At 48.0% G+C, this 72,089-nt stretch overlaps 1 protein-coding gene across 1 annotated transcript; it reads left to right on the top strand.

The window, feature by feature from the left end:
* The first annotated feature begins 45,902 nt into the window (after positions 1-45,902).
* LOC137385216 (probable G-protein coupled receptor 139) lies at positions 45,903-68,790 on the top strand. The gene is made up of 3 exons (XM_068060206.1): positions 45,903-46,092; positions 46,437-46,505; positions 67,800-68,790. The coding sequence occupies exons 1-3, from the start codon at positions 45,903-45,905 to the stop codon at positions 68,708-68,710; spliced, it is 1,170 nt and encodes a 389-aa protein (XP_067916307.1). The 3' UTR covers positions 68,711-68,790.
* The last annotated feature ends 3,299 nt before the right edge of the window (positions 68,791-72,089 follow it).

The following is a 72,089-nucleotide window of genomic DNA, read 5'->3' as shown; positions in this document are numbered from 1 at the left end:
GATCAGAACACACACCCTCCAGGATCAGAACACACACCCTCTGGGATCAGAACACACACCCTCCAGTATCAGAACACACACCCTCTGGGATCAGAACAGACACCCTCCAGGATCAGAACACACACCCTCTGGGATCAGAACACACACCCTCCAGGATCAGAACACACACCCTCCAGGATCAGAACACACACCCTCTGGGATCAGAACAGACACCCTCCAGGATCAGAACACACACCCTCCGGGATCAGAACACACACCCTCTGGGATCAGAACACACACCCTCCAGGATCAGAACACACACCCTCCAGGATCAGAACACACACCCTCTGGGATCAGAACACACACCCTCCAGGATCAGAACACACACCCTCCAGGATCAGAACACACACCCTCCAGGATCAGAACACACACCCTCTGGATCAGAACACACACCCTCTGGGATCAGAACACACACCCTCCAGGATCAGAACACACACCCTCTGGGATCAGAACACACACCCTCTGGGATCAGAACACACACCCTCCAGGATCAGAACACACACACTCTGGGATCAGAACACACACCCTCTGGGATCAGAACACACATCCTCCAGGATCAGAACACACACCCTCTGGAATCAGAACACACACCCTCTGGGATCAGAACACACACCCTCTGGAATCAGAACACACACCCTCTGGATCAGAACACACACCCTCCAGGATCAGAACACACACCCTCTGGAATCAGAACACACACCCTCTGGGATCAGAACACACACCCTCTGGAATCAGAACACACACCCTCCAGGATCAGAACACACACCCTCTGGGATCAGAACACACACCCTCCAGGATCAGAACACACACCCTCCGGGATCAGAACACACACCCTCCAGGATCAGAACACACACCCTCTGGGATCAGAACACACACCCTCTGGGATCAGAACACACACCCTCCAGGATCAGAACACACACCCTCCAGGATCAGAACACACACCCTCCGGGATCAGAACACACACCCTCCAGGATCAGAACACACACCCTCCGGGATCAGAACACACACCCTCCGGGATCAGAACACACACCCTCTGGGATCAGAACACACACCCTCCAGGATCAGAACACACACCCTCTGGGATCAGAACACACACCCTCCAGGATCAGAACACCCACCCTCTTGGATCAGAACACACACCCTCCAGGATCAGAACACACACCCTCTGGGATCAGAACACACACCCTCTGGGATCAGAACACACACCCTCCAGGATCAGAACACACACCCTCCAGGATCAGAACACACACCCTCTGGGATCAGAACACACACCCTCCAGGATCAGAACACACACCCTCCGGGATCAGAACACACACCCTCCAGGATCAGAACACACACCCTCTGGGATCAGAACACACACCCTCTGGGATCAGACCACACACCCTCCAGGATCAGAACACACACCCTCCAGGATCAGAACACACACCCTCCAGGATCAGAACACACACCCTCCAGGATCAGAACACACACCCTCTGGGATCAGAACACACACCCTCTGGGATCAGAACACACACCCTCCAGGATCAGAACACACACCCTCCAGGATCAGAACACCCACCCTCTGGGATCAGAACACACACCCTCCAGGATCAGAACACACACCCTCCAGGATCAGAACACCCACCCTCTGGGATCAGAACACACACCCTCCAGGATCAGAACACACACCCTCCAGGATCAGAACACACACCCTCCAGGATCAGAACACCCACCCTCTGGGATCAGAACACACACCCTCCAGGATCAGAACACCCACCCTCCAGGATCAGAACACACACCCTCCAGGATCAGAACACCCACCCTCTGGGATCAGAACACACACCCTCCGGGATCAGAACACACACCCTCCAGGATCAGAACACACACCCTCCAGGATCAGAACACACACCCTCTGGGATCAGAACACACACCCTCCAGGATCAGAACACCCACCCTCCAGGATCAGAACACACACCCTCTTGGATCAGAACACACACCCTCCAGGATCAGAACACCCACCCTCCAGGATCAGAACACACACCCTCCAGGATCAGAACACACACCCTCCAGGATCAGAACACACACCCTCCAGGATCAGAACACACACCCTCTGGGATCAGAACACACACCCTCTGGGATCAGAACACACACCCTCCAGGATCAGAACACACACCCTCTGGGATCAGAACACACACCCTCCAGGATCAGAACACACACCCTCTGGGATCAGAACACACACCCTCCAGGATCAGAACACACACCCTCTGGGATCAGAACACACACCCTCCAGGATCAGAACACCCACCCTCCAGGATCAGAACACACACCCTCTTGGATCAGAACACACACCCTCCAGGATCAGAACACCCACCCTCCAGGATCAGAACACACACCCTCCAGGATCAGAACACACACCCTCCAGGATCAGAACACACACCCTCCAGGATCAGAACACACACCCTCTGGGATCAGAACACACACCCTCTGGGATCAGAACACACACCCTCCAGGATCAGAACACACACCCTCTGGGATCAGAACACACACCCTCTGGGATCAGAACACACACCCTCCAGGATCAGAACACACACCCTCTGGGATCAGAACACACACCCTCCAGGATCAGAACACACACCCTCCAGGATCAGAACACCCACCCTCTTGGATCAGAACACACACCCTCCAGGATCAGAACACACACCCTCCAGGATCAGAACACACACCCTCTGGGATCAGAACACACACCCTCCAGGATCAGAACACACACCCTCTGGGATCAGAACACACACCCTCCAGGATCAGAACACACACCCTCTGGGATCAGAACACACACCCTCCAGGATCAGAACACACACCCTCTGGGATCAGAACACACACCCTCCAGGATCAGAACACACACCCTCTGGGATCAGAACACTCACCCTCTGGGATCAGAACACACACCCTCCAGGATCAGAACACACACCCTCCGGGATCAGAACACACACCCTCTGGGATCAGAACACACACCCTCCAGGATCAGAACACCCACCCTCTGGGATCAGAACACACACCCTCTGGGATCAGAACACACACCCTCTGGGATCAGAACACACACCCTCCAGGATCAGAACACACACCCTCTGGGATCAAAACACACACCCTCCGGGATCAGAACACACACCCTCCGGGATCAGAACACACACCCTCCGGGATCAGAACACACACCCTCCAGGATCAGAACACACACCCTCTTGGATCAGAACACACACCCTCCAGGATCAGAACACACACCCTCCAGGATCAGAACACACACCCTCTGGGATCAGAACACACACCCTCCAGGATCAGAACACCCACCCTCTGGGATCAGAACACACACCCTCTGGGATCAGAACACACACCCTCTGGGATCAGAACACACACCCTCCGGGATCAGAACACACACCCTCTGGGATCAGAACACACACCCTCTGTGATCAGAACACACACCCTCCAGGATCAGAACACACACCCTCTGGGATCAGAACACACACCCTCTGGGATCAGAACACACACCCTCCAGGATCAGAACACACACCCTCTGGGATCAGAACACACACCCTCCAGGATCAGAACACACACCCTCTGGGATCAGAACACACACCCTCTTGGATCAGAACACACACCCTCCAGGATCAGAACACACACCCTCTGGGATCAGAACACACACCCTCCAGGATCAGAACACACACCCTCCAGGATCAGAACACACACCCTCTGGGATCAGAACACACACCCTCTGGGATCAGAACACACACCCTCCAGGATCAGAACACACACCCTCCAGGATCAGAACACACACCCTCCGGGATCAGAACACACACCCTCTGGGATCAGAACACACACCCTCTGGGATCAGAACACACACCCTCTGGGATCAGAACACACACCCTCCAGTATCAGAACACACACCCTCTGGGATCAGAACAGACACCCTCCAGGATCAGAACACACACCCTCTGGGATCAGAACACACACCCTCCAGGATCAGAACACACACCCTCCAGGATCAGAACACACACCCTCTGGGATCAGAACAGACACCCTCCAGGATCAGAACACACACCCTCCAGGATCAGAACACACACCCTCTGGGATCAGAACACACACCCTCCAGGATCAGAACACACACCCTCCAGGATCAGAACACACACCCTCCGGGATCAGAACACACACCCTCTGGGATCAGAACACACACCCTCTGGGATCAGAACACACACCCTCCAGGATCAGAACACACACCCTCCGGGATCAGAACACACACCCTCCAGGATCAGAACACACACCCTCCAGGATCAGAACACACACCCTCCAGGATCAGAACACACACCCTCCAGGATCAGAACACACACCCTCTGGGATCAGAACACACACCCTCCAGGATCAGAACACACACCCTCCAGGATCAGAACACACACCCTCCAGGATCAGAACACACACCCTCCAGGATCAGAACACACACCCTCCAGGATCAGAACACACACCCTCCAGGATCAGAACACACACCCTCTGGGATCAGAACACACACCCTCTGGGATCAGAACACACACCCTCCAGGATCAGAACACACACCCTCTGGGATCAGAACACACACCCTCTGGGATCAGAACACACACCCTCCAGGATCAGAACACACACACTCTGGGATCAGAACACACACCCTCCAGGATCAGAACACACACCCTCCAAGATCAGAACACACACCCTCTGGGATCAGAACACACACCCTCCAGGATCAGAACACACACCCTCTGGGATCAGAACACACACCCTCCAGGATCAGAACACACACCCTCCAAGATCAGAACACACACCCTCTGGGATCAGAACACACACCCTCCAGGATCAGAACACACACCCTCCGGGATCAGAACACACACCCTCCAGGATCAGAACACACACCCTCCAGGATCAGAACACACACCCTCTGGGATCAGAACACACACCCTCCAGGATCAGAACACACACCCTCCGGGATCAGAACACACACCCTCCAGGATCAGAACACACACCCTCTGGGATCAGAACACACACCCTCTGGGATCAGAACACACACCCTCCAGGATCAGAACACACACCCTCCGGGATCAGAACACACACCCTCCAGGATCAGAACACACACCCTCCAGGATCAGAACACACACCCTCCGGGATCAGAACACACACCCTCCGGGATCAGAACACACACCCTCTGGGATCAGAACACACACCCTCCAGGATCAGAACACACACCCTCTGGGATCAGAACACACACCCTCCAGGATCAGAACACCAACCCTCTTGGATCAGAACACACACCCTCCAGGATCAGAACACACACCCTCTGGGATCAGAACACACACCCTCTGGGATCAGAACACACACCCTCCAGGATCAGAACACACACCCTCCAGGATCAGAACACACACCCTCCGGGATCAGAACACACACCCTCTGGGATCAGAACACACACCCTCTGGGATCTGAACACACACCCTCCAGGATCAGAACACACACCCTCTGGGATCAGAACACACACCCTCCAGGATCAGAACACACACCCTCTGGGATCAGAACACACACCCTCCGGGATCAGAACACACACCCTCCAGGATCAGAACACACACCCTCCAGGATCAGAACACACACCCTCCAGGATCAGAACACACACCCTCTGGAATCAGAACACACACCCTCTGGGATCAGAACACACACCCTCCGGGATCAGAACACACACCCTCTGGGATCAGAACACACACCCTCCAGGATCAGAACACCCACCCTCTTGGATCAGAACACACACCCTCCAGGATCAGAACACACACCCTCTGGGATCAGAACACACACCCTCTGGGATCAGAACACACAACCTCCAGGATCAGAACACACACCCTCCAGGATCAGAACACACACCCTCCAGGATCAGAACACACACCCTCTGGGATCAGAACACACACCCTCTGGGATCAGAACACACACCCTCCAGGATCAGAACACCCACCCTCTTGGATCAGAACACACACCCTCCAGGATCAGAACACACACCCTCTGGGATCAGAACACACACCCTCTGGGATCAGAACACACACCCTCCAGGATCAGAACACACACCCTCCAGGATCAGAACACACACCCTCCGGGATCAGAACACACACCCTCTGGGATCAGAACACACACCCTCTGGGATCAGAACACACACCCTCCAGGATCAGAACACACACCCTCTGGGATCAGAACACACACCCTCTGGGATCAGAACACACACCCTCTGGGATCAGAACACACACCCTCCAGGATCAGAACACACACCCTCTGGGATCAGAACACACACCCTCTGGGATCAGAACACACACCCTCCAGGATCAGAACACACACCCTCCAGGATCAGAACACACACCCTCCAGGATCAGAACACACACCCTCTGGGATCAGAACACACACCCTCTGGGATCAGAACACACACCCTCCAGGATCAGAACACACACCCTCCAGGATCAGAACACACACCCTCCAGGATCAGAACACACACCCTCCAGGATCAGAACACACACCCTCCGGGATCAGAACACACACCCTCTGGGATCAGAACACACACCCTCCAGGATCAGAACACACACCCTCCAGGATCAGAACACACACCCTCTGGGATCAGAACACACACCCTCCAGGATCAGAACACACACCCTCTGGGATCAGAACACACACCCTCTGGGATCAGAACACACACCCTCCGGGATCAGAACACACACCCTCCAGGATCAGAACACTCACCCTCTGGGATCAGAACACACACCATCTTGGATCAGACCCCACACCCTCTGGGATCAGAACACTCACCCTCTGGGATCAGAACGCCCACACTCTGGGATCAGAACGCCCACCCTCTGGGATCAGACCCCACACCCTCTGGGATCAGACACCAGGGGGCATATAGAGACGGAGGGGCAGAGAGAGAGGGGGAATGAGAGAGATTGAGGGAGGCAGAGAGAGACAGGAGGGACAGAGAGAGAGGACGACAGTGAAGAGGGGGAGAGAGGGAGAGAGGGGACAGAGAGAGGTAGATGAGGTTGACAATAGATGGGGGTGCTGAGGGAGGAGGGACAGTGAAAGAGGGACAAAGTGAGGGAGAGAGGGTGAGCAACAGGGACAGGTGGGACAGAGAAAGAGAGAGTATGAGAGGAGGATGAGAGCGTGAAGGGGGATAGAGAAAGAGTGAAGGGAACAGAGAGAGAGAGGGGGACAGAGAAGAGAGAAGCGGGGGGACAGTGAGAGAACGAGGGGGAACAGAGAGAAAGGGGAGGAGAGAGAGGGGGAGAAGAAAGCAAGGATGACAAAGAGCGTGGGGAACAACAAAGATGGGGTAACAGGGAGAGAGAGAGAGACAGAGAGAGAGAAAAACAGTCAGAGAGGGAGGAAAGTGATCGAGATTATTTCTGACAGATGAACATCTATCCAGGAATATCGGCATCACTACAACAACTGTGTGGGCAAACATTGATTTACACACAGATTTACATTGGTTATAGTCACTTACCAGGAACACCAATGACAGCGAGGATAAGGTAATATATCTTTCTGATACTGTTGAATATTTCAATCATTTTCTGTGTGGTGATGTGTCACTTCGTGCTGCAGACAATCTCTCTGTGTTAAACTCTGAGGTGATACACTGGCAGAGCCTGTAATTTATACCCTGTGGGATCTCCACCGGGATATTGAGGCTACTACATTGTTCAAAATGATTCTTTAATTGAACAAACAGATTACGACATCAGGTTCAGTCTGCCTGGTGAGAGAATATATTTATTTCTAAGACTGAATTCAAAAACTTCAAAGACTGGTCTATTCTGATCAAATTCATGAATGAATGAAAATTCGAAGCTGTATTCTCCCAGCAATGACATTGTTCTTTCAAACACCAGCAGTTCTATCTCTAGATCTCATGTTGTTTCAGTGATGTCCTTCCCACCAATGTAACCAAACGTTAATTAAACAGCAAAATGTGAGAGTGTCTCTCTTAGGACTGTTCTACTGCACTCTGGGATGTGACTGTCCTCTTTAACTGTGTCCATTCAGTAATTAAACTCCAAATGTGAGAGTGTCTCTCTTAGGACTGTTCTACTGCACTCTGGGATGTGACTGTCCTCTTTAACTGTGGACATTCAGTAATTAAACTCCAAATGTGAGAGTATCTCTCTCAGGACTGTTCTACTGCACTCTGGGATGTGACTGTCCTCTTTAACTGTGTCCTTCAGTAATTAAACTCCAAATGTGAGAGTGTCTCTCTTAGGACTGTTCGACTGCACTCTGGGATGTGACTGTCCTCTTTAACTGTGGACATTCAGTAATTAAACTCCAAATGTGAGAGTGTCTCTCTCAGGGCTGTTCTACTGCACTCTGGGATGTGACTGTCCTCTTTATCTGTGTACATTCAGTTTAGGATTCCAGTGAGTTATTTATGACTGTTTGCTGCAGGAGTCAACTAATAAATCATCTGAAACTAATTCAATACCTCAAACTGATACAGAATCTCAACCTACTACAGAACTTTGAAGTTATGGAATTCTTGAAATCAGGAGTCAAACTCAATTAATACAGACCTCTACCCTGCAACTGATTCAGTCCCGCCAACCGATACAGCTCCTCTGTCAACCGTTATAGACCCTCCAACCAATACTGTCCCTTCAACTGATGCAACCCCTCCAACTGATGTATTCCCTCCAACTGATACAGCCCCTCAAATTGATGCAGCCCTTCCAAATCATACAGTCCCTCCAACCGACACAGACCCTCTAACTGATACAGACCCTCTAACTGATACAGCCCCTCCAAATGATAGTTGATCCAACCGATACACACCCTCCAACTGATACAAACTCTCCAACTGATTCAGTCCCTCCAACCGATACAGACCCTCCAACCAATACACATCCTCCAACCGATACAGACCCTCTAACCAATACAGTCCCTCCAACCGATACAGACCCTCCAACCAATACAGTCCCTCCAACCGATACAGACCCTCCAACCGATACAGACCCTCCAACCAATACAGTCCCTCCAACCGATACAGTCCTTCCAACCGATACAGTCCCTCCAACTGATACAGACCCTCTAACCTATACAGTCCCTCCAACCGATACAGACCCTCCAACCAATACAGTCCCTCCAACCGATACAGACCCTCCAACCAATACAGTCCCTCCAACCGATACAGACCCTCCAACCGATACAGACCCTCCAACCAATACAGCCCCTCCAACCGATACAGTCCTTTCAACCTATACAGTCCCTCCAGCTGATACATTCCCTCCAACCGATACAGTCCCTCTAACTGATACAAACCCTCCAACCGGTATAATCCCTCCAACCCATACAGGCATTCAAACTGGTGCAGCCCCTTCAAAGGAAAAAGCCTCTAAAACTTATAAATCATCTCTGATCGAATATATTTATTTCTCTGAAGCCATCCAAATGCTGGAAGGTGGGATGAGAATAGGTGGATCATTTTTTAGCCGGCACAGATACGATGGGCTAAGTGGCCTCTTTCTGTGCCTTAAACTTTCTATGATTCCATCTCAAAATAATAGGACAGCTCAAACTAATACATTGACTTAAATTCATACAGCCCCTCACACGAATAAAGCAAATCAAACTAATGCAGCACTTCAGGTTAATACAGTATCTATTACTACCTAATTAGCATAGGGTAAATAAGATTAGAGAGCTAAATGTGTGGCTGAAAGATTGGTGTGGGAGAAATGGATTCCGATTCATGGGGCACTGGCACCAGTACTGGGGAAAGAGAGAGCTGTTCCGTTGGGATGGGCTTCACTTGAACCATGCTGGGACCAGTGTCCTGGTGAATCGTATAACTAGGGTTGTAGACAAGGCTTTAAGCTAAATCGTGGCGGGGGGGTGGGGGGGTGGGTTGGGTTCAATTGAAGGGAAGTTTAAAAAGTTGAAAGTAACGAGAGAGCAGAGGTGCAGGGCAGTGAAGGAACATACATCAATCAGAGAGTGACAGGAAGGGACAGAAAATACAAGCACAAGAGTACAGCAGAAATTAGAACCAGAGTAGGCAAAAATGGTTAAAAAGTCATAGCTTAAGGCTCTTTATCTGAATGCACGTAGCATTTGTAACAAGATAGATGAGCTGACGGCACAGATAGAAATAAATGAATATGATTTGATAGCTATCACTGAGACGTGGTTGCAGGATGACCAGGACTGGAATCTAAATGTTCAAGGATATTCGACATTCCAGAAGAATAGGCAGAAAGGAAAAGGAGGTGGGTAGCTTTGCTATTAAAGGGAGGGATCAGTTGCAGTTGTGAGTAATGATACAGGTGTAATAGATGGTGACATAGAATCAGTTTGGGTGGAAATAAAGAATAGCAAGGGAAAGAAATCACGGGTGGGAGTGGTCTATAGGCCCCCAAAGAGTTGCCTCTCTGTAGGCCAATATATTAATCAGGAAATAATGGAGGCTTGTAAGAAGGGCACTGCAATTATCATGGGTGATTTAATCTGCATATCGACTGGACAAATCAAATTGGCAAGGGTAGCATGGAAGACAAATTTGTCGAGTGCATCAGGGATCGTTACTTTATTTTATCATTTTGAGATACTGCACTGAAACAGGCCATTCGGCCCACCGAGTCTGTGCTGACCATCAACCACCCATTGATAGTAATCCTACATTAATCCCATATTTATATCACATCCCCAAATTCACTACCACCTACCTATACTGGGGGCAATTTGTAATGGCCAATTTACCTATCAACCTGCAAGTCTTTGGCTGTGGAAGGAAGCCGGAGCACCCAGCGAAAACCCACACGGTCATAGGGAGGACTTGCAAACTCCGCACAGGCAGCATCCAGAATTGAACCCAGGTCGCTGGAGCTGTGAGGCTGTGGTGCTAACCACTGCGCCACTGAGCAATACATTGCGAAATCTACTAGGGAACAGGCTATTTTAGATTTGTTAATGAGGTAGGATTAATAAGAGATCTCATAGTTAAGGATCCGCCAGGGGGAAGGGATCATAACATGGTAGAATTCCAAGTTCAATTTGAGGGTGAGCAACTCGGGTCTCAAATCAGTGTCTTCAAATTATGAGCAATTACAGAGGTCTGAAGAAAGAGTTGTCTAAAGTGAGCTGGGAAGATAGACTACAGGGGAAGTCAGTAGATGAGCAGTGGCCGACTTTTAAGCAGATACTTCATAACACTCAGCAAACATCTATTCCAGTAGGAAGGAAGGACTCGAAGAGAACGATGAACCACCCGTGGATAACAAAGGAAATTAAGGAGAGTATCAAATCAAAAACAAAGGTGTATAAAGTGGCGAAAACGAGTGGTCGGCCAGAGGATTAGGAATTTTTTAGAAACCAGCAGCGGATGACGAAAAAACTAATAAAGAGGGAGAAGATTGATTATGAGAGTAAATTGGCAAGAAATATGAAAACAAACTGTAAGAGCTTTGATGGGTATATGAAAAGGAAGAGAGTAGCCAATGTAAGTGTGCGGCCCTTAGAGGATGAGAATGGGAAATTCATAACAGGGAACAGGGAAATGAAAGATAACTTAAACCACATTTTGCATCAGTCTTCACGGTGGAAGACACTATAAATATCCCAACAATAATAGATGAACAAGGTGTAAATGGGAGGGAGGAACTTGTAACAATTTCTATCACGAGGGAAAGGGTGCTGGACAATCTGATGGGACTAAAGGCAGACAAGTCGCCAGGACCTGATGGCCTGCACCCAAGGGTTTTAAAAGAAGTGGCTGCAGAGATCGTGGAGACATTGGTCATAATATACCACAACTCACTGGATTCGGATAGGGTAGCACTAATGTGTTTAGTTTAGTTTAGAGATACAGCACTGAAACAGGCCCTTCGGCCCACCGAGTCTGTGCCGACCATCAACCACCCACTTATACTAATCCTACACTAATCCCATATTCCTATCACATCCCGACCTGTCCCTATATTTCCCTACCACCTACCTATACTCGGGGCAATTTATAAAGGCCAATTAACCTATCAACCTGCAAGTCTTTGGCATGCGGGAGGAAACCGGAGCACCCGGAGGAAACCCACGCAGACACAGGGAGAACTTGCAAACTCCGCACAGGCAGTACCCAGAATCGAACTCGGGTCCCTGGAGCTGTGAGGCTGCGGTGCGAACCACTGCACCACTGTGACGCCCGAATTCAAGAAAGGAGGGAGACAGAAAGCAGGAAACTATTGACCAGTTAGCTTAACATTAGGAAAATGCTAGAGTCCATTATTCTGGAAGAAATAGCAGGATATTTAGAAAAACATAATGCAATCAAACAGAGTCAACATGGTTTTATGAAAGGGAAATCATGTTTGACAAATTTGTTAGAGTTCTTTGAGGATATAACAAGCAGAGTGGATAAAGGGGAACCAGTAGATGTAGTGTATTTGGATTTTCAGAAGGCGTTCGATAAGGTGCCATATAAAAAGTTATTGCACAAAATAGGAGCTCAGGGTATTGGGGGTAATGTATTGGCATGGATTGAGGATTGGCTAACACACAGGAGGCAGAGAGTGGTGATCAATGGGTCTTTTTCAGGTTGGAAAGCCGTAACTAGTGGAATGCCACAAAGATCGGTCAAAGAGCCTCAACTATTTACTAACTACATTAATGACTTAGAGGTAGGGACAGAGTGTAATGTATCCAAATTGGATGGCGATGCAAAAATAAGTGGGAAGACATGTTGTGATGATGACACAAAGAATATGCAAAGGGATATAGATAGATTAAGTGAGTGGGCAAAAACTTGGCAGATGGAGTTCAATGTGGGAAAGTGTGAGGTCATCCACTTTGGTAGGAAGAATAAAAAGGCAGATTATTATTTAGATGGAGAAAGACTACAAAATTCTGCAGTACAGAGGGATCTGGGTGTTCTTGTACATGAAGCACAAAAAGTTAGCATGCAGGAGCAGCAAGTAATTAGGAAGGCAAATGGAATTTTGGTCTTTATTGCTGGGGGGGGGGTTAGAGTTTAGAAATAGGGAAGTCTTGTTACAACTGTACAGGGTGTTGGTGAGGCCACACCTGGAGTACTGCGGACAGTTTTGTACCCGTATTTAAGGAAGGATATACTAGCACTGGAGGAAGTTCAGAAAAGGTTCACTAGGCTGATTCCTGGGATGAAGGTGCTGTCTTATCAAGAACGGCTAAACAGGTTAAGCCTTTATTCATTGGAGTTTAGAAGAATGAGAGGTGATCTTATAGAAACATGTAAGATTTTAAGGGGATCAATAGCGTAGATGTTGAGAAGATGTTTCCACTCGTGAGGGAATCACGAACTAGGGGATATAATTACAGAATAAGGGGGCACACATTTAAAACTGAGATGTGAAGGAATTTCTTCTCTCAGTGGGTGGTGAATCTCTGGAATTCACTGCCTCAGAGAGTTGTGGAGGGTAGGTCATTGAATGTATTTCAAGAGGAGGTAGATAGATTTTTGAAAACTCGGGGAGTGGAGGATTCGGCGGAGCAGGCCCGAAAGAGGAGTTGAGGCCTGGGACAGATCCGCCATGATCTTATTGAATGGTGGGGCAGGATTGAGGGGCTGAATGGCCGACTCCTGCTCCTATTTCTTATGTTCTTATCTCAAACAAATAGCTCACATGAAAACAATGCCCGGGAGCTTTTGGAGGTTGTGGAGCTCCCAGAGCTGGGCAGAAAATAGGGGACAAACCCAATCTTGGGCTTTCACACCCCTCTGGGCATGATCCTCGGTTGTTCCAGAGGTGCAGTTTCTGGCGCCAGGATGTCCATCACTTTAAAGACGGCAATCCCGCCTCCAGGAGCTGCTAGCCAATCACAAGGCCGGTAGCATAGCAGACTCAGCATTGCCACCAGGAGTGGTGGTCACTGACACTACTGCAGAGGTCTCGGAGCCAGGACCAGCGCTGGAAATCCTGACCTCAGGTAAGTGAGCCTGGGCCAGTCTGGAAGGTGCTGGGAGTGGAGGGTCTGGGGGTGGGCGTGAAGTCCAGGGGAAGGGGATCTGTGGAGGTGGGGTTTTTGCATGTGGGGGGACGCTGTGGACCATAGATTGCCCACAGAGGAGGAACCCACCCCCAGCCCGCATGGACTGTGCTTCATTTTACAAGGCAGCCTCCCTGTGTGTAGGAGGCAGCCCCCGCCACTGGTTAAATCCCAGTGGCAGTGGGAAGAGGACCTTAAGTTTGTTTTTTGTTTGTTTGTTTTTGTTGCCTGGAATAAGCCACTTAAGGGCCTCAATTGGCCTCTGGACATTGTTAACCTATCCCGGCCCCCGGCAAAATCACTGGAAACAGAGCAAACGATGGGCCCTTCGCGGCCCCCGCCACCTATCGTGGTTGTAGGACTCTCTCCACCTCTGGCCCCACCTCAGTGAGGTCCCGTGACATCCAGCCCAATACCTCAAAGCAAGACGGCTCCTCAAACTAATACAGCATAGAATCTTTTAGATTTACAGCACAGAAGGAGACCCTTCGGCCCATTGCAGCTGTGTTAAAGTTTACTGCTCTTGGTTCTTCGTCCTGTCGGTTATGGGACCTCAAGTGCATATCCACATGTTTGTTTTTTTCAATGTGATGAGGGTTTCTGCCTCTCCAACCATTTCAGGCAGTGAGTTTCACACCGCCCCCGCACACCCCCCACCCTCTTGGTGAAAACATTTCTTCTTAATTCCACCATAATCCTTCCACCAATTACTTTAAGTCCATTCCCCCAGATAACTGACCTCATTCATAAGGGAAATAGGACTTCCCTAACCACTCTATATAGGACCCTCATAATTCCAGACACCTCAATTAAAACTCCCCTCATCCTCCTCTGTTCCAAAGAGAACACTCCCAGTCTATCCAATCTTTCCTCATGGTTATAATTCTCCAGTCCCGGAAACATCCTCTGTCCGTCTGGTCTGTAGCCTCTCCAGTGTGATCACATTCTTCCTGTAATGTAGTGACCAGAACTGTACACAATTCTCCAGCTGTGGTCTAGAGAGTTCAGCACAGAGTGATCAGAAATGGAGTACATCACAAACAGAGTGTAAAAGTTGGGAATTTTCTGCATGGAAATTCAGAGCAGAGGGAAAAGCTGCTTTTTTTGCCACCAACATTCCAGTGGTTCGTGCTACAGGTAAATATTAAATTAATCTACTCAGAACTTAAACGAGATTAAATATTTAGTCAAAAATCTTTTTCCATCATTTTCTATTTTGCTTGAGATTGTGTGTTGGCCGTGAGGCAGAAATTGTGAGATAAAACCAACAAGAAACACTTGCATTTCTATAGCGCCTTTCAAAATATAGTCACTGTTGTAATGTCGGAAATGCAGAAGTCAATTATCACACAACAAGCTTCCACAATCAACAATGTGATAATGACTGATAGGGCTGGAGGAGTTTACAGAGATAGGGAGGGTTGGAGGGGTTGGAGGAGGTTACAGAGATAGGGAGGGTTGTAGGGGCTGGAGGAGGTTACAGAGATAGGGAGGGTTGTAGGGGCTGGAGGAGGTTACAGAGATAGGGAGGGTTGTAGGGTCTGGAGGAGGTTACAGAGATAGGGAGGGTTGTAGGGGCTGGAGGAGGTTACAGAGATAGGGAGGGTTGTCGGGACTGGGGAAGGTTACAGAGATAGGGAGGGTTGTCGGGACTGGGGGAGGTTACAGAGATAGGGAGGGTTGTAGGGGCTGGAGGAGGTTACAGAAACTGGGATGAACAACGCCATGAAAGTATTTGAAGAGAGGGAACAAATGTTTAACTTTGAGGCGCTATATGAACTCTAGTATTTTATTTTCCGTTTCTGAACGATCAAATGAAGGACAAGTGAAAACGTTACAACAAACTCTCTCTCACACTTCTGTTCATCCCATTCTCTCGAGAGACGTTGTGCATTAGCCAATGGGAGATGAGGTAAGATTGCTGTCCAATCACCACTGGGCTCCAGCGATGATGGGCTGAGTTAATGTTCCCTGCTCAGTGCTGGAAGGTTCATGCCTGAAGGTCAGTTTCTCCGTTTCCTCCATTGTTGGCATGGTAACAGTCAGGAGCAGGTGTAGGCCATTCGGCCCCTCGAAACTGCTTCATCATCCAATAAGATCATGGTTGATCTCGAGAACAGGGTTGACCAACATTTTCATGTGGCGGGCCACATTACCATTTCTATCTTACATGTGAGACAATGTCTGAAAGGTAAAGGCATTAAAAATGTACGTTGCTATTCATGAAAAGATCCGGTGCACATTCTTGTGAAGAAGCTTTGAATGGGAAGATTAATTTATTGACATACTTTCTCGTCATCATGTTGGACACTGATTTAGTGAGATAACGGCATTTCTGTGCTCTCACAAGTAATCAATGTTTGCCCATACTCTTGCAGCGCTGCTGAACATTCCAGATAGATGTCCATTTGTCAGGAATGATCTTGATTTGTCTCCCTGTGTCTCTCTGTCTGTATGTCTCTCTCTCTCTGACTGACTCTCTCTCCAAATCTTTCTCTCTCCATGTTGGTCCCCTTCTTTGTGTTGCTCTCCCTCTCAGTGCCATCCTCAGACTCTGTGCCACTCCTCCTTCCCTCTCTGCTCCCCCTTACTCTCTCTGCAACATTTCTCTCTTTCTCTGTCTACTCCCTCGCTCTCTCTTTCCCCCTCTGTCTCTCTCCCTCTCTCCCCCCTCCACCGCTCTGACAGTTGCAGGGAATGTGAGTGCTCAGCAGAGCAGCTTTGCGCTTGGTCAGTTATTTTTTTAAAAATTCACGCTGACTTTCACAGCTGACAGGTACTGGGAGCAGTTTCTGAACTTGGAAATTTCTCATCGCAGAAATACATTGCTGGGCCGGATGGAAACCTTTGGTGGAACGGATCCTGGCTTGCAGGTTGTATGTGGGACATACAACATATGTGGCAGATTCAATGGGAACTTCTAAAAGGGGAATTGGAGAAATACTTGAAGAGGGAACATTTGCAGGGCTGTGGGGTAATAGCGGGGGGAGTGGGATTAATTGGAAAGATCTTGCAAAGTGATAAGTCTAGACACAATTGACTGAATGGCCTACTTTGTGCTGTATTATACAATGAATCTATTCAATACTTTTCATATTAACATTTCACAAATCAGTTTACTGTTCCAGCTTCTTCCGAAGGCAGCTCACTGCATCTTCGCTCCAAGCAGTCTTTATAAAGTGAAGTTATACCATCCACCAGGCTTGCTTCAAGGCTGCAGAGGGCCAACACCCCACCCCCACCACCCCTCCATCCCACTGTGTCCCCACCTCCAGTTCTGTGTCCCCACCTCCACCTCTGTGTCCCCACGTCTGCCTCTACGTCCTCACCTCCATCACTGTGTTCCACATCCACCTCTGTGTCCCCACCTCCACCTCTGTGTCTCCACCCCTACCTCTGTGTTCCCCCCTCTCAACTGTGTATTCACCTCCGCCACTGTGTCCCACCTCCACCACTGTGTCTCCACCTCTGCCTCTGTGTCCTCACCTCCATCACTGTATTCCCACCTCCACCACTGTCCCCACCTCCACCTCTGTGTCCCCACCTCCACCTCTGTGTCCCCACGTCTGCCTCTACGTCCTCACCTCCATCACTGTGTTCCACATCCACCTTTGTGTCCCCACCTCCACCACTGTGTCTCCACCTCAACCTCTCTGTTCCCCCCTCCCAACTGTGTCCTCACCTCCACCACTGTGTCCCCACCTCCACCACTGTGTCCCAACATTTACCACTGTGTCCCCACCTCCACCACTGTGTCCCCAACTGCACATCTCCGTCCTCACCTCTACCTCTGTGCCCCCTCCACCACTGTGTCCCCACCTCCGCCTCTGTGTCCCCACCTCCGCCTCTGTGTCCTCACCTCCACCTCTATGTCCCCACCTCAACCACTGTGTCCCCACCTCCACCACTGTGTCCCCACCTCCACCATTGTGTCCTCACCTCCACCACTGTGTCCCCACCTCCGCCTCTGTGTCCTCACCTCCACCTCTATGTCCCCACCTCAACCACTGTGTCCCCACCTCCACCACTGTGTCCCCACCTCCACCATTGTGTCCTCACCTCCACCACTGTGTCCCCACCTCCACCTCTGTGTCCTCACCTCCACCTCTATGTCCCCACCTCAACCACTGTGTCCCCACCTCCACCACTGTGTCCCCACCTCCACCATTGTGTCCCCACCTCCACCACTGTGTCCCCACCTCCACCACTGTGTCCCCACCTCCACCACTGTGTCCCCACCTCCACCATTGTGTCCCCACCTCCACCTCTGTGTCCTCACCTACACCACTGTGTCACCACCTCCACCTCTGTGTCCTCACCTCCACCACTGTGTCCCCACCTCCACCATTGTGTCACCACCTCCACCACTATGTCTTCACCTCCACCTCTGTGTCCCCACCTCCACCTCTGTGTCCTCACCTCCACCACTGTGTCCCCACCTCCACCTCTGTGTCCTCACCTCCACCTGTGTCCTCACCTCCACCACTGTGTCCCCACCTCCACCTCTGTGTCCCCACCTTCGCCTCTGTGTCCCTACCTCCACAACTGTGTCTCCACCTCCACCACTGTGTCCCCACCTCCACCTCTGTGTCCTCACCTCCACCTGTGTCCTCACCTCCACCACTGTGTCCCCACCTCCACCTCTGTGTCCTCACCTCCACCTGTGTCCTCACCTCCACCACTGTGTCCCCACCTCCACCTCTGTGTCTCCACCTCCACCACTGTGTCCCCACCTCCACCATTGTGTCCTCACCTCCACCACTGTGTCCTCACCTCCACCTCTATGTCCCCACCTCCACAACTCTGTCCCCACCTCCACCTCTGTGTCCTCACCTCCACCACTGTGTCCCCACCTCCACCATTGTGTCCCCACCTCCACCACTGTGTCCCCACCTCCACAACTCTGTCCCCACCTCCACCACTGTGTCCCCACCTCCACCACTGTGTCCTCACCTACACCACTGTGTCCCCACCTCCACCTCTGTGTCCCCACCTCCACCACTGTGTCCCCACCTCCACCATTGTGTCCCCACCTCCACCACTGTGTCCCCACCTCCACCATTGTGTCCCCACCTCCACCACTGTGTCCCCACCTCCACCATTGTGTCCCCACCTCCACCACTGTGTCCCCACCTCCACCATTGTGTCCCCACCTCCACCACTGTGTCCCCACCTCCACAACTGTGTCCTCACCTCCACCTCTGTGTCCCCACCTCCACCACTGTGTCCCCACCTCCACCATTGTGTCCCCACCTCCACCACTGTGTCCCCACCTCCACCACTGTGTCCCCACCTCCACCATTGTGTCCCCACCTCCACCACTGTGTCCCCACCTCCACAACTGTGTCCTCACCTCCACCACTGTGTCCTCATCTACACCACTGTGTCCTCACCTACACCACTGTGTCCCCACCTCCACCACTGTGTCCTCACCTCCACCTCTGTGTCCTCACCTACACCTCTGTGTCCCCACCTCCACCACTGTGTCCCCACCTCCACCACTGTGTCCCCACCTCCACCATTGTGTCCCCACCTCCACAACTGTGTCCTCACCTCCACCACTGTGTCCTCATCTACACCACTGTGTCCTCACCTACACCACTGTGTCCCCACCTCCACCACTGTGTCCCCACCTCCACAACTGTGTCCTCACCTCCACCACTGTGTCCTCATCTACACCACTGTGTCCTCACCTACACCACTGTGTCCCCACCTCCACCACTGTGTCCTCACCTCCACCTCTGTGTCCTCACCTACACCACTGTGTCCTCACCTCCACCTCTGTGTCCTCACCTACACCTCTGTGTCCCCACCTCCACCACTGTGTCCCCACCTCCACAACTGTGTCCCCACCTCCACCATTGTGTCCCCACCTCCACCACTGTGTCCCCACCTCCACAACTGTGTCCTCACCTCCACCACTGTGTCCTCATCTACACCACTGTGTCCTCACCTACACCACTGTGTCCCCACCTCCACCACTGTGTCCTCACCTCCACCTCTGTGTCCTCACCTACACCTCTGTGTCCCCACCTCCACCACTGTGTCCCCACCTCCACAACTGTGTCCTCACCTCCACCTCTGTGTCCTCACCTACACCACTGTGTCCCCACCACCGCCTCTGTGTCCCCACCTCCACCTCTGTGTCCCCACCTCCACCTCTGTGTCCCCTCCTCCACCTCTGTGTCCTCACCTCCACCACTGTGTCCCCACCTCCACCTCTGTGTCCTCACCTCCACCTCTGTGACCCCACCTCCACCTCTGTGTCCTCACCTCCACCTCTGTGTCTCCACCTCCACCATTCTGTCCCCACCTCCACCTCTGTGTCCCCACCTCCACCACTCTGTCCCCACCTCCACCTCTGTGACCCCACCTCCACCTCTGTGTCCTCACCTCCACCTCTGTGTCTCCACCTCCACCATTCTGTCCCCACCTCTACCTCTGTGTCCCTATCTCCACCATTGTGTCCCCACCTCTACCTCTCTGTCCCCACCTCTACTTCTGTGTCCCCCACCTACACCTCTGTGTCCTCATCTCCACCACTGTGTCCCCACCTCCACCACTGTGTCCCCACCTACAACTCTGTTTCCCCATCTCTACCACTGTGTCCCCTCCTCCACCACTGTGTCCCCACCTACAACTCTGTGTCCTCACCTCTACCACTGTGTCCCCACCTCCACCTCTGTGTCCCCACCTCCACCTCTGTGTCCTAATCTCCACCTCTGTGTCCCCACCTCCACCTCTGTGTCCTCACCTCCACCTCTGTGTCCTCATCTCCACCTCTGTGTCCCCACCTCCACCTCTGTGTCCTCATCTCCACCTCTGTGTCCCCACCTCCACCTCTGTGTCCTCACCTCCACCTCTGTGTCCTCATCTCCACCTCTGTGTCCCCACCTCCACCTCTGTGTCCTCACCTCCACCTCTGTGTCCCCACCTCCACCTCTATGTCCCCACCTCCGGCTCTCTGCCTCCACCTCCACATCCGTGTCCACCCCCACCCCCCCCCACCCCATCACTGTGTCTTCACCTCCATCATTATGACCCCACCCTCACCTCTGTGTCTATCATGCCTACGTGGTCAAACACCCTTGGATCAAGTAGTCCCAGTGTTCATCTCCACTCAACAGCCTCACACCAGCTAATGGTCCCATTAAATATCGGAGCAGGAGTTGACCAAATCAATCCTTGACCCTTCTCTGCCTTTCAGTACAATCATGGCTGATCCTCGGCCTCAACACTGCTTGGAATATATACACAATGGCACAGTTTTAGTTTAGCTTAGTTTAGTTTAGAGATACAGCACTGAAACAGGCCCTTCGGCCCACCGAGTCTGTGCCGACCATCAACCACCCATTTATACTTTTCCTACACTAATTCCATATTCCTACCTCATCCCCATCTATCCCTAAATTTCCCTACCACCTACCTATACTAGGGGCAATTGCTAATGGCCAATTTACCTATCAACCTGCAAGTCTTTGGCATGTGGGAGGAAACTGGAGAACCCGGAGGAAACCCATGCAGACACCGGGAGAACTTGCAAACTCCACACAGGCAGTACCCGGAATTGAACCCGGGTCGCTGGAGCTGTGAGGCTGCGGTGCTAACCACTGCGCCACTGATATGCAGGAACAGAGGAACCTGTGGCTGTATGTGCATCGATCTTTAAAGGTGGCAGGACACATTGAGAGAATGGTTCGTTAAACATATGGGATCTTGGGCTTCATGAATAGAGGCAGGGAAGTTATGTTAAACCTTTGTAAAGCTCTGTTAAGGGCCCAACTGGAGTATTGCATCCAGTTCTGGTCACCACACTTTAGGAAGTTTGTGAAAGACCTTGAGAGGATGCAGAGGAGATTTAATAGAATGGTTCCAGGGTTGGGGGATTTTAATTCCAAGATTATTTGGAAAAGCTGGGATTGTTCTCTTTACAACAAAGGAGATTGAGGGGAGATTTAATACAAGTGAAAAAGATTATGACAGGCTTAGATAAGTTAGACAATAAAATCTGATCTCATTAGCTGGTGGTACGAGGACGAGGGGACACAGACTGAATGCTTTGAGCAAGAGATGCAGGGGGAATGGAAGGATGAACTTTTTTATGCAGTTGGTAATGACCTGGAACTTGCTGCCCATGAGTGTGGTGGAAGCAGAGTTGATCAATGATTCCAAAAAGTAATTGGATGGGTATTTGATGGAAGTAGATATGCAGGAATATGGGGATCGAGTCGGGTAGTGGGACTAACTGGATTGCTCCACAGAGAGGCGGCATGGACTTGATGGGCTGCAGGGCCTCCTTCTGTACCGGAAATGACTCTATGACAGGGTTGTCCGACCTTTTCGGGTGGAGGGCTGCATTATGATTTTTGCTTGGCCCGGGGGCCGGGGGTCGAACCGCAAGACTCTATATGGTGGTAGCATACAGAATTAAATATATAACATGATGAACAGTGGTGGTATCTACACCCAGAAGAAAATGTTTGAATTAACTATCATCCACCAGCCAGAAGAGAAGAAACATTAAAATGATTAGCTGAGGAGAAAAGAAAACAATCTACAGACTTTAGAAGGCAGAGAGAAACTCAATAGAACAGAACCGTGGCTGAAAAGCAAGCGATCAGGTGAGTAATTGTGCTGGCGATTGCAAAATTCCAGTAAAAGAGCTTAAAAAATAATTTTTAAAGGTTCCATGTGAGGAAAACAAAAGGGGAAAAGCTCAATCCCTCACTCGGGCTGAACGTGAGGGCAAAGAATGGGAAAACACCAAAAAGTGCACGAGCTGAAAAAAAAAGAGCAAAAGTCCGATACTGAAGAGGAAAAAAAGTTTGGGAAACCCCAGAACCCAGCAGAATTTCCATTAATGTAGCCAAGCCTGACAAAAAGAATTAAATCAGTCAAGCTTGTAGAAGATAAACAAATAACCTCTAGCTTTCAAACAAAGGGCAAAACCCTGGAACTGTCTAACAAACAGCCCTGTCAATTCCAATAGACAACTGTGTAAACATATAAGTGAACTGCTTAGCAAAGGAAAAATCCTTAGAAAGCCTGCAAAAACTGCAGGAACACTCTGAAGCACCTGCTACACTCCAGCAAAACAAGCTAGCCTGAAAAAAAGAGTTTCTTAAAGTGGAGCACTCTAAAAATGTCTCTAAAATTAAAAACTAGGGTCAAAGTTTTGGAGTTTAGAGATTTTCAAAAGTCTCGAGGAACTCAATCAGACTCAAAACTATGAACTATGGCGAAAAAGAGTCCTCATGTACAGAATTGCATCGAAGTTGGACAGCAGGTCCGAAGCAGAGCAAGTGAATACATTATTATATTTAATTGGTGCTATAGCTGATGATGTAATAGCAAGACAACGTATTGATCAAACATCAGCAAAATTTGACAAAGTCTCAGCTGTGATTCTGGATGCACCAATAAGAACCTGCACAACACAGCACAGCCCGCCATGCAACTCAAACATTACCGAGCAAGAAAGAGAAATGCAACAACTCCCTACATGAGTTACACAAGGACAGAGAACTTGGGAAGAAGCAAGTCCAACTAATTTGTTAGCTACACAGACAAGATCAAACAGAAACAGTAATTTTGAGCCATTTCTCAACTAGACCATGGGAATGTTCTCCGAAGTATCCACAATTAAACAAAGAAGCTGGGCGAGCAGTCAGAACCATTAAAGCTATGGTGAAGAAAAAACAAGATTTCCAATTAGCACTTCTGACATACAGAACTACTACATTATTATGCGGATTAGCGCCATCAGAACTCAAAATGAGAAGAAAACTTATAACACAACATCCAATTCTACCCGAGAGATTACTTTCGGGATTATTTTTATTTTTTGATAAAGCACTGAAACAGGCCCTTCGGCCCACCTAGCCTATGCCAACCATCAACCACCCATTTATACTAACCCTACACTAATCCCAGATTCCTCCCACAAACCCTATATTCCCCTACCACCTATCTATGCTAGGAGCAACTTACAATGGCCAATTTACCTATCAACCTGCAAGTCTTTGGCGGCGGGAGGAAACCAGAGCACCCGGCGAAAGCCCACGCGGTTCACAGAGAGAACTTGCAAACTGCACACAGGCAGTACCCAGAATCGAACCAGGGTTGCTGGAGCTGTTGGGCTGCGATGCTAACCACTGCGCCACTGTGCAAGGATTGTCAGAATGTCAAGACAACGAAAAGTCGTATCAAAACAAACAGAGCCGGAATTATAACAGAAGATACCGTACAAGAAACCTACCAAAGTTGTTAGAAGGGCAAAACGTTTGGGTATGAGACCAAAATAGAGAAGGGATAATTCTCCAGAAAGGCAAGAATCAACAGTGATCTTGCCTACTATGAACCTCAAAAAGTTCTATACGGATAAATTGAAGGAAACTTATTCCTTTACTTCAAAGATGTCAATCGGTCAAACATTTAGATAACTCAGAAGGTGAACTGAAAATTCAAAAAGCACCAAATACTACAGACCTCAATGAAGACTGTCGAATTCAAGAAACAAAGGATCAGAGAAAGACTACCAATCTCCCAGATCTGACCACAACAAGATCAGGGAGAGTTGTGAAGTTTCCTGATAGGTTGCATCTATAAAGTCAGAGACTTGGTGGGAGATGGGGTAGTACGTAAATCAAAAAAATGAATGTATGTAAATATATATTGGGGTAAAGACTTGGGAGGAGATGTAGGAGAAGCGTGTCAAAGTGTTCATCTTGAGAGCATATAAAGAATACCTCCCACCATAATCAGACAAGAGATCATGTGGGAGAGACTCGGGAACAGTTCCAACGTGGCTTTTGAAGGAGACAGACAGGTTAGTGAGGAGTGTAGATAGTTATTATAAAATAAATATTAAAGTTTAAATGCTACAGTCTAAGAACCTCTCCGGCTAGACTCTATACAGCGGCAGAATACAGAACCAAGCAGATAACAGTAGTTACTGTTAGCCTCAACTTCAGTAGCTCTGGGCTCTGAAAGCGACAGTGTTCTTGCTAACTCTAGCAGCTCTGAAAGCTTCCTGTCTTTTTCGAGTGCTTTTCAGTGTAGTTGACTGGGAAGACAGCCTTTGATTATTTGTGTTTTTATTTCCCATTCAAGATGTTCAGCATCACTGAAGTCACATTTAGTTGCTATTTAGCTCAATCACATGCACTATTGCCCAATTGTCTCGTTTACTTCTTGCTTAATGTGTCGGAAGACAATGGTTTTGTATACGACGTTTTTCTAGGGCGTGATGTAGATGTTTATTGCATTTTTGCGGAGTTGTAGTCAATCTGCTCACGCGTAAGTATCTCAAAGATACCTGCGAATTCTTCACCTCCATAGTGTAGAAGTAAGGCCCTTTTCCTTATGTTGTCTGTGATTGTGAAACCTGCCGTTGCACCTTTGAACCATCTTCGCCACTTCTGCCAACGTGAGAATATGGATGATAGCTGTGAGTGCAGATCAAAACGTAACAGATTGGGTATAAACTGCACCATACTGAACGGAAATTCAGTCATAAAGGATATGGGTTCACATTCCTTCCAAAGCAAACTTCTCTTCAATGATCCAAGATTACATATTTCTATTGGACTGGATGGTTATTTTGGAGAGATCAGTGTGTGAGTATAAACTGTACAAGCTTCCTGTGTGTCATTCTAACAGTCTCTAAGTTAAAATGCTGTCTGTAAAAGTAGAGAAAAGCTTCCAAAACTTTCATACCTGAAAGCATTGTTTCCGTCTTTTCATCCTTTTTCTGTTTATCACGTGGCCTGCGGACTTGGGTGAGGTTTCACCAGATTTGGTAAAGGATATGAGCAAGGTCAGAGAGACAAAGACTGCAGCAGCTGAACATAAAGGCTTCCCTTTATTCTGTCTTAGTTTCACTTTCTCTTTGCTCGCACATATGTTCTACAGCAGCCCATACAGTACACAATGCACAATACAATTACAAATTCAAAATACTACAACAAGCAGTGAGAGAAAGAGGCCAGAGTGTTCTGACCCTCGCAGAAGCGGGCTGGTGTAAAATGGGGGGAGCCATTCCTGATGCTTTCTTACCCCTGCTGCAATATTACGAAATGTGGTGGTGGCAGGAGATAGCCCACTCGCCCCAGGCCAATCAAGGCTTTTAATTGGCCAGGTAACTGCCACTTAAGAAACTCCTCCCGCTGCCGCTGGTATTTTACAAGCAGCTGGTTGGCAACAAAGGCCCCCAGAAAGCCATCGCCTCCTTGCATGCAGGGGAAAATACCTCCTAATTCGGCACCCCATGACCCACGGAGGACCACCCCACCCCCGAAGCCCCAACCACCCCCACTGAAATCAAGTCCTCCCCCCTTCCAACCGAAACCCTTGCCTCGTCCGTGCCCAGCCGATTTCCCCTGGCGAGGCCACAAAATCTTATCATTTTTTCCAGTACCATCACTCATCAACCTCTCCAGGGGTCTGTGAATGGTAATTTCACAGATGATTGGCTTCTTCTTCCAGTCCAGTTATTTAAAAATTCGAGCTGAGTTTCACAGCTGACAGTTGCTGACATTGTGAACAGTAACTTCCCAATTTCTGACAGATTTGGGATTTCCCAGTGGGTTCTGACTCTTTTTTAGAAAAACATCCCCCGGGGGGTGGGGGCCATAGAGAGAGAGAGAGAGAGGTAGGGTGAGGGGACACAGAGAGAGAGAAATGGGTCAGTCAGAGGGACAGAGAGAGGGGAATGACAGAGTGAATGGGACAGAGAGAGAGAGGTGGACAGAGAGTGTGAGAGAGAAAGAGAGGGGGCAGAGAGACAGAGAAATGGGGGCAGAGTGAGAGAGAGCACAGAGAGAGGGGTGAACAGAGAGAGAGAGAGAGAGAAAGGGGGACAGTGAAACAGTAATAGAAGGCCAGAGAGTCAGAGAGGAGGAAAGAGTGAGAAGGGGACAGAACGTGAAAGAGTATGGGCACAGAGAGAGAGAAAGAGAGGGACAGTGAAACAGTAATAGATGGCCAGAGAGTGAGAGAGGAGGAAAGAGTGAGAGGGGGACAGAACGTGAAAGAGAATGGGCACAGAGAGAGAGAGAGAGAAAGGGGGACAGTGAAACAGTAATAGAAGGCCAGAGAGTGAGAGAGGAGGAAAGAGTGAGAGGGGGACAGAACATGAAAGAGTATGGGCACAGAGAGAGAGAGAGAGAGAGAGAGAGAGAGAGAGAGGGACAGTGAAACAGTAATAGATGGCCAGAGAGTGAGAGAGGAGGAAAGAGTGAGAGATGGCCAGAGAGTGAGAGAGAATGGGCACAGAGAGAGAGAAAGAGAGAGACAGTGAAACAGTAATAGATGGCCAGAGAGTGAGAGAGGAGGAAAGAGTGAGAAGGGGACAGAACATGAAAGAGTATGGGCACAGAGAGAGAGAAAGAGAGAGACAGTGAAACAGTAATAGATGGCCAGAGAGTGAGAGAGGAGGAAAGAGTGAGAGGGGGACAGAACATGAAAGAGAATGGGCACAGAGAGAGAGAGAGAGAAAGGGGGACAGTGAAACAGTAATAGAAGGCCAGAGAGTGAGAGAGGAGGAAAGAGTGAGAGGGGGACAGAACATGAAAGAGTATGGGCACAGAGAGAGAGAGAGAGAGAGAGAGAGAGGGACAGTGAAACAGTAATAGATGGCCAGAGAGTGAGAGAGGAGGAAAGAATGAGAGGGGGACAGAACGTGAAAGAGTATGGGGACAGAGAGAGAGAGAGAGAGAGAGAGAGGGGCAGATAGAGGGGGCATAAAGAGATAGAGTGGCAACACAGCGAGAGGGTGGACAGAGAGAGATGGGGACAGAGAGAAAAAAGAGTGGGGGGACAGAGAGAGAGAGAGAGAGAGGGCAGACAGAGGGGGCAGAAAGAGAGATGGGGGCACAGAGAGAGAAAGAACTAGAGACAGAGATTGAGAAGAAGAAAAAGAGAGAAAGAAAGGGGCGGAGAGAGGGGGGGGTAAGAGAGAGAAAGAAAGGGTCAGAGAGGTGATGAGACACAGAGAGCAAGAACGACACAGAGAGGGAGAGAACAAGAGTGAGAGAGGGAGGGATGGAGTGCAATCAAGATCACTCCTGACAAAGAAGCATCTGTCCGGAATATTCTACATCACTACAACAAGTGAGCGGGCGAACATTGACTACTTGTGCAGGCAAAACAAAAAATGCCAGGTATCTGAGGTATCAATGTCCAATATAGTGATGAGAAAGTAAACCAATAAATTAATCTTCCCAGTTCAGTTGTCTTCACAAAAATGAACATTTGTTATTATTTTGAATAACAGTAAGATAAATTGTTAAGGTCTTTATCATTCTGAAATTGTCTCACCAGCCCCCTATGAAAGCCAAAAATTGGAATGTGCCCTCCCCCCACCCAATGTGAAAAGGTTGAACAGCCCTGGTCGAGCCAGAGAGGTTCGTCGACTGACATATTTAAACATTAGACTGTATTTCATAGTAATTATGTGCACACTCTCCCTTGTGTTTCCTTCAAAACACACACTATAGCTGTTCTCGAGTCTCTCCACTTGATCTCTTACATCATCAGAGTAGGTTGTAATCTAGACATTCTCTCAACATTATCGCTTTGATATCCAGATACTGCAATATCCCAGAGTGCAGTAGAACAGACCTGAGAGAGACACTCTCACATTTGGAGTTTAATTACTGAATGGACACAGTTAAAGAGGACAGTCACATCCCAGAGTGCAGTAGAACAGACCTGAGAGAGACACTGTCACATTTGAAGTTTAATTACTGAATCGACACAGTTAAAGAGGACAGTCACATCCCAGAGTGCAGTAGAACAGTCCTGAGAGAGAGACACTCTCACATTTGGAGTTTAATTACTGAATGGACACAGTTAAAGAGGACAGTCACATCCCAGAGTGCAGTAGAACAGACCTGAGAGAGACACTCTCACATTTGGAGTTTAATTACTGAATGGACACAGTTAAAGAGGACAGTCACATCCCAGAGTGCAGTAGAACAGTCCTGAGAGAGAGACACTCTCACATTTGGAGTTTAATTACTGAATGGACACAGTTAAAGAGGACAGTCACATCCCAGAGTGCAGTAGAACAGTCCTGAGAGAGAGACTCCCACATTTGCAGTTTAATTAATGAATGGACACAGTTAAAGAGGACAGTCACATCCCAGAGTGCAGTAGAACAGTCCTGAGAGAGACACTCCCACATTTGAAGTTTAATTACTGAATGGACACAGTTAAAGAGGACAGTCACATCCCAGAGTGCAGTAGAACAGTCCTGAGAGAGAGACTCCCACATTTGCAGTTTAATTAATGAATGGACACAGTTAAAGAGGACAGTCACATCCCAGAGTGCAGTAGAACAGTCCTGAGAGAGACACTCTCACATTTGCAGTTTAATTAATGAATGGACACAGTTAAAGAGGACAGTCACATCCCAGAGTGCAGTAGAACAGTCCTGAGAGAGACACTCTCACATTTGGAGTTTAATTACTGAATGACCACAGTTAAAGAGGACAGTCACATCCCAGAGTGCAGTAGAACAGTCCTGAGAGAGACACTCTCACATTTGAAGTTTAATTACTGAATCGACACAGTTAAAGAGGACAGTCACATCCCAGAGTGCAGTAGAACAGACCTGAGAGAGACACTCTCACATTTGTAGTTTAATTACTGAATGGACACAGTTAAAGAGGACAGTCACATCCCAGAGTGCAGTAGAACAGTCCTGAGAGAGACACTCTCACATTTGGAGTTTAATTACTGAATGTCCACAATTAAAGAGGACAGTCCCATACCAGAGTGCAGTAGAACAGACCTGAGAGAGACACTCTCACATTTGGAGTTCAATTACTGAATGGACACAGTTAAAGAGGACTGTCACATCCCAGAGTGCAGTAGAACAGTCCTGAGAGAGACACTCACACATTTGGAGTTTAATTATTGAATGGACACAGTTAAAGAGGACAGTCACATCCCAGAGTGCAGTAGAACAGTCCTGAGAGAGACACTGTCGCATTTGGAGTTTAATTACTGAATGACCACAGTTAAAGTGGACAGTCACATCCCAGAGTGCAGTAGAACAGTCCTGAGAGAGACACTCTCACACTTGGAGTTTAATTACTGAATGTCCACAGTTAAAGAGGACAGTCACATTCCAGTGTGCAGTAGAACAGTCCTGAGAGAGACACTCTCACATTTGGAGTTTAATTACTGAATGGACACAGTTAAAGAGGACAGTCACATTCCAGAGTGCAGTAGAACAGTCCTGAGAGAGACACTCTCACATTTGAAGTTTAATTACTGAATCGACACAGTTAAAGAGGACAGTCACATCCCAGAGTGCAGTAGAACAGACCTGAGAGAGACACTCTCACATTTGGAGTTTAATTACTGAACTGACACAGTTAAAGAGGACAGTCACATCCCAGAGTGCAGTAGAACAGTCCTGAGAGAGACACTCTCACATTTGTAGTTTAATTACTGAATCGACACAGTTAAAGAGGAATGTCACATCCCAGAGTGCAGTAGAACAGACCTGAGAGAGACACTCTCACATTTGGAGTTTAATTACTGAATGTCCACAGTTAAAGAGGACAGTCACATTCCAGAGTGCAGTAGAACAGTCCTGAGAGAGACACTCTCACATTTGAAGTTTAATTACTGAATCGACACAGTTAAAGAGGAATGTCACATCCCAGAGTGCAGTAGAACAGACCTGAGAGAGACACTCTCACATTTGGAGTTTAATTACTGAACTGACACAGTTAAAGAGGACAGTCACATCCCAGAGTGTAGTAGAACAGTCCTGAGAGAGACACTCTCACATTTGTAGTTTAATTACTGAATGTCCACAGTTAAAGAGGACAGTCACATTCCAGAGTGCAGTAGAACAGTCCTGAGAGAGACACTCTCACATTTGTAGTTTAATTACTGAATCGACACAGTTAAAGAGGACAGTCACATCCCAGAGTGCAGTAGAACAGTCCTGAGAGAGACACTCTCACATTTGAAGTTTAATTACTGAATCGACACAGTTAAAGAGGACAGTCACATTCCAGAGTGCAGTAGAACAGTCCTGAGAGAGACACTCTCACATTTGTAGTTTAATTACTGAATGGACACAGTTAAAGAGGACAGTCACATCCCAGAGTGCAGTAGAACAGACCTGAGAGAGACACTCTCACATTTGAAGTTTAATTACTTAATGGACACAGTTAAAGAGGACAGTCACATCCCAGAGTGCAGTAGAACAGATCTGAGAGAGACACTCTCACTTTTGGAGTTTAATTACTGAATGTCCACAGTTAAAGAGGACAGTCACATCCCAGAGTGCAGTAGTACAGTCCTGAGAGAGACACTCTCACATTTGGAGTTTAATTGCTGAATGGACACAGTTAAAGAGGACAGTCACATCCCAGAGTGTAGTGGAACAGTCCTGAGAGAGACACTCTCACATTTGAAGTTTAATTACTGAATGGACACAGTTAAAGAGGACAGTCACATCCCAGAGTGCAGTGGAACAGACCTGAGAGAGACACTCTCACTTTTGGAGTTTAATTACTGAATGTTCACAGTTAAAGAGGACAGTCACATCCCAGAGTGCAGTAGAACAGTCCTGAGAGAGACACTCTCACATTTGGAGTTTAATTACTGAATGGACACAGTTAAAGAGGACAGTCACATTCCAGAGTGCAGTAGGACAGTCCTGAGAGAGACACTCTCACATTTGAAGTTTAATTACTGAATCGACACAGTTAAAGAGGACAGTCACATCCCAGAGTGCAGTAGAACAGACCTGAGAGAGACACTCTCACATTTGTAGTTTAATTACTGAATGGACACAGTTAAAGAGGACAGTCACATTCCAGAGTGCAGTAGAACAGTCCTGAGAGAGACACTGTCACATTTGGAGTTTAATTACTGAATGGACACAGTTAAAGAGGACAGTCACATCCCAGAGTGCAGTAGAACAGACCTGAGAGAGACACTCTCACATTTGAAGTTTAATTACTGAATCGACACAGTTAAAGAGGACAGTCACATTCCAGAGTGCAGTAGAACAGTCCTGAGAGAGACACTCTCACATTTGTAGTTTAATTACTGAATGGACACAGTTAAAGAGGACAGTCACATCCCAGAGTGCAGTGGAACAGTCCTGAGAGAGACACTCTCACATTTGGAGTTTAATTACTGAATGTCCACAGTTAAAGAGGACAGTCACATCCCAGAGTGCAGTAGAACAGACCTGAGAGAGACACGCTCACATTTGAAGTTTAATTACTGAATGGACACAGTTAAAGAGGACAGTCACATCCCAGAGTGCAGTAGAACAGACCTGAGAGAGACACTCTCACTTTTTGTGTTTAATTACTGAATGTCCACAGTTAAAGAGGACAGTCACATCCCAGAGTGCAGTAGTACAGTCCTGAGAGAGACACTCTCACATTTGGAGTTTAATTGCTGAATCGACACAGTTAAAGAGGACAGTCACATCCCAGAGTGTAGTAGAACAGACCTGAGAGAGACACTCTCACATTTGAAGTTTAATTACTGAATGGACACAGTTAAAGAGGACAGTCACATCCCAGAGTGCAGTAGTACAGTCCTGAGAGAGACACTCTCACATTTGGAGTTTAATTACTGAATGGACACAGTTAAAGAGGACAGTCACATTCCAGAGTGCAGTAGGACAGTCCTGAGAGAGACACTCTCACATTTGAAGTTTAATTACTGAATCGACACAGTTAAAGAGGACAGTCACATCCCAGAGTGCAGTAGAACAGACCTGAGAGAGACACTCTCACATTTGTAGTTTAATTACTGAATCGACACAGTTAAAGAGGACAGTCACATCCCAGAGTGCAGTAGTACAGTCCTGAGAGAGACACTCTCACATTTGTAGTTTAATTACTGAATGGACACAGTTAAAGAGGACAGTCACATTCCAGAGTGCAGTTGGACAGTCCTGAGAGAGACACTCTCACATTTGAAGTTTAATTACTGAATCAACACAGTTAAAGAGGACAGTCACATTCCAGAGTGCAGTAGAACAGTCCTGAGAGAGACACTCTCACATTTGGAGTTTAATTACTGAATGTCCACAGTTAAAGAGGACAGTCACAACCCAGAGTGCAGTAGAACAGACCTGAGAGAGACACTCTCACATTTGGAGTTTAATTACTGAATGGACACAGTTAAAGAGGACAGTCACATCCCAGAGTGCAGTAGAACAGTCCTGAGAGAGACACTCTCACATTTGTAGTTTAATTACTGAATGGACACAGTTAAAGAGGACAGTCACATCCCAGAGTGCAGTAGAACAGTCCTGAGAGAGACACTCTCACATTTGAAGTTTAATTACTGAATGGACACAGTTAAAGAGGACAGTCACATCCCAGAGTGCAGTAGAACAGTCCTGAGAGAGACACTCTCACATTTGGACTTTAGTTCCTGAGTGATTACATTGTTGTGAAGGACATCACTGAAACATCATGAGATCTAGAGATGGAATTGATGGTGTTTGTAAGACCAACCTCATTGCTGGGAATATAATTTTCATTAGTTAATGAATTTGATCATAATTGTCCAGTCTTTGGACTTTTCCAATTCAATCTCAGAAATAAATATATTTTATCATAACACGGACTAAACCCGATGTCGTAATCTATTTGTTCAATTTTAAAATCTGTTTGAACAATGTGGTAACCTCAATATCCCGGTGGAGATCCCATAGGATATAAATTATAGGCTCTGGGAATGTATCACCTCAGAGTTTAATACAGAGAGATTGTCTGCAGCACGAAGGGACACATGACATCACACAGAAAATGATTGAAACATTCAACAGTGTCAGAAAAATATATTACCTGATCCTCGCTGTCATTGGTGTTCCTGGTAAGTGACTATAACCAATGTAAATCTGTGTGTGAGCTGCTCTCTGATTTTACTGTGTGACTGATAATGTTACATGCTGATCCAGTGTCACTGTTATATGGACACCCAATCAGTGATCTCATTTGCTTATGTCAAATATCCTGAAATATCTGTGCAGTTTTATTCCATTGACTCAACTGATATTAAGCATCAGTTTGTAACTGACAGGCTCTCTGAATTCTCAAGTTCCTGTATTCAATGGAGTATCGTGTCATGTTCAATTACACCTCAGTGACAGCAATTCTCTGAACAAAGGTGTTCATGGAAGTATCAGTTAGAGCAGGTTGTCCAATATTTTCCCCTTGGCGGAGGCGGGGGGGGGGCGGCAAATTACAATTTCTGTCTCACATAGGGGTCCGGTGAGACAATTTCAGAAAGATAATTGCATTAAATATTTAATTTACTATTCATCAAAACAACAACAAATGTGCATTTTTGCGAAGATATTTTTGATGTAAAAATTAATTTCTTGATTAATCTCTCATCACTATGTTGCACACTGATTTAATAAGATACCTGGCAGTTTTCACTTGCACAAGTTGTCGCTGTTGCTTTTTGCAACCGTCAGAGAGAAAGGGTCAGATAGAATGATAGAGAGGGATGAGAGAGAGGGGGACAGAAAGAGAGGGGGCAGACAGAGAGGAACAGAGAAAGAGGGACAGAGAGAGAGGGCAGCAAAGAGAGAGCCGTGATTGAGAGAGGGTGGTGGACAAAGAGAGAGGGGAACAGAGAAAGAGAGAGGGAGACAGAGAGAGAAAGAGGCGGGACAGAGAGAGATTGGAAGGATAGAGAGAAAGAGAGAAGGGAGACAGAGAGAGAAAGAGGGACAAAGAGAGAGAGAAGAGAGAGAGGAAGTGTTGTCCTCACTGTCTGTGTCACCCTCTCTCAGTCCACCTCTTTTTCTCTCTGTCCCCCTGTTTCCCTCTTCTCTGTTCTCCCCTCTCTCTCTATTCCTCTCACCCTTTCTGCCCCTTCTCTCTCACACCCTCACTCTGTTGACTCTCTCTCTTTGTTCCACCTCTCTGTTTCCCCTGTCTCTCTCGTCCTCTTCTCACTCTCTCTCTTTCTGCGTCCCACCTGTCTCTATCCATGTCCCCCTCTCTCCCTTTCTCTCTGTCCTTCTCTCTCTCTCTCTCCCCTTTCCTCAGTCCCTCCTCTCTGTCGTCCCAATCCATTATCTCTCTCCGCCCCTCTCGTCCTCTGTCCCCCCACTCTCTCTCTCTCTATGTCTGTTCTCCCTCTCTCTCTGCGCCCCCCTCAATTTCTCTCGTCCCCTCTCTGTCTGGCTCTCCAATCTCTCTCTCTGTCCACTTCCTCTCTCTCTTCAGTTTCTCTTTGTCCCTCTTCCTCTCTCTGTTCCCCTTCTCTCTTTCTCTCTATCCTTCCAATCTCTCTGTCCCGACTCTTTCACTCTCTGTCACCCTCTCTCTTTCTCTGATCCCCTCTCTTTGTCCACCACCCTCTCTCAATCACGCCTTTCTCTTTGCTCCCCTCTCTCTCTGTCCCTCTCTTTCTCTCTTCCTCTCTTTCTGCCACCTCTCTTTCTGTCCCTCTCTCTCTCACCCCTCCGTATCACTCTATCCCTCCCTTTCTCTCTGACGATTGCAAGGAGCAAGAGCAAAAAGAACAGCTTTGTGGTTGGTTAGCTTTAAAAGTAATCACACTGTCAGTTTCACAGATGACAGATTCTGGGAGCAGGAACGGTTATTTCCCAACTTCAGACATATTAGGGCCTTTCCAGTGATCTTTAAAAAAAAGTGAGAACCCGCTGGAGTCAGAGAGCAGGAAACAGTAAGAGTGGAGCATAAAGAGACGCGAAGGGAGAGAGAGTGAAAGTTCAGTCAGAGAGTGGGAAACAGTGAGAGCGGAGTGGAGCGTAAAGAGCCCGGGAGACAGAGAGAGAGAGGGATCTCTCAGCGCGGGTAGCAGCGAGAGTACAGCGGAGTATGAAAAGCCAGGGAGAGAGAGAGGGAGATTTCACTCAGTGTGTGGATAGCAGCGAGAGTGCAGTGGACCGGAGTTTGAGAACAAGGTGAACAGTGACATTACAGGAAAGCTGCAAGGTGGTTGGTTGGTGAGTAACTGCTGTTAGGGAGTATCAGTAAATAGCTGGGTTTGTACACCACTGTTCGGATGGGTGTGTAAGTAACTGGGTTATAACGTCTCAACAACTGGCAGACTTAAATCGAGTACAAATTAAGTATTAATACGAAGGAACAAGTGAGTAGCTGGTGAGTATTTTTTTTTGAGTAACGTTTATTTTACCTAGTGAGCTTTATTGATTTTTTAGTAGGATTTATCCGTACTAGTACGGTTTTATTAATAATTCTAAGGTGTTGTAGTATTGGTAAGGTTTTTTTTTTAGCAGTAGCAAAAGGTCAACTAATAAATAAAGGAATGGCAGGGGTGCTTCAACCTCGAGCACCTCCTGTGCTATGTGGGAGCTCCAGGATGCTTTTCATATCCTGGAGAACCATATGTGCAGGAAATGTTGTCAATTGTGGCAGGTTGAACTCTGGGTTTTGGAATTGAGCAGCAGCTGGCAACACTGTGGTGCACTTGTGAGGATCAGGGCTACATAGATCGCACGTTCTTAAATGTGGTCATCCCACAGCTTAAGGGTATGCGGGGAGAGAGGGAATGGGTGACCCACAGGTAGTCAAAAATAATCAGGCAGGTAGTGCAGGAGACCCCGGAGTGCCTCTCACTCTCCAACAGGTATTCAGTTCTGTATACTGAGGACAGTGATGCTTCACATTGGGAGTGCAGCCAGAGCCACTTCCATGGCACCACGGGTGGCTCGGCTGCACAGTGGGGTACAGGGAAGACTGGAAGAGCCACAGTGATAGGTGATTCAATAGTCATGGGAACAGACAGGCGTTTCTGTGGCCGCAGACCTGAATCCATGATGGTGTGTTGCCTCCCTTGTGCCAGGGTCAAGGATGACACCGAACGGCTGCAGAGCACCCTGAAGGTGGAAGGTGAACTGCAATAAGTGTTATGACCGACTGCTCCTGTCAAAATATACGATTCTGATAGTGGTGGGAGAGACGCACTGATAATTCAATCTCGTGACTCCACAGATCGCCGAACATATTATTTAAAACTTTCCAAAGTAAAGAAAGACACAGCCAAATGGCACCATCTATTAACCCCCGAATGAGGCTAACCAAACCAGGTGTCTTTAAATCAAAAAACTAACTCTTTAATTAGAAGAACTAAATTCTTAAACACTATGAAGATATAAACAACATTTAAAATAGAAAAAGTTAGGGTCCTTGAAAATTTACAGCCCAATGTTGCTTGACGTCCCCACCGAATGTTGCTTGAAGTCCTCACAATCATCCAATGTGAGGAAAAAGTCGAACAGCCCATAGTCTAACTTCAGGTGATGCTTTCCTTCTCCAGCGAATTTCAACAATCAGCGACTTGCAAACACTTTCAACAGAATCAATCTGACTTCAGAGTTTATAGCGATAAAATATTGTAGCAGTCTAATTTCCCTTTCTTTAATTTAAGTTACCAGAGATCTCTGTTTTGGCTTGATGTTTCAGAATTTTGTGAGATAATAATTAAACAGACTAAGATCCTCTTCCTTCAGTTTAAATGGTAGAGAGCTCTTTGTACAAGTGCTGTCATCACAGCGTTGTCCTCTGTGTCTGTTCTTTTCTGTCAGAACAAACTGTCTTCAACTAAGAGCCAATTCAAAACTGATTGGTAACAAATGTATTTCATGAGAGTCACTCCTAGTGGCTGTTTCTATGGTAACGAGAATGCACATTCCTATAACTCCTGAGGCTGGCCGGTTCTTAAAGCAATACTGATCCTCTGCAAGCCTTAAAGGCAAACCACATATTCCCGTAAAAAACAAAAAACTATATTGGAACCAACAACATAGGTAGCAAGATGATCCTGCATTCAGAATATAAGGAGCTAGATAAGAAATTAGCTAACAGGACCTCAAAATTAGTCATCTCCGGATTACTCCCAGCGCCACACACAAGCGAGTATAGAAATAGAAGGATAAGACAGATGAATGCGTGACTGGAAAGATGGTGCAAGAGGGAGGACTTTAGGTACTTGGGACATTGGGACTGGCGCTGGGGGGATGGGACCTATACAAGCCGGACGGGTTGCACCTGAACAGAGCTGGAACTGAGTTCCTTGCGGTACTTTTTACTGGTGATGTTGGGGAAGGTTTCACCTAGTTCATCAGGGGAATGGGGACCTGACGGTAGAGTCATTTGGGACAAAATCAGAAATGAAAACGGAAGGCAGAAAATTAATGGATGAGACTGGAACAAAATTTCAAAAAAAGTGTTTGGCAGTGCTCAAGGGTATCTATTTCAATGCAAGGGGTACAGCAAACAAAGCAGGTGAGCAGAGGGCACCGATAGACACGTGGTTGTATGATATCATAGCTATTACAGAAACATGGCTTAAGGAGGGACAGGAATGGCAGCTCAATGTTCCTGGTTCCAGGTTTTTCAGATGCAATAGGGAGAGGATAAGAAAGGAGGGCAAGTGGCAATTCTGGTCAAGGAAACTATTACAGCTGTGAGAAGGGGTGATATGAAGGAAGGTTCATCAAATGAGGCCACGTGGTTTGAGCTAAGGAATTAATAAGGGGTAATCACACTGCTGGGAGTGTACTATAGAATCCCAGTCAGAGGGAGATAGAAGAGCAGATATGTTGGCAAATCTCTGAGAAATGCGAGAACAATAGGTCAGTAATAGTAGGGATTTTAACTACCCCAATATTAACTGGGATAGTTTTAGTATGAAAGGAATTGAAGGAGCAGAATTCTTGAGGTGCATTCAGGAGAAATGTTTTGCCCAGTATGTAGCAAATTCTCCAAGAGAGGGCACAGTTTTAGACTTAGTTTTAGGAAATGAAGATGGGCAGGTGGAAGGAGTGGCAGTGGGAGAGCATTTTGGTGATAGTGATCATAATTCAGTCAGTTTTAACGTAATGATGGCAGAGATAGAAGAGGAGTTAGAGTTATCACTTGGGGCAAGGCCAACTTTATTATACTGAGGAGTGATTTCGCGAAAGTGGACTGGAAACAGCTACTTGAAGGTAAATTAGTGTCAGAACAGTGGGCAGCATTCAAAGGGGAGATCCAAGCAGTTCAGAGTAAACATGTTCCCACAAACAGAAAGGATGAGACGGCCACACCTAGAGCCCTATGGATGTCAAGGAGCATAAGGGGTAAGGTAAGGCAGAAAAGGAAAGCTTATATCCGACACTGAGAACTCAATACTACAGAAAGCCGAGAGGAATATAGAAAGTGAAGGGGTGAAATCAAAAAGGAAATGAGGAAAGCAAAGAGAGGGCATGAAAGAATATTGGCAAGCGAAATCAAGGTGAACCCAAAGAGGTTTGATCAATACATTAAGAGTATGAGGATAACTAAGGAGAGTGTAGGACCCATAAACGACCACAAAGGTAACCTATGCATAGGGGCGGAAGATATTAAAATGGTTCTTAATGAATACTTTGCGTCTATCTTCACAAAGGATGGGGACAATGCAGATGTTGTAGTTAGGGAGAAGGAGTGTGAAGTATTGGATTTGATAAACATAGGGAGAAAGGAAGTATTAATGGGATTTGCATCCTTGAAATCTGAAAAATCAACAAGGCCAAATGAAATGTACCCTCTGCGGTTAAAAGAAACAAGAGATGAAATAACAGAGGGTCTTCCATCTTTTTCCTGTCCTCAATGGATACAGATGTTGTGCCGGAGGTTTGGAGAATTGCTAACATTGTACCTCTGTTTAAAAAGGCAGCGAGGGATAGACCAAACAATTCCAGGTCAGTCAGTCTAACCTCAGTAGTGGGCAAATTATTGGAATCTATTCTGAGAGACAGCATAACCAGTCACTTAGAAAGACACATGTTAATCAAGGATAGCCAACATGAATTTGTAAAGGGAAGATCATGTTTGACCAACTTGACAAAATTTTGAAAAGAAGTAGCAAGGACGAGAGATGAGGGTAGTGCAGTTGATGTGGTCCACATGGATTTTAGCAAGGCTTTTGACAAGGTCCCGCATGGCAGACTGGTTAAAAAAATAAAAATAAAATTCTATGGGATCCAGGGAAATGCAGCAAGGAGGATACAAAATTGACTCAATGGCAGGAAACAAAGGCTAATAGTTGATGGACGTTTTAACAACTGGAGGGCTTTTTCCAGTAACGTTCAGCAGGGCTCGGTATTGGGTCCCCTGCTTTTTGTGGTGTATAGCAACGATTTGGGCATAAATGTCGGGGACATGATCAAGAGCTTTGCAGACAACAGGAAGTTTGGCCGTGTGGTAGATAGCGAGGAGGATGGATATAGGCTGCAGGAAGATATTGATGGTCTAGTCAGATGGGCAGAAAAGTGGCAAATAGAATTCAACTTGGAGAGATGCCTGGTGATGCATTTGGGGAGCTCAAACAATGCAACGGAATACACGATTAATGGGAAAATACTGAGAAGTCAAGAAGAAGTAAGGGACCTTGGAGTGAATGTCCACAGATCCCTGAAGGTAGCAGGACAGGTCGATAAGGTGATTAAGAAGGCATATGGAATCCTTTCCTTTATTAGCCGAGGTATAGAATACAAGAGCAGGGAGGTTATGCTGGAACTGTATAATTCATTGGTTAGGCCACAATTTGAGTACTGTGTGTAGTTCTGGTCACCTCATTACAGAAAGGATGTAATTGCACTGGAGAGGGTACAGAGGAGATTTACGAAGATGTTGCCCAGACTGGAAAGATGCAGCTATGAGGAAAGATTGGATAGGCTGGGGTTGTTCTCCTTGGAACAGAGAAGGCTGAGGGGAGATCTGATTGAAATGGACAAAATTTTGAGGGGCCTGCATGGAGTGGAGGTGAAGGGTCTATTCACCTTAGCAGAGAGGTCAGTGATGAGGAGGCAAGGATTTAAAGTGACTGGAAGAAAAATTAGAGAGGAGATGAGGAAAACCATTTAACCCAGAAGGCAGTGGGGGTCTGGAATTCACTGCCTGAAATGGTAGTTGAGGCAGAGACCCTCAATGCATTCAAAAACAGTCTGGATATGCAACTTAAGTGAAAGAACCTGCAGAGCTACAGACCAAATACTGGAAGGTGGTATTAGAATAGGTGGATCGTTTTTCATCCAGCACATACAAGATGGGCCAAGTGGTCTCTTTCTCTGCCTTAAACTTTCTACGATTCTATGATTTCTATGAAATCGCTGCTCATGAGGTGAGCACCTGTCAGCTGTGAATCTGACAGCACGAGGTTTTATAAAACTGGTCTAAAAGATGATAATCGAAGAACTTCTCATCTCTGAAATGCATCCACGGACCGGATGGAAACCTTCGGCAGGCCGGATGGAAGCCTTTGACAGGCGGGATCCTGGCCCATGGATCATATTTTGGACAACACTGAGTTTCAGTAAAATCAAACTGAGTGTGAGTCACTGACTGGAGTTGAACACCTGATCCCAGTGAGCATGTATAACTGGGAGTTTCTGTCACTGTAGAATTATACTGAGTGTTAGTCACGAACCGGAGTGGAACCCCTGACCCCAGTGACCATGTATAACTGGGAGTATCTGTAAGTGCAGAATTGTACTGAGTATCAGTTACGAACCGGAGTGGAACACCTGACCCCAGTAACCATGTATTATTGGGAGTATCTGTCAGTGTAGAATTGTACTGAGTGTCAGTTACGAACCGGAGTGGAACACCTGACCCCAGTAACCATGTATTATTGGGAGTATCTGTCAGTGTAGAATTGTACTGAGTGTCAGTTACGAACCGGAGTGGAACACCTGACCCCAGTGACCATGTATAACTGGGAGTATCTGTAAGTGTAGAATTATACTGAGTGTCAGTTACGAACCGGAGTGGAACACCTGACCCCAGTAACCATGTACTATTGGGAGTATCTGTCAGTGTAGAATTGTACTGAGTGTCAGTTACGAACCGGAGTGGAACACCTGACCCCAGTGATCATGTATAACTGGGAGTATCTGTCAGTGTAGAATTGTACTGAGTGTCAGTTACGAACCGGAGTGGAACACCTGACCCCAGTGATCATGTATAACTGGGAGTATCTGTCAGTGTAGAATTATACTGAGTGTCAGTTACGAACCGGAGTGGAACCCCTGACCCCAGTGACCATGTATAACTGGGAGTATCTGTAAGTGTAGAATTATACTGAGTGTCAGTTACGAACCGGAGTGGAACACCTGACCCCAGTAACCATGTATTATTGGGAGTATCTGTCAGTGTAGAATTGTACTGAGTGTCAGTTACGAACCGGAGTGGAACACCTGACCCCAGTAACCATGTATTATTGGGAGTATCTGTCAGTGTAGAATTGTACTGAGTGTCAGTTACGAACCGGAGTGGAACACCTGACCCCAGTGACCATGTATAACTGGGAGTATCTGTAAGTGTAGAATTATACTGAGTGTCAGTTACGAACCGGAGTGGAACACCTGACCCCAGTAACCATGTATTATTGGGAGTATCTGTCAGTGTAGAATTGTACTGAGTGTCAGTTACGAACCGGAGTGGAACACCTGACCCCAGTGATCATGTATAACTGGGAGTATCTGTCAGTGTAGAATTGTACTGAGTGTCAGTTACGAACCGGAGTGGAACACCTGACCCCAGTGATCATGTATAACTGGGAGTATCTGTCAGTGTAGAATTATACTGAGTGTCAGTTACGAACCGGAGTGGAACCCCTGACCCCAGTGACCATGTATAACTGGGAGTATCTGTAAGTGTAGAATTATACTGAGTGTCAGTTACGAACCGGAGTGGAACACCTGACCCCAGTAACCATGTATTATTGGGAGTATCTGTCAGTGTAGAATTGTACTGAGTGTCAGTTACGAACCGGAGTGGAACACCTGACCCCAGTGATCATGTATTACTTGGAGTATCTGTCACTGTTCAACTGGAGTGAGTGAAACACCGATTTATTTGTACTTCTTACAGTTTAGTAACACTATTCACTGCCCATGATGGAGTCTCCTGGACATTGGGAGATGAGTAAATACAATTGGGTGATTGTTTTGCTGAACTCCTCAGTTCAGTCTGCAGGCCTGACCTGAGCTTCCAATCACTTATCACGTTAATTCTGCATCCCACACCCACTCTGACCTCTTACACTCTTCCACCGCAACTCAATGAGGAACAAAGCCGTCTTTTTCAATTAGGCATTTTATTGCCCGTTGGACTCAACACTTAAATTAGAAACTTCAAATTATAACCATTGCTCCCACTTTCTCGGAAGGCCAGTGCTGGTAATGATGGATGGCTACCGCAGAGTCACTGAGAATGGAGGGGGTCTGGACTGTTGCTTGTGGTGGGGATGCCCTGTTGGTACACAGCTGGCAGGCTAGTCCACACCCCTGAGGTCTACCCACCATTCTACATCACATTTTGGGGCCACTGGAACCTTCTCCTCTTTGCCAGATTGTCTATGTTCCCCTCTCCCTCTGTTATTCTGCTGTAATTATTTACACCTCCTCTGGACCCATCCTCTGTTTCTTCATTTGTCCCATTCACCTTGCACCATCATCCCTTTTCTCATTGAATCACTCCTGTCCTCCACCCGATCACAGACCTTCCCTTTTGTTCTTTCCTCCCCCTATACTTTTCACTGGCCCTATCATTGCTTTAAAACTATTAATCTCTATTATATCCCAGTTCTGATGTAAACCTATCAGCCTGGAACATTAACTCTGTTTCTCTCTCCACAGATGCTGCCTGACCTGCTGAGTGTTTTCAACATTCTCCTATTTTTAACAGATTTACAGCAGTTTCAGTATTTTGTTTTTATTCCAATGCTGATGCCTGGATTTTAACAGGGGTGAATCACATAGATGGGAATTGGAGTTTCAGAGTTTTAACTCCTCAGACTTTCTCTTTTATCATTGACAGGTTCCTCACTTCTAGTCAGCCTGATTGACAACCCTGGCTTCCAGTGTGACAGGGAGGCGTCTGGAGCAGGCCTCAGGACCAGGGTAATCCACGTGCTGACCCCGGGGTGTGTGGGTAGCTGCCTGATATCGGGGGTGATTTAATCACCAGCTCCACATGGGGAGAGAGTGGTGACATCTCCAATCACTGGGCTGTCCATCCCCAACCCCGGGGAGGGGTCTCCGATCCTGCAGCATGGTCTGAGTCTGGAGACGGGAAGGAGGAGGGGGAGGTTCTGATTCCCAACACCAGGAGGGGTCTCCCATCCTGGACCGTGTTCCTAATCCGGGGACGGGGAACTGTGTCTGATCCTCAACCCCAGGGAGGTATCTCCTATCCTGGAATGTGGTCCCAGTCCAGGGAGGGGGAGGGGTGTGTCGGATCCTCGACCAAGTGGAGAGGCTCTCCCCTCCCGGAGTGCAGTCCGCGTCCAGTTAGGGGGAGAGGGTGGTGAGGGGTGGGAACGGGTTGAGTGAGTCTCTGCTCCAAGACACGATTGGTAAAACTGATTTCTGGGGCTTCTGATCCGGGAAGAGGGTCCGAGCCCGTAGGCGGACGTCATTCTGGAAGTGTTGTGTCCGATTCCTCGGGTGGTAACATCTGATTCGTGTATTTGCAGTCCGATACCTGAGGGCGATGGGATCTAATCCCGGAGGGTTGTATGGTCCGATCCCAAGGTCGGGTGTCCAAATCCCGGAGGCTGGTGGGGTCCGATCCAGGAGGGTGGAGAGGTCCGATCCCGAAGGATGGTGAAGTCCCATCCCAGAGGGCGGTGGATCTGATCCCAGAGGGTAGTGTGGTCCGATCCCGGAGGGTGGTGGGTCTGATCCCGAAGGTTGGTGGGGTCCGATTCTGGAGTGCAGTGGGGTCCGATCCCAGAGGGTGGTGGGTCTGAATCTGGAGGGTGGTGGGTCTGATCCCAGAGGGTAGTGTGGTCTGATCCCAGAGGGTGGTGGGTCTGATCCCGAAGGTTGGTGGGGTCCGATTCTGGAGTGCAGTGGGGTCCGATCCCAGAGGGTGGTGGGTCTGAATCTGGAGGGTGGTGGGTCTGATCCCAGAGGGTAGTGTGGTCTGATCCCAGAGGGTGGTGGGTCTGATCCCGAAGGTTGGTGGGGTCCGATTCTGGAGTGCAGTGGGGTCCAATCCCAGATGGTGGTGGGTCTGATCCCAGAGGGTGGTGGGTCTAATCCTGGAGCGTGGTGGGGTCTGATCCCAGAGGGCAGTGGGGTCCAATCCCAGATGGTGGTGGTTCTGATCCCGGAGGGTTGTGTGGTCCCATCCCAGAGGGTGGTGGGTCTAATCCTGGAGGGTAGTGTGGTCTGATCCCAGAGGGCAGTGGGGTCCAATCCCAGATGGTGGTGGTTCTGATCCCGGAGGGTGGTGGGTCTGTTCCCGGGGTGTGATGGGTCTGTTCCCGGAGGGTGATGGGTCTGATCCCGGGGTATGGTGGCGTGTGATCCCAGGGTGGTGTGTCTGATCCTGGGGGAGTGGTCCGATGCCACAGGGGAACACGGCTCCAATCACCAACCCCAGGTGACTTTGTATATGGAGTGGGTTATAACAGGGAAACCCAATTGGCCAGAATTAGAACTTTAAAACAGATTCAATCAGAGACGTCCAGACTCATTACAATATTTAAATTACCAACACGTCTCCTGGGAGCAGTTGTCTGTCCGTCCCCCTGTCCGGACTCTGCTAAACCTGGAAGTGGGCGGGTCAGGGGTGGGTTGTTGATGGGGTTGAGATATTTAAAATTTTAACCTCTGACCCAAACCCAACCCCCCTGTTTTTGGTGCTCAAATCCTGCCCTGACTGTCTGGGTCAGACACGGAGAATGTTTGATCAGTAATTTCCAGTCTCTTTTCCCTTCTCTCTCTTACAGTTAATTTACTGGCGATTGTGATCCTGTCCCGGGGAAAGTGCGGACTCTCCACCTGTACCACTCGCTACCTGGTGGCCATGGCAACTGCGGATCTACTGGTCATTATCACTGAGGTCATACTGAAGCGGATGAATTATTATTATTTCCGGGGATCTTTGCTGAACATCAGCCCTGTGTGTAGTGTGATCCTTGTCCCGAGTCGTGCAGCCATCGACTGTTCTGTCTGGTTCACCGTCACTTTCACCTTTGATCGATTTGTGGCCATTTGTTGCCAGAAGCTGAAAACAAAATATTGCACCAAGAAAACTGCAGCTGTGGTTCTCGCAACAACCTTCATTCTGCTCTGTTTAAAAAACATCCCCTTCTATTTTGCAAATGAGTCTGTAGAGATAATCAGCAATATACTGTGGGTCTGTCATTTTAAGTCTAGTTATTTTATTGAGCCCGGATGGGTAGGATTTGACTGGTTTGGTAAGGTTTTAACCCCATTGCTCCCATTCGCTTTAATTCTGTTGCTGAACGCTCTGACAGTCAGACACATTTTTGTGGCCAGTCGAGTCCGGAAGGGACTGAGGGGTCAGAGTAAGGGAGAGAATCACAGTGACCCAGAGATGGAGAGCAGAAGGAAGTCTGTGATTTTACTCTTCACCATATCCGGCAGCTTCATATTTCTGTGGCTGGTGCGTGTTATAGAATTCTTCCATTATAAAATTTCAGGAAAAGTTCCGAATAGTTATAATGATTCTGAATATATATTTAGAGAAGTTGGATTTATGCTGAGGGCTTTAAGTTGCTGCACAAACACATTTATCTATGGGATGACTCAGTCCAAGTTCAGAGAGCAGGTCAAGAGTGCGGTGAAATATCCAGTTACATCAATTATTCAATTAATGAATAAACAAAACTGAGAGCAGCTCAGAGGCGGATTCTGGAATTTCTTGTACATGAAGGTAATGTTTATTCCCAAGAGGCAAGAGGTGACCAACAGCTGGATGACCCGAAATACACTGGTGGGGGCAAGGTGGGGGTTGGAGGGGGTTGGGGGGGGGGAGGTGTTGCTGGCTGTGGTTCTACAAATGCAAAAGAGCAGTGAGGTGGCAGGCAAGAAGTGACCTTTGGCGGACCGTATGAAAACGGGGACAGAAGGAGACTCAGAGCGCCCTCTGCTGGACAGGAGGAGAAACAGCAGCCACAGTATGTCCTCCACCTCGACCAAGTTTGATTTTCAGCTCTTCACATAAAGTCATAGTCATAGAATCATACAGTCGTACAGCATAGAAACAGGCCCTTCAGCCCACCGCGTCCATGCTGACCATAATGCCTACCTATACTAATCCCACCTGCCTGCATTAATTCCATATTCCTCTATGCCTTGCTCATTTAAGTACCTGTCCAGATGCCTCTTAAATATTGCTACTGTTCCTGCCTCCATCACCTCCTCTGGCAGCTCATTCCAGATACCCACTATTCTTTGTGTAGAAAAATTTAACCCTTTGATCCCCTTTAAACCTCCTCCCTCTCAACTTAAATCTATGCCTTCTAATTTCAGTCACCCCTACCATGGGAAACAGACTCTGGCTATCTACCCTATCTATGCCTCTCATAATTTTATATACCTCTATCATGTCCGCTCTCGGCCTCTTTCGTTCCAGGGAAAGCAGACCCATCCTATCCAATCTCTCTTTTTAACTCAAGCCCACCTAACCAGGCAACATCCTTGTGAATCTTTTCTGCTCGCTCTCCAGCTTAATCACATTGTTCCTGTAGTGCGGCGACCTGAACTGCACACAGTACACCAAGTGCGGCCTAACCAACGTTATGTACAACTGTAACATGACGTCCCAAATCTGTACTCAATGCCTCGGCCGATGAAGGCAAGCATGCCATACACCTTCTTCACCTCCCTGTCTACCTGTGTTGCCACTTTCAGGGAACTATGCACTTGCACCCCAAGGTCTCTCTGCTCAAGAACACTCCCCAAGGCCCTGCCATTCACTGTGTATTTCCTGCCCTGGTTTAACTTCCCATAATGCATCACTTTGCACTTGTCTGCGTTAAATTCCATTTGCCAATCCCTGGCCCACTTTCTCAGTTGATCGATATCCTGTTGCAACCCGAGACCAATTTTGGTGTCATCGGCAAACTTACTAATCATGCCCCCTACATTCACATCCAAATCATTAATATATATGACAACAACAGAGGGCCCAACACCAATCCCTGCGGCACACCACTGGTCACCGGCCTCCAATCAGAAAAACAACCCTCCACTACCACCCTCTGCCTCCTATCACCAAGCCAAGTTTCTATCCAATTGGCTAGCTCACCCTGGATCCTATGTGTTCGAACCTTTTGGACCAGCCTACCATGCGGGACCTTGTCAAAAGCTTTGCTAAAGTCCAAGTAGACAACGTCCATCGCCCTGCCCTCGTCAATCCTCTTGGTCACCTCCTCAAAACCTCAATCAAATTCGCGAGACATGATTTCCCACACACAAAGCCATGCTGAGAATCCCTAACCAGACCATGCCTTTCCAGGTGCATAGAAATCCTGTCTCTCAGAAGCCCTTCCAATAACTTTCCCACCACTGATGTAATGCTCACCGGCCTGTCATTCCCTGGCTTATCCCTGCTGCCCTTCTTAAATAAAGGCACAACATTAGCTATCCTCCAGTCTTCCAGTATCTCACCCGTGGCTAACGATGATTCAAAAATCTCTGCCAAGGCCCCAGCAATCGCCTCCCTTGCTTCCCATAGCATCCTAGGATACACCTGGTCAGGCCCTGGGGATTTATCCACCTTACTGCGCTTGAAAACCTCCAACACCTCCTCCTTTGTAATGTTGATATGCTCCAGGATATCGCTGTTCCCTCCCTTGAACTCACTAGCTTCCATGACCTTCTCCACGGTAAATACTGATGAGTTTTAAGACCTCGCCCATTTCCCGTGGCTCCACACATAGATTGCCACACTGATCCTTAAGGGGACCTACTCTCTCCCTAGCTACCCTTTTACTCTTAATATACTTATAGAATCTTTTAGGATTCTCCTTTTATCGGATCTGCCAGGGAAATCTCATGGCCCCTTTTCGCCCTCCTAATTTCCTTCTTAAGTATACTCCTACATTCCTTGTACTCCTCGAGGGACACGCTTGATCCCAGCTGCCTATACCTGACATATGCCTCCTTCTTTGTCCTGTCCAGACCCTCAATATCCCTCATCAACCAAGGTTCCCTAAACTTGCCAGCCTTGCCCTTCCATCTAACAGGAACATGCCGGCCCTGAACTCTTCCTATCTCACTTTTAAAAGCCTCCCACTTGCCAGATGTCCCTTTACCAGTGAACAGCCTCGCCCATTCAACTTTTGAGAGTTCCTGTCTGATGCCATTGAAATTAGCCTTCCCCCAATTTAGGACTTCAACCTGAGGACCAGTCCTCTCCTTTTCCATAACTATCTTGAAGCTAATAGAGTTATGGTCACTGGTCCCAAAGTGCTCCCCCACTGACACATCAACCACCTGCCCATCCTCATTTCCTAAGAGGATGTCGAGTGTAGCCCCTTCTCTAGTAAGGCCATCCACATACTGCTTCAGAAAACTATCCTGGACACACTTAACAAATTCTTCCCCACAGTGGCGCAGTGGTTAGCACCGCAGCCTCACTGCTCCAGAGACCTGGGTTCGATTCCGGGTACTGCCTGTGTGGAGTTTGCAAGTTCTCCCTGTGTCTGCGTGGGTTTTCTCCGGGTGCTCCGGTTTCCTCCCACAAGCCAAAAAGACTTGCAGGTTGATAGGTAAATTGGCCATTATAAATTGTCACTAGTATAGGTAGGTGATAGGGAAATATAGGGACAGGTGGGGATGTTTGGTAGGAATATGGGATTAGTGTAGGATTAGTATAAATGGGTGGTTGATGTTCGGCACAGACTCAGTGGGCCGAAGGGCCTGTTTCAGTGCTGTATCTCTCATCTAATCTAATCTAAAAATCATCTGATCCCTTAGCACAAAGGCAGTCCCAGGCGATATTAGGGAAGTTAAAACCACCTACTATTACAACTATATAATTCCTACACCTATTTGTGATTTCCCTACATATATGCTCCTCTGTTTCCCTCTGACTATTGGGGGGCCTATAGTATAATCCCATCAAAGTGATCCCGCTTTTCTTATTTCTGAGTTCTACCCATATGGCCTCGCTGGACATTCCCCCTGGGATATCCTCTCTAAGTATTACCGTGATGTCCTCCCGAATCAATAATGCAACTCCCCCTCCTCTCTTACCTCCACATCTGTCACGCCAGAAGCATCGGTACCCCGGAACATTGAGCAGCCAGTCCTGCCCATCCCTCAACCACGTTTCCATCATAGCTATAATATCACAATCCCATGTACCGATCCATGCTCTGAGTTCATCTGCCTTACCTGTAAGGCTTCTTGCATTAAAGTAAATGCAGTTTAGCCTACCAGACCTTCCACGCTCCCTGTCCTGCCCACTGGACTTGCTTGCTTTAACTTCTACATTTGCCTCAACTATCTCATTGGAGAGACTACTACTTTGGGTGCCACCCCCCTGCAAGACTAGTTTGAACCCTCCCAAGTACTGCTAACAAACCTCCCTGCAAGGATATTTGTCCCCTTCCAGTTCAGATGCAACCCGTCACTTGTACTTTATTTATTTAGAGATACAACACTGGAACAGTCCTTTGAGCACACTGAGTCTCTCCCGACCAAAAATCACCCATTTAAACTAATCCCAATTAATCCCACTTTCCCTACCATTCTCCTACCAACACTAGGGCCAATTTACAATGGCCAATTTACCTTTCAACATGCAAGTCTTTGGCTGTGGGAGGGAACCAGAGCACCCGGAGGAAACCCACGCAGTCACAGGGAGAACTTGGAAACTCCGCTCAGGCAGTAGCCAGAACTGAACTTGGGTTGCTGGAGTTGCGAGGCTGCGGTGTTAAACACTGCACCACTGTGTCACCCTTTTTATTGTAGCTGAATAGTTGCAGCTCCTTGAAATCTTCTGCCAGTTTATTGTTATTCTATGTTTTATTTTTTGAGTCACTTTATTGAGTCCATCTCGCTTGCATTCCCCAACAAGTTCACTGCTGTCTTTTTCGCACTCTCTCTCCCCGAATCAGATGCTGGTGCTGGCGGGTGTTGTTGGAGGAGTTTCAAGTTACTCAAATTAGCGGAGCTCAGAGATCTCGGAGGGGGGTAGCTGCTGGAGGAGGTTCCAGATATATGGAGGGTTGTGGGGCTGGAGGAGTTTACAAAGAAAGGGTGGCATGTAGGGCCTGGAGGAGATTTCAGAGATAGGGAGGGTTGTTGGAGCTGGAGGAGTTTGCAGAGATAGGGAACTTTATCGTGGCTGGAGTATTTTGCGAAGATAGTGAAGGTGCAGGGTGGTGGAGGAGATTACAGAGGTAGGGAGAGTTGTAGGTGCTGGAAGAGGTTATGATGAAATGGAGAGTTGTATGCTCTGGAGGAGGTTACAGAGATAAGGAGCATTGTAGGGACTGGAGGAGCTAACAGAGATAGGGCGATTTGTAGCGAGGAGCCGGTTACAGAGATAGGGAGGTCAGTCGCGACTGGAGTAAGATACAGAGATAGGGAGGATTGAGGCTGTAAGAGAATTTGAGGAAGTGACAAAGTTGATTGATGAGGGGAGGGCTGTAGATGTCATATAAATGGACTTCAGTAAGGCGTTTGATAAGGTTCCCCATGGTAGGCTGATGGAGAAAGTGAAGTCGCATGGGGTCCAGGGTGTACTAGCCAGATGGATAAAGAACTGGCTGGGCAACAGGAGACAGAGAGTAGCAGTGGAAGGGAGTTTCTCAAAATGGAGACGTGTGACCAGTGGTGTTCCACAGGGATCCGTGCTGGGACCACTGTTGTTTGTGATATACATAAATGATTTGGAGGAAAGTATAGGTGGTCTGATTAGCAAGTTTGCAGACGACACGATTGGTGGAGTAGCAGATAGTGAAGGGGACTGTCAGAGAATACAGCAGAATATAAATAGATTGGAGAGTTGGGCAGAGAAATGGCAGATGGTGTTCAATCAGGGCAAATGCGAGGGGATGCATTTTGGAAGATCCAATTCAAGAGTGAACTATACAGTAAATGGAAAAGTTCTGGGGAAAATTGATGTACAGAGAGATTTGGGTATTCAGGTCCATTGTTCCCTGAATGTGGCAACGCAGGTCAATAGAGTGGTCAAGAAGGCATACGGCATGCATTCCTTCATCGGATGGGGTATTGAGTACAAGGGTTGGCAGGTCATGTTACAGTTGTATAAGACTTTGGTTCGGCCACATTTGGAATACTGCGTGCAGTTCTGGTCGCCACATTACCAAAAGGATGTGGATGCTTTGGAGAGGGTGCAGAGGAGGTTCTCCAGGATGTTGCCTGGTATGGAGGGCGCTAGCTATGAAGAGAGGTTGAGCAGATTAGGATTATTTTCATTGGAAAGACGGAGGTTGAGGGGGGACCTGATTGAGGTGTACAAAATCATGAGAGGTATAGACAGGGTGGATAGCAAGAAGCTTTTTCCCAGAGTGGGGGATTCAATTACGGGGGGTCACGAGTTCAAAATGAGAGGGGAAAAGTTTAGGGGGGATATGCGTGGAAAGTTCTTTACGCAGAGGGTGGTGGGTGCCTGGAACGCGTTGCCAGCGGAGGTGGTAGACGCGGGCACGATAGCATCTTTTAAGATGTATCTAGACAGATACATGAATGGGCAGGAAGCAAAGAGATACAGACCCTTAGAAAATAGGCGACATGTTTAGATAGAGGATCTGGATTGGCGCAGGCTTGGAGGGCTGAAGGGCGTGTTCCTGTGCTGTAATTTTCTTTGTTTCTTTGTAAAAGAACTTACAGAGATAGGGAGGGTTGTAGGGACTGGATGAGTTTGAATACTTAGAATGGGTTGTAGGACATGAGGAAGTTACAGAGATGTGAACACAGGGGAGATTGGTGAATGTGAGCTGCTGGTTCAGACAGGGGGCACCTCTCTGCCCATTCTGCCAGCTTATCAATGCATTCTTGCAGGTGGCTCACATCATCTACATTGTTTACCATACCTCCAGGTTTGGTGTCACCAGCAAATTTTGGGATTCTATTCTATATTCCAAGATCTAAGTCATTTATATATTGCAAAACAAGCAGTGGTCCCAGCATTGATTCTTGGGGAACACCACTGTCAACCATACTCCAGTCTGAAAAGCAACTCACAGTTTCCTGTCCTTAACTGAATTGTTTATCCAATTGGGCACTGTCCCTTCTATTCCATGAACCTCAGCTTTATTAATTAGCCATTTATGTGGTACCTTATAAAATGCTTTCTTAAACTCCATATAAACAACATCCAACTCATTCCCTTCACCAACCATCTCTGTTACTTCATCAAAAAATTCAATTTGATTTTGTCAAGCATGATCTGTCCTCAGTTTCCCTTTCTCCCTGCCGATTCACATTTTTTCTCCCCACCCTCTCATTTACTCTCTATCTCTGCCTTCTCACATTCTCTCTCTCCCGGCCCTCTCACTGGCCAGAATTTTATGTTGGGCGGGAGGCCCCGCCCAATGCCTAATAAATCGTGCTGGAGCCCGCCTCCGCTGGGCATGCCTAGCCACGACGGGATTTAATGCTCCCTGGGCACTTAATTGGCCAATCAGCGGGCTGGCGGTTCCAGTCCCAGCAGTGCCTCAAGGAGCAGTGGCCAATGCTGGGATTGCAACCCAGCGACAGCCTCACACACTGATCTCTCCAAAACAACTAATTTACATTAGTTAATGAATTTGATCATAATTGTCCAGTCTTTGGACTTTTCCAATTCAATCTCAGAAATAAATATATTTTATCACAACACGGACTAAACCCGATGTTGTAATCTGTTTGTTCAATTAAAAAATCTGTTTGAACGATGTGGTAACCTCAATATCCCGGTGGAGATCCCGTAGGGTATAAATTACAGGCTCTGGGAATGTATCACCTCAGGGTTTAATACAGAGAGATTGTCTGCAGCACGAAGGGACACATCACTTCACACAGAAAATGATTGCAACATTCAACAGTATCAGAAAAATATATTACCTGATCCTCGCTGTCATTGGTGTTCCTGGTAAGTGACTTTAACCAATGAAAATCTGTATGTTGGCTGCTCTCTGATTTTACTGTGTGATTGATAATGTTACATGCTAGTCCAGTGCCACTGTTATACAGACACCCAATCAGTGATCTCATTTGCTTATGTCAAATAGCCTGAAATATCTGTGCAGTTTAATTCTATTTACTCAACGGATAATAAACCTCAGTTTGTAACTGACAGGCTCTCTGAATTTTCAAGTTACTGTATTCAATGGAGTATCGTGTAATATTCAATTACACCTCAGTGAAAGCAATTCTCTGAACAAAGATGTTCATGGAAGTATCAGTTAGAGCAGGTTGTCCAATATTTTCACCTGGGGGGCCTCATTACAATTTCTGTCTTACATCGGGGAGATTGGTGAATGTGAGCTGCTGGTTCAGACAGGGGGCACCTCTCTGCCCATTCTACCAGTGAGACAATTTCAGAAAGATAATTGCATTAAATATTTAACTGACTATTCATCAAAACAACAATAAATGTGCATTTTTGTGAAGATGTTTTTGATGTCAAGATTAATTTCTTGACTTACTTTCTCATCACTATGTTGGACACTGATTTAATAAGATACCTGGCAGTTTTCGCTTGCACAAGTTGTCATTGTTAGCTGGCTCACTTGTTGTAGCGATGCAGAGTATTCCAGATAGATGTAATTCAGAGTAATCTTGATCAATCTCTCTCACCCTTTCTCTGGCTCTTGTCTCTCTGTCTCTCTCTGTCTCTCTCTCTCTCCCTGTCCCCCCCGCCCGTTCCCCAGCCACCCCCCCCCCCCCCCCCACCGTGTCTGCCCCTCTCTTTCATGTTGCTGGAAAGCCCCTAATATGTCTGAAGTTGGTAAATAACTGTTCCTGCTCCCAGCATCTGTCATCTGTGAAACTGACAGCGTGATTTGTTTTTTAAAACTAACCAACCACAAAGATGCTCGTTTCGCTTTTGCTCCTTGCAACTGTCAGAGAGAAAGGGAGGGATAGAGTGATAGAGAGGGGTGAGAGAGAGAGGGACAGAAAGAGAGTGGGCAGACAGAGAGGAACAGAGGGAGAGGGGAACAAAGAGAGAGGCGTGATTGAAAAAGGGTGGTGGACAAAGAGAGAGGGGAACAGAGAAAGAGAGAGGGAGACAGAGAGAGAAAGAGACGGGACAGCGAGAGATTGAAAACAAATCACGCTTTCAGTTTCACAGATGACAGATTCTGGGAGCAGGAACAGTTATTTCCCAACTTCAGACATATTAGGGGCTTTCCAGTGATCTTTAAAAAAAAGTCAGTACTCGCTGGAGTCAGAGAGCAGGAAACAGCAAGGGCAAAGTGGAGCATAAAGAGCCGCGAAGGGAGAGAGAGAGTGAAAGTTCATTCAGAGAGTGGGAAATAGTGAGAGTGGAGCGGAGTGTAAAGAGCCCGGGAGACAGAGAGAGAGAGAGGTAGCGCAGCGTGCGGGAAGCAGCGAGAACGGAGAGGAGCATGAAAAGCCGGGGAGAGAGAAAGAGTTAACTCAGTGTGCGGGAAACAGTGAGAGCGTAGTGGACTGGAGTTTGAGAACAACGTGAACAGTGACATCACACGAAAGCTGCAAGGTGATTAGTTGGTAGCAACTGCTGTTAGGGAGTATCAGTTAATAGCTCGGTTTGTACACCACTGTTAGGGTGGGTGTGTAAGTAACTGGGCTATAGTGTCTCAACAATTAGCAGACTAAAAACAAGTACAAATTAAGTATTAATAAGAAGGAACAAGTGAGTAGCTGGTGAGTATTTTTTTTTGAGTAACGTTTATTTTAACTGGTGAGCTTTATTGATTTTTAGTAGGATTTATCCGTACTAGTGCATTTTTATTAATAATTCTAAGGTGTAGTAGTATTGGCAAGGTTTATTTTAGCAGTAGCAAAAAGTCAACCAATAAATAAAGGAATGGCAGGGGTCTTCAACCTCGAGCACCTCCTGTGCTATGTGGGAGCTCCAGGATGCTTCCTATATCCTGGAGAACCATATGTGCAGGAAATGTTGTCAATTGTGGCAGCTTGAACTCTGGGTTTTGGAATTTGAGCAGCAGCTGGCAACACTGTGATGCATTCGTGAGGATCAGGGCTACATAGATAGCACGTACTTAGATGTAGTCACCCCATAGCTTAAGGGTATGCTGGGAGAGAGGGAGTGGGTGACCACCAGGCAGTCAAAAATAATCAGGCAGGTAGTGCAGGAGACCCCGGAGTGCCTCTCACTCTCCAACAGGTATTCAGTTCTGAAAGCTGAGGAAAGTGATGCTTCACATTGGGAGTGCAGCCAGAGCCACTTCCATGGCACCACGGGTGGCTCGGCTGCACGGTGGGGTACAGGGAAGACTGGAAGAGCCACAGTGATAGGTGATTCAATAGTCATGGGAACAGACAGGCGTTTCTGTGGCCGCAGACCTGAATCCATGATGGTGTGTTGCCTCCCTTGTGCCGAGGTCAAGGATGACACCGAACGGCTGCAGAGCACCCTGAAGGGGGAAGGTGAACTGCAATAAGTGTTATGACCGACCGCTCCTGTCAAAATATACGATTCTGATAGTGGTGGGAGAGACGCACTGATAATTCAATCTCGTGACTCCACAGATCGCCCAACATATCATTTAAAACTTTCCAAATTAAAGAAAGACACAGCCAAATGGCACCATCTATTAACCCCCGAATGAGGCTAACCAAACCAGGTGTCTTTAAATCAAAAAACTAACTCTTTAATTAGAAGAACTAAATTCTTAAACACTATGAAGATATAAACAACATTTAAAATAGAAAAAATTAGGGTCCTTGCAAATATACAGCCCAATGTTGCTTGACGTCCCCACCGAATGTTGCTTGAAGTCCTCACAATCATCCAATGTGAGGAAAAAGTCGAACAGCCCATAGTCTAACTTCAGGTGATGCTTTCCTTCTCCAGCGAATTCCAACAATCAGCGACTTGCAAACACTTTCAACAGAATCAATCTGACTTCAGAGTTTATAGCGATAAAATATTGTAGCAGTCTAATTTCCCTTTCTTTAATTTAAGTTACCAGAGATCTCTGTTTTGGCTTGATGTTTCAGAATTTTGTGAGATAATAATTAAACAGACTAAGATCCTCTTCCTTCAGTTTAAATGGTAGAGAGCTCTTTGTACAAGTGCTGTCATCACAGCGTTGTCCTCTGTGTCTGTTCTGTTCTGTCAGAACAAACTGTCTTCAACTAAGAGCCAATTCAAAACTGATTGGTAACAAATGTATTTCATGAGAGTCACTCCTAGTGGCTGTTTCTATGGTAACGAGAATGCACATTCCTATAACTCCTGAGGCTGGCCGGTTCTTAAAGCAATACTGATCCTCTGCAAGCCTTAAAGGCAAACCACATATTCCCGTAAAAAACAAAAAACTATATTGGAACCAACAACATAGGTAGCAAGATGATCCTGCATTCAGAATATAAGGAGCTAGATAAGAAATTAGCTAACAGGACCTCAAAATTAGTCATCTCCGGATTACTCCCAGCGCCACACACAAGCGAGTATAGAAATAGAAGGATAAGACAGATGAATGCGTGACTGGAAAGATGGTGCAAGAGGGAGGACTTTAGGTACTTGGGACATTGGGACTGGCGCTGGGGGGATGGGACCTATACAAGCCGGACGGGTTGCACCTGAACAGAGCTGGAACTGAGTTCCTTGCGGTACTTTTTACTGGTGATGTTGGGGAAGGTTTCACCTAGTTCATCAGGGGAATGGGGACCTGACGGTAGAGTCATTTGGGACAAAATCAGAAATGAAAACGGAAGGCAGAAAATTAATGGATGAGACTGGAACAAAATTTCAAAAAAAGTGTTTGGCAGTGCTCAAGGGTATCTATTTCAATGCAAGGGGTACAGCAAACAAAGCAGGTGAGCAGAGGGCACCGATAGACACGTGGTTGTATGATATCATAGCTATTACAGAAACATGGCTTAAGGAGGGACAGGAATGGCAGCTCAATGTTCCTGGTTCCAGGTTTTTCAGATGCAATAGGGAGAGGATAAGAAAGGAGGGCAAGTGGCAATTCTGGTCAAGGAAACTATTACAGCTGTGAGAAGGGGTGATATGATGGAAGGTTCATCAAATGAGGCCACGTGGTTTGAGCTAAGGAATTAATAAGGGGTAATCACACTGCTGGGAGTGTACTATAGAATCCCAGTCAGAGGGAGATAGAAGAGCAGATATGTTGGCAAATCTCTGAGAAATGCGATAACAATAGGTCAGTAATAGTAGGGATTTTAACTACCCCAATATTAACTGGGATAGTTTTAGTATGAAAGGAATTGAAGGAGCAGAATTCTTGAGGTGCATTCAGGAGAAATGTTTTGCCCAGTATGTAGCAAATTCTCCAAGAGAGGGCACAGTTTTAGACTTAGTTTTAGGAAATGAAGATGGGCAGGTGGAAGGGGTGACAGTGGGAGAGCATTTTGGTGATAGTGATCATAATTCAGTCAGTTTTAACGTAATGATGGCAGAGATAGAAGAGGAGTTAGAGTTATCACTTGGGGCAAGGCCAACTTTACTATACTGAGGAGTGATTTCGCGAAAGTGGACTGGAAACAGCTACTTGAAGGTAAATTAGTGTCAGAACAGTGGGCAGCATTCAAAGGGGAGATCCAAGCAGTTCAGAGTAAACATGTTCCCACAAACAGAAAGGATGAGACGGCCACACCTAGAGCCCTATGGATGTCAAGGAGCATAAGGGGTAAGGTAAGGCAGAAAAGGAAAGCTTATATCCGACACTGAGAACTCAATACTACAGAAAGCCGAGAGGAATATAGAAAGTGAAGGGGTGAAATCAAAAAGGAAATGAGGAAAGCAAAGAGGGGGCATGAAAGAATATTGGCAAGCGAAATCAAGGTGAACCCAAAGAGGTTTGATCAATACATTAAGAGTATGAGGATAACTAAGGAGAGTGTAGGACCCATAAACGACCACAAAGGTAACCTATGCATCGGGGCGGAAGATATTAAAATGGTTCTTAATGAATACTTTGCGTCTATCTTCACAAAGGATGGGGACAATGCAGATGTTGTAGTTAGGGAGAAGGAGTGTGAAGTATTGGATTTGATAAACATAGGGAGAAAGGAAGTATTAATGGGATTTGCATCCTTGAAATCTGAAAAATCAACAAGGCCAAATGAAATGTACCCTCTGCGGTTAAAAGAAACAAGAGATGAAATAACAGAGGGTCTTCCATCTTTTTCCTGTCCTCAATGGATACAGATGTTGTGCCGGAGGTTTGGAGAATTGCTAACATTGTACCTCTGTTTAAAAAGGCAGCGAGGGATAGACCAAACAATTCCAGGTCAGTCAGTCTAACCTCAGTAGTGGGCAAATTATTGGAATCTATTCTGAGAGACAGCATAACCAGTCACTTCGAAAGACACATGTTAATCAAGGATAGTCAACATGAATTTGTAAAGGGAAGATCATGTTTGACCAACTTGACAAAATTTTGAAAAGAAGTAGCAAGGACGAGAGATGAGGGTAGAGCAGTTGATGTGGTCCACATGGATTTTACCAAGGCTTTTGACAAGGTCCCGCATGGCAGACTGGTTAAAAAAATAAAAATAAAATTCTATGGGATCCAGGGAAATGCAGCAAGGAGGATACAAAATTGACTCAATGGCAGGAAACAAAGGCTAATAGTTGATGGACGTTTTAACAACTGGAGGGCTTTTTCCAGTAACGTTCAGCAGGGCTCGGTATTGGGTCCCCTGCTTTTTGTGGTGTATAGCAACGATTTGGGCATAAATGTCGGGGACATGATCAAGAGCTTTGCAGACAACAGGAAGTTTGGCCGTGTGGTAGATAGCGAGGAGGATGGATATAGGCTGCAGGAAGATATTGATGGTCTAGTCAGATGGGCAGAAAAGTGGCAAATAGAATTCAACTTGGAGAGATGCCTGGTGATGCATTTGGGGAGCTCAAACAATGAAACGGAATACACGATTAATGGGAAAATACTGAGAAGTCAAGAAGAAGTAAGGGACCTTGGAGTGAATGTCCACAGATCCCTGAAGGTAGCAGGTAGCAGGATAAGGTGATTAAGAAGGCATATGGAATCCTTTCCTTTATTAGCCGAGGTATAGAATACAAGAGCAGGGAGGTTATGCTGGAACTGTATAATTCATTGGTTAGGCCACAATTTGAGTACTGTGTGTAGTTCTGGTCACCTCATTACAGAAAGGATGTAATTGCACTGGAGAGGGTACAGAGGAGATTTACGAAGATGTTGCCCAGACTGGAAAGATGCAGCTATGAGGAAAGATTGGATAGGCTGGGGTTGTTCTCCTTGGAACAGAGAAGGCTGAGGGGAGATCTGATTGAAATGGACAAAATTTTGAGGGGCCTGGATGGAGTGGAGGTGAAGGGTCTATTCACCTTAGCAGAGAGGTCAGTGATGAGGAGGCAAAGATTTAAAGTGACTGGAAGAAATATTAGAGAGGCGATGAGGAAAACCATTTAACCCAGAAGGCAGTGGGGGTCTGGAATTCACTGCCTGAAATGGTAGTTGAGGCAGAGACCCTCAATGCATTCAAAAACAGTCTGGATATGCAACTCAAGTGACAGAACCTGCAGAGCTACAGACCAAATACTGGAAGGTGGTATTAGAATAGGTGGATCGTTTTTCATCCAGCACATACAAGATGGGCCAAGTGGTCTCTTTCTCTGCCTTAAACTTTCTACGATTCTATGATTTCTGTGAAATGGCTGCTCATGAGGTGAGCACCTGTCAGCTGTGAATCTGACAGCACGAGGTTTTATAAAACTGGTCTAAAAGAAGATAATCGAAGAATTTCTCATCTCTGAAATGCATCCACGGACCGGATGGAAGCCTTTGACAGGCGGGATCCTGGCCCATGGATCATATTTTGGACAACACTGAGTTTCAGTAAAATCAAACTGAGTGTGAGTCACTGACTGGAGTTGAACACCTGATCCCAGTGAGCATGTATAACTGGGAGTTTCTGTCACTGTAGAATTATACTGAGTGTTAGTCACGAACCGGAGTGGAACCCCTGACCCCAGTGACCATGTATAACTGGGAGTATCTGTCAGTGCAGAATTGTACTGAGTATCAGTTACAAACCGGAGTGGAATACCTGACCCCAGTGATCATGTATTATTGGGAGTATCTGTAAGTGCAGAATTGTACTGAGTGTCAGTTACTAACCGGAGTGGAATACCTGACCCCAATGATCATGTATAACTGGGAGTATCTGTCAGTGTAGAATTGTACTGAGTATCAGTTACGAACCGGAGTGGAACACCTGACCCCAGTAACCATGTATTATTGGGAGTATCTGTCAGTGTAGAATTGTACTGAGTGTCAGTTACGAACCGGAGTGGAACACCTGACCCCAGTGATCATGTATTATTGGGAGTATCTGTAAGTGCAGAATTGTACTGAGTATCAGTTACGAACCGGAGTGGAACACCTGACCCCAGTAACCATGTATTATTGGGAGTATCTGTCAGTGTAGAATTGTACTGAGTGTCAGTTACGAACCGGAGTGGAACACCTGACCCCAGTGATCATGTATAACTGGGAGTATCTGTCAGTGTAGAATTGTACTGAGTGTCAGTTACGAACCGGAGTGGAACACCTGACCCCAGTGATCATGTATTACTGGGAGTATCTGTCAGTGTAGAATTGTACTGAGTGTCAGTTACGAACCGGAGTGGAACACCTGACCCCAGTGATCATGTATTACTTGGAGTATCTGTCACTGTTCAACTGGAGTGAGTGAAACACCGATTTATTTGTACATCTTATAGTTTAGTAACACTATTCACTGCCCATGATGGAGTCTCCTGGACATTGGGAGATGAGTAAATACAATTGGGTGATTGTTTTGCTGAACTCCTCAGTTCAGTCTGCAGGCCTGACCTGAGCTTCCAATCACTTATCATGTTAATTCTGCATCCCACACCCACTCTGACCTCTTACACTCTTCCACCGCAACTCAATGAGGAACAAAGCCGTCTTTTTCAATTAGGCATTTTATTGCCCGTTGGACTCAACACTTAAATTAGAAACTTCAAATTATAACCATTGCTCCCACTTTCTCGGAAGGCCGGTGCTGGTAATGATGGATGGCGACCGCAGAGTCACTGAGAATGGAGGGTGTCTGGACTGTTGCTTGTGGTGGGGATGCCCTGTTGGTACACAGCTGGCAGGCTGGTCCACACCCCTGAGGTCTACCCACCATTCTACATCACATTTTGGGGCCACTGGAACCTTCTCCTCTTTGCCAGATTGTCTATGTTCCCCTCTCCTTCTGTTATTCTGCTGTAACCATTTACACCTCCTCTGGACCCATCCTCTGTTTCTTCATTTGTCCCATTCACAATGCACCATCATCCCTTTTCTCATTGAATCACTCCTGTCCTCCACCCGATCACAGACCTTCCCCTTTGTTCTTTCCTCCCCCTGTCCTTTTCACTGGCTCTATCATTACTTTGAAACTGTATCTTCCAATTCTGATGTAAACCTATCAGCCTGAAACATTAACTCTGTTTCTCTCTCCACAGATACTGCCTGACCTGCTGAGTGTTTTCAACATTCTCCTATTTTTATCAGATTTACAGCAGTTTTAGTATTTTGTTTTTACTCCAATGTTTATTCCTGGATATTAACAGGGGTGAGTGATATAGGTTGAGAGCGCAGTTCCAGAGTTTTAACTCCACAGACTGTCTTTATCATTGAAAGGTTCCTCACCCTGAAGTCAATCTGACTGACAGCCCTGGCTTCCGGTCAGGCAGGGAGGCCTCTGCAGCAGGCCTCAGGACCAGGGTAATCGAAGTGCTGACCCCGGGGTGTGTGGGGAGCTGCCTGATATCGGGGGTGATTTAATCACCAGCTCCAAATGGGGAGAGAGTGGTGACATCTCCAATCACTGGGCTGTCCATCCCCAACCCCGGGGAGGGGTCTCCGATCCTGGAGCATGGTCTGAGTCTGGAGACGGGAAGGAGGAGGGGGAGGTTCTGACTCCCAACCCCGGGGAGGGGTCTCCGATCCTGCAGCATGGTCTGAGTCTGGAGACGGGAAGGAGGAGGGGGAGGTTCTGATTCCCAACACCAGGAGGGGTCTCCCATCTTGGACCGTGTTCCTAATCCGGGGACGGGGACCTGTGTCTGATCCTCAACCCCAGGGAGGTATCTCCTATCCTGGAATGTGGTCCCGTTCCAGGGAGGGGGAGGGATGCGTCGGATCCTCAACCAAGTGGAGAGGCTCTCCCCTCCTGGAGTGCGGTCCAAGTCCAGTTATGGGGAGAGGGTAGTGAGGGGTGGGAAGGGGTAGAGGGAGTCTCTGCTCCAAGACACAATTGGTGAAACTGATTTCTGAGGCGACCGATCCGGGAAGAGGGTCCGAGCCCGGAGGCGGACGTCATTCTGGAAGTGTTGTGTCCGATTCCTCGGGTGGTAACATCTGATTCATGTATTTGTAGTCTGATCCCTAAGGGTGAAGGGATCTAATCCCGGAGGCTGGTACGGTTCAATCCCAAGGTGTGGTGTGCAAATCCCGGAGGGTGGTGGGGTCCGATCCAAGATGGTGGTGGGGTCCGATCCCAGAGGGAGGTCTTGTCTGATCCCAGAGGGTGGTGGGGTCCGATCCTGAAAGGTTCTGATGTTTGATCCTGGAGGGTTGTGGGTCTGATCCTGGATGGTGGTGGGGTCCTATCCTGGAGGGTGATGGGGTCAGATCCTGGAGGGTGGTGGGGTCCGATCCTGGAGGGGGTGGGTCTGATCCGGGAGGGTGGTGGGTCTGATCTTGGAGGGTGGTGGGTCTGATCCTGGAGCGTGGTGGGTCTGATCTTGGAGGGTGGTGGGTCTGATCTTGGAGGGTGGTGGGGTCTGATCCCGGAGGGTGGTGGGTCTGATCCTGGAGGTTGGTGGGGTCTGATCCCGGAGGGTGGTGGGTCTGATCCTGGAGGTTGGTGGAGTCTGATCCCGGAGGGTGGTGGAGTCTGATCTCGTAGGGTGGTGGGTCTGATCTTGGAGGGTGGTGGGGTCTGATCCTGGAGTTTGGTGGGTCTGACATTGGAGGGTGGTGGGTCCGATCTTGGAGGGTGGTGGGGTCTGATCCTGGAGGGTGGTGGAGTCTGATCCTGGAGGGTGGTGGGTCTGATCTTGGAGGGTGGTGGGTCTGATCTTGGAGGGTGGTGGGTCTGATCTTGGAGGGTGGTGGAGTCTGATCCTGGAGGGTGGTGGGTCTGATCCTGGAGGGTGGTGGGTCTGATCCTGGAGGGTGGTGAGGTCTGATCTTGGAAGGTGGTGGGTCTGATCCTGGAGGGTGGTGGGTCTGATCCCAGTGGGTGGTGGGTCTGATCCTGGAGGGTGGTGGGTCTGATCCCAGTGGGTGGTGGGTCTGATCCTGGAGGGTGGTGAGGTCTGATCCTGGAGGGTGGTGGGTCTGATCTTGGAAGGTGGTGGGTCTGATCTTGGAAGGTGGTGGGTCTGATCCTGGAGGGTGTTGGAGTCTGATCCTGGAGGGTGGTGGGTCTGATCTTGGAAGGTGGTGGGTCTGATCTTGGAGTGTGGTGGGTCTGATCCTGGAGGGTGGTGGGTCTGATCCCAGTGGGTGGTGCGTCTGATCCTGGAGGGTGGTGGGTCTGATCTTGGAGGGTGGTAGGTCTGATCCTGGAGGGTGGTAGGTCTGATCTTGGAAGGTGGTGGGTCTGATCTTGGAGTGTGGTGGGTCTGATCCTGGAGGGTGGTGGGTCTGATCCCAGTGGGTGGTGCGTCTGATCCTGGAGGGTGGTGGGTCTGATCTTGGAGGGTGGTGGGTCTGATCCTGGAGGGTGGTGGGTCTGATCCCAGTGGGTGGTGCGTCTGATCCTGGAGGGTGGTGGGTCTGATCTTGGAGGGTGGTAGGTCTGATCCTGGAGGGTGGTAGGTCTGATCTTGGAAGGTGGTGGGTCTGATCCTGGAGGGTGGTGGGTCTGATCTTGGAGGGTGGTGGGTCTGATCCTGGAGGGTGGTGGGTCTGATCTTGGAGGGTGGTGGGTCTGATCCTGGAGGGTGGTGGGTCTGATCCCAGTGGGTGGTGCGTCTGATCCTGGAGGGTGGTGGGTCTGATCTTGGAGGGTGGTAGGTCTGATCCTGGAGGGTGGTAGGTCTGATCTTGGAAGGTGGTGGGTCTGATCCTGGAGGGTGGTGGGTCTGATCTTGGAGGGTGGTGGGTCTGATCCCAGTGGGTGGTGCGTCTGATCTTGGAAGGTGGTGGGTCTGATCTTGGAGTGTGGTGGGTCTGATCCTGGAGGGTGGTGGGTCTGATCCCAGTGGGTGGTGCGTCTGATCCTGGAGGGTGGTGGGTCTGATCTTGGAGGGTGGTAGGTCTGATCCTGGAGGGTGGTAGGTCTGATCTTGGAAGGTGGTGGGTCTGATCCTGGAGGGTGGTGGGTCTGATCTTGGAGGGTGGTAGGTCTGATCCTGGAGGGTGGTAGGTCTGATCTTGGAAGGTGGTGGGTCTGATCTTGGAGTGTGGTGGGTCTGATCCTGGAGGGTGGTGGGTCTGATCCCAGTGGGTGGTGCGTCTGATCCTGGAGGGTGGTGGGTCTGATCTTGGAGGGTGGTAGGTCTGATCCTGGAGGGTGGTAGGTCTGATCTTGGAAGGTGGTGGGTCTGATCCTGGAGGGTGGTGGGTCTGATCTTGGAGGGTGGTGGGTCTGATCCTGGAGGGTGGTGGGTCTGATCTTGGAGGGTGGTGGGTCTGATCCTGGAGGGTGGTGGGGTCTGATCCTGGAGGGTGGTGGGTCTGATCTTGGAGGGTGGTGGGTCTGATCCTGGAGGGTGGTGGGTCTGATCCTGGAGGGTGGTGAGGTCTGATCTTGGAAGGTGGTGGGTCTGATCCCAGTGGGTGGTGCGTCTGATCCTGGAGGGTGGTGGGTCTGATCTTGGAAGGTGGTGGGTCTGATCTTGGAGTGTGGTGGGTCTGATCCCAGTGGGTGGTGCGTCTGATCCTGGAGGGTGGTGGGTCTGATCTTGGAGGGTGGTGGGTCTGATCCTGGAGGGTGGTGGGTCTGATCCCAGTGGGTGGTGCGTCTGATCCTGGAGGGTGGTGGGTCTGATCTTGGAGGGTGGTGGGTCTGATCCTGGAGGGTGGTGGGTCTGATCTTGGAGGGTGGTGGGTCTGATCCTGGAGGGTGGTGGGTCTGATCTTGGAGGGTGGTGGGTCTGATCCTGGAGGGTGGTGGGGTCTGATCCTGGAGGGTGGTGGGTCTGATCTTGGAGGGTGGTGGGTCTGATCCTGGAGGGTGGTGGGTCTGATCTTGGAGGGTGGTGGGTCTGATCCTGGAGGGTGGTGGGTCTGAGCTTGGAAGGTGGTGGGTCTGATCCTGGAGGGTGGTGGGTCTGATCCTGGAGGGTGGTGGGTCTGATCCTGGAGGCTGGTGGGTCTGATCTTGGAAGGTGGTGGGTCTGATCTTGGAAGGTGGTGGGTCTGATCCCAGTGGGTGGTGCGTCTGATCCTGGAGGGTGGTGGGTCTGATCTTGGAGGGTGGTGGGTCTGATCCTGGAGGGTGGTGGGTCTGATCCCAGTGGGTGGTGCGTCTGATCCTGGAGGGTGGTGGGTCTGATCTTGGAGGGTGGTGGGTCTGATCCTGGAGGGTGGTGGGTCTGATCTTGGAGGGTGGTGGGTCTGATCCTGGAGGGTGGTGGGTCTGATCTTGGAGGGTGGTGGGTCTGATCCTGGAGGGTGGTGGGGTCTGATCCTGGAGGGTGGTGGGTCTGATCTTGGAGGGTGGTGGGTCTGATCCTGGAGGGTGGTGGGTCTGATCTTGGAGGGTGGTGGGTCTGATCCTGGAGGGTGGTGGGTCTGAGCTTGGAAGGTGGTGGGTCTGATCCTGGAGGGTGGTGGGTCTGATCCTGGAGGGTGGTGGAGTCTGATCCTGGAGGCTGGTGGGTCTGATCTTGGAAGGTGGTGGGTCTGATCTTGGAAGGTGGTGGGTCTGATCCTGGAGGGTGGTGGAGTCTGATCCTGGAGGCTGGTGGGTCTGATCTTGGAAGGTGGTGGGTCTGATCTTGGAGGGTGGTGGGTCTGATCCTGGAGGGTGGTGGGTCTGATCCCAGTGGGTGGTGGGTCTGATCTTGGAGGGTGGTGGGTCTGATCCCAGTGGGTGGTGGGTCTGATCCTGGAGGGTGGTGAGGTCTGATCTTGGAAGGTGGTGGGTCTGATCATGGAGGGTGGTGGGGTCTGATCCTGGAGGGTGGTGGGGTCTGATCCTGGAGGGTGGTGGGTCTGATCCTGGAGGGTGTTGGGTTCTGATCTTGGAGGGTGGTGGGTCTGATCCCAGTGGGTGGTGGGTCTGATCCTGGAGGGTGTTGGGTTCTGATCTTGGAGGGTGGTGGGTCTGATCCCGGGGTGTGGCGCAGTGTGATCCCAGGATGGGGTGTCTGATCCTGGAGGAGTGGTCCGATGCCACAAGGGGATACGGTTCCAATCACCAACCCCGGGTTTCTTTCTATCTGGAGTGGGTTAGAACAGGGAACCAAATTGACCTGAATTAGACCTTTAAAACAGATTCAATCAGAGACTTTCAGACTCATTACAATATTTAAATTACCAACACGTCTCCTGGGAGCAGTTGTCTGTCCGTCCCCTGTCCGGACTCTGCTAAACCTGGAAGTGGGCGGGTCAGGGGTTGGTTAGTTGATGGGGTTGAGATATTTAAAATTTTAACCTTTGACACGTCCCATACCCATCTGTTTTTGCTGCTCAAATCCTGCCCTTACCGTCTGGGTCAGACACGGAGAATGTTGGATCAGTAATTTCCAGTCTCTTTTCCCTTCTCTCTCTTACAGTTAATTTACTGGCGATTGTGATCCTGTCCCGGGGAAAGTGCGGACTCTCCACCTGCACCACTCGCTACCTGGTGGCCATGGCAACTGCGGATCTACTGGTCATTATCACTGAGGTCATACTGAAGCGGATGAATTATTATTATTTCCGGGGATCTTTGCTGGACATCAACTCTGTGTGTAATGTGATCATTGTCCCGAGTCGTGCAGCCATCGACTGTTCTGTCTGGTTCACCGTCACTTTCACCTTTGATCGATTTGTGGCCATTTGTTGCCAGAAGCTGAAAACAAAATATTGCACCGAGAGAACGGCGGCTGTGGTTTTAGCAACAACCTTCATTCTGCTCTGTTTAAAAAATGTCCCCTTCTACTTTGTATTTCAACCTGTTGAGATAATCAGCAATGTACTGTGGGTCTGTCATTTAAAGCCAAGCTATTTTACTGAGCCCGGATGGTTGGGATTTGACTGGTTTGGTAAGGTTTTAACCCCATTGCTCCCATTCACTTTAATTCTGCTGCTCAACGCTCTGACAGTCAGACACATTTTAGTGGCCAGTCGAGTCCGTGAGGGACTGAGGGGTCAGAGTAAGGGAGAGAATCACAGTGACCCAGAGATGGAGAGCAGAAGGAAGTCTGTGATTTTACTCTTCACCATCTCCAGCAGCTTCATACTTCTGTGGTTGGGGCGTGTTATAGAATTCTTCTATTATAAAATTACAGGAAAAGATCCGAATAGTTACATCGATTCTGAATATATATTTCGACGAGTTGGATTTATGCTGAGGGCTTTGAGTTGCTGCACAAACACATTTATTTATGGGGTGACTCAGTCCAAGTTCAGAGAGCAGGTCAAGAGTGCGGTGAAATATCCAGTTACATCAATTATTCAATTAATGAATAAACAAAACAACTGAGAGCAGCTCAGAGGCGGATTCCAGATTTTCCAGTCTATGAAGGTAATGTTTATTCCCAACAGGCAAGAGGTGACCAACAGTTGGATGACACGAAATACACTGGTGGGGACAAGGTGGGGGTTGCGGGGGAGGGGTGGTTTAGGGGAGTGTGGTGGTGCCACAAATGCAAAGGAGCAGTGCGGTGACAGGCAAGAAGTGACCTGATGAAAACGGGGACAGGCGGACAGTCAGAGCGCCCTCGGCTGGACAGGAGGTTAAACAGCAACCACGGTATCTCCTCCACCTCGACCAGTTAGATTTTCAGCTCTTCACATCTGGCCAGAAAGAAATAAACCTGTCCTTAATAAAGCTGAATTGTTGCCGAACCTGGAAATCTTCTGCTGACAGTTGATTATTATTCGATGTTTTAGTTTTTGAGTCACTTTATTGAGACCATCTCGCTTGCATTCCCCAACACATTCACTGCCGTTTTTCTCGCACTCACTCTCCCCCAATCAGTGGTGCTGGCGGGTGTTGTTGGAGCACTTTCAAGTTGTTCGAATTAGCGGAGCTCAGAGATCTCGGAGGGGGGTAGCGGCTGGAGGATGTTCCTGATATAGGGAACATTGCGCGGCTGGTGGAGTGGGTGGCATGTCGGGCCTGGAAGAGATTTCAGAGATAGGGAGGGTTCTGGAGCTGGAGGATGTTACAGAGATAGGGAGGGTTGTTGGAGCTGGAGGAGTTTGCAGACATAGGGAACTTTATCGAGAGTGGAGTATTTTACAAAGATAGGGAAGATGCAGGGTGCTGGAGGAGATTACAGAGGTAGGGAGGGTTGTCGGTGCTGGAAGAGTTTATGATGAGAGGGAGAGTTGTACGGTCCAGAAGAGGTCACAAAGATAAGGAGCATTGTAGGGACTGGAGGAGATGACAGTGATAAGGCAGAGTTGTAGTGTCTGGAGGAGGTGACAGAGATAGGGAGGGTTGCAGGGGCAGGAGGAGCCTACAGAGATAGGGAGGGCTGTCGGGACTGGATGAGTTTGAATAGTTAGGATGGGTTGTGGGACATGAGGAAGTTACAGAGATGTGAACACGGGGGAGATTGGTGAATGTGAGCTGCTGGTTCAGACAAGGGGCACCTCTCTGCCCATTCTACCAGCTTATCAATGCCCTCTTGCAGGTGGCTCACATCATCTGCATTGTTTACCGTACCTCCAAGTTTGGTGTCACCTGCAAATTTTGGAATTCTATTCTATATTCCAAGATCTAAGTCATTTTTATACAGCAAAACAAACAATGGTCCCAGCATTGTTTTTTGGGGAACACCACTGTCAACCATCCTCCATTCTGAAAAGCAAATATTTACTACAACTCACAGCTTTCTGTCCTTAACTGAATTGTTTATCCAATTGGGTACTGTCCCTCGTATTCCGTGAACCTCAGTTTTATTAATTAGCCATTTATTTGGTACCTTATAAAATGCTTTCTTAAACTCCATGTAAACAACATCCAACTCATTCTCTTCACCAACCATCTCTGTTACTTCATCAAAAAATTCAATTTGATTTTGTCAAGCATGATCTGCCCTCACTTTCTCTTTCTCCCTGCCGATTCACACTTTCTCTCCCTAGCCTCTCACTTACTCTCTCTCTCTCTCTCTCTCTCTGCCTTCTCACATTCTCTCTCTCCCTGCCCTCTCACTGGCCAGAATTTTATGTTGGGCGGGAGGCCCGCCCAATGCCTAATAAATCATGCTGGAGCCCGCCTCCGCTGGGCATGCCGAGCCACGACGGGATTTAACGCTCCCCGGGCACTTAATTGGTTTTGGGCGTTTCTTCCAATTCTCTGAGGCAGGAAATCCCACCTAATGGAGCTGCCAGCCAATCAGCGGGCTGGCGGTTCACAGTCTCAGCAGTGCCACCGGGAGCAGTGGCCACTGTTGGGACTGCAACCCAGCTACAGCAGGAAGAGGGAACAGGCCTGGAAGCAAAAATAATATTTTAGGTCCTTTCCGGTGTCAATCGGCTGGGACCCAGGGAAGCCAGGGGCTCGGTTGGGCGAGTTGAGGGACTTTATTTCAGTGGGGGCAATTGGGGCTTTGTGGGGTGCCCTCGGTGGGGCACAGGGCGCCTGATCTGGAGGCACCCACCATCCTGAAATGAGGATGCCAGGTTTTACCTGGCTGCTTTATGGGGGCCTTTGGTGCCCGCCCGTCGCTGGCAAAATACCACCGATGGTGGGAAGAGGCTCTTAACTGACAGTAAATCAGTCACTTAAAGGCCTTGATTACCTGGGGTGGGCAGGCCATTTCTCGCTGCCGCTGCCCCTTGTAAATTTGCAATGGGGGCGGAAAAGCGTCGGGAATGGTATCCCGAACCTTCCACACAAATGTACAGTCGCCTCCAACCCCGCCACCAGCCTGCTCCTGCGGGTGGTTGGAGGGGTAGTTGGGGGCATAAAATTCTGGCCTCTTTCTCTCGTTCCCTGTTGTTGTGCTTTGAAATTGTAATTGCAATGTCCATTGTGCACTCCAGAGGCTGCTGTAGAGCACACATGCCAGCAAAGAGAAAGTGAAACTAAGACAGAATAAAGTGAAGCCTTTATGTTCAGCTGCTGCAGTCTTTGTCTCTCTGACTTTGCCGCATATCCTTTATCAAACTCGTCTAAACCTCACCCAAGTCCCGAGGACATCACAATGGCGACATAATAAACAGAAAAAGGATGACAAAACTGAAACACTGCTTTCAGGTCTGAACATTTTGGAAGTTTTTCTCTACTTTTACACACTGCACTTTAACTTAGAGACTGTTAGAATGACACAGAGGTAGTTTGTACAATTTAGCCTCACACACTGATCTCTCCAAAGCAACCATCCAATCCATTTCAAAATATATAATCTTGGATCATTGAAGAGAAGTTTCCCCTGTAAGGAATGTGATCCCGGATCCTTTATCTCTACATTACCAGTCAGTATGGTGTTATTTATATCCAATCTGCCATGTTCTAATGTGCACTCAGAGCCAGCATCCTTATTCTCACATTGGTCGAAGTGGTTATGACACTTCGAAGGCACAATGGTAGTTTTCACAATCACAGAGGATATAAGGAAAAGGGCATTAATTATAAACGATGGAGGTGAAGAATTAGAAGCGATCTTTGCGACACTTATACCTGAACAGATTGACTACAATTCAGCAAAAACACACTAACCATCTACTTCACACCCAAAAAAAGCCGATATGAAACCATTGTCTTCCGAGGCACTAAGCAAGAAGCAAACGAGACAATTGACCAGTAATGCACGTGATTGGGGCAACCAGCAACCAAATGTGACGTCAGTGATGCTAAACATCACGAATGGGAAATAAAAACACAGATAATCGAAGGCAGTCTCTCCAGT

This window comes from Heterodontus francisci, chromosome 28, assembly GCF_036365525.1.
Source record: "Heterodontus francisci isolate sHetFra1 chromosome 28, sHetFra1.hap1, whole genome shotgun sequence".
In the NCBI taxonomy this organism is placed as follows: Eukaryota; Metazoa; Chordata; class Chondrichthyes; order Heterodontiformes; family Heterodontidae; genus Heterodontus; species Heterodontus francisci.
The sequence above is the reverse complement of the archived record's forward strand: the minus strand, read 5'-3'. Positions and strand labels throughout refer to the sequence as shown.

Coding starts and splice junctions, on each gene's coding strand:
- LOC137385216 (XM_068060206.1), top strand. CDS start 45,903: ATGGCAACTGCGGATCTACTGGTCATTATCACTGAGGTCATACTGAAG. Junction 46,093..46,436: donor TGATCGATTTGTGGCCATTT/GTTGCCAGAAGC, acceptor AGTGACCCAGAG/ATGGAGAGCAGAAGGAAGTC. Junction 46,506..67,799: donor GCTTCATATTTCTGTGGCTG/GTGCGTGTTATA, acceptor TCTCTCTTACAG/TTAATTTACTGGCGATTGTG.